Here is a 72089-nt window from a genome sequence, read left to right on the forward strand (position 1 = left end):
AAGAAAACAAAACTCCCTGCATCTCCGCTCTGAGTCTCCAGGGGGCGCTATCCCACCTCTCACACCACTTGTAGCAGGATAGCCAAAGTGACAAGACTCAGAGATGGAAGGTGCAGCAAATAAAATGCTTTTAATTAAATAATAAATTCTAAACACAAAGTACACTCTCTCTCACACAGGTACTCACTCTCTCACAAACACTCACCCACTAACACTCCCAACCACTCAATTTTAGAAAAGCAAACTATGAAGGTATGAAACAGAGACTAACCAAAGTAGATTGGAGTAAAATAGAGAAAACACCCACAGAAAAAGGATGGTTGTTCTTCAAAAATGTAGTACTAGAGGCGGAAAGCAATTACATCCCTAAAGTAGACAAATCTAAATGTAAAACTAAATGGTCAAAATGGTTTAATAGACCAATTAAAAAAAAATACTTAGCGAAAAAAGACACTTTACAGAGCATTCAAAAAGACCAAAAAGAAAGTACACAGAAAGAGTACACGGAACTGCAAACACAAGTCAAAAAGGAAGTTTGAAAGGCCAAGAGAGAAATAGAAATGAACATTGCTAAGGGGGCTAAAACCAATTCCAAAATGTTTTTCCAATATTACAACAGCAAGAGAACATTCAAAGAGGAGGTTAAATGTTTAAGAGGTACAAATGGCAAAATCGTAGTTGAAGAAAAAAATAGCAAACATATTAAATGATTACTTTTCACAAGTTTTTACAAAATAAGATACTGACAACATGCTTCACATGTCATCCAGTTCCTATCTAGTTTTAAATAACTTTAGCATAACCAAGGCAGAAGTGTTAAAGGGACTAGGAGCTCTTAAAATAAACAAATCCCAATAGTACTTAAAGAAATGAAAGAAGGTATTTACAAACCGCTAACCAAGATCATGCAGCAGTCTCTTGACACAGGGGTGGTACCGGCAGACTGGAAAATTGCAAACGTAATACCGATCCACAAAAAGGGAAATAAAACTGAACCAGGTAACTACAGACCAGTAAGCCTGACTTCTATTATATGCAAACTTGTGGAAACTATAAGAAGATCCAAAATGGAAAATTACCTATATGGTAACAGGGTCCTGGGAGACAGTCAACATGGTTTTAGGAAAGGGAGATCGTGTCTAACTAACTTGCTTGATTTTTTTGAGGATGCAACATCGATAATGGATAATTGCAAAGCATATGACATGGTTTATTTAGATTTCCAGAAAGCTTTTGACAAAGTCCCGCACAAAAGATTAATTCTCAAACTGAACGCAGTTGGGATTCAAGGAAACGCATGAACATGGATTATGGAGTCGTTAACATGTAGAAAACAGAAAGTACTGATTAGAGGAAATACCGCAGAATGGAGTGTGGTAACCAGTGGTGTACCACAGGGATCGGTATTAGGTCCTCTGCTATTCCTAATCTACATTAATGATTTAGATTCTGGTATAGTAAGCAAACTTGTTAAATTTGCAGACAACACAAAAATAGGAGGAGTGGCAAACACTGTTGCAGCAGCAAAGGTCATTCAAAATGATCTAGACAAGATTCAGAACTGGGCAGACACATGGCAAATGACATTTAATAGAGAAAAGTGTAAGGTACTGCACGCAGGAAATAAAAATGTACATTATAAATATCATATGGGAGATACTGAAATTGGAGAAGGAATCTATGAAAAAGACCTAGGAGTTTTTGTTGACTCAGAAATGTCTTCATCTAGACAATGTGGGGAAGCTATAAAAAAGGCTAACAAGATGCTCGGATACATTGTGACAAGTGTTGAATTTAAATCAAGGGAAGTAATGTTAAAACTGTACAATGCACTAGTAAGACCTCATCTTGAATATTGTGTGCAGTTCTGGTCACCTCGCTATAAAAAAGATATTGCTGCTCTAGAAAGAGTGCAAAGAAGAGCGACCAGAATTATTCCGGGCTTAAAAGGCATGTCATATGCAGACAGGCTAAAAGAATTGAATCTGTTCAGTCTTGAACAAAGAAGACTACGCGGCGACCTAATTCAAGCATTCAAAATTCTAAAAGGTATTGACAATGTCGACCCAAGGGACTTTTTTGACCTGAAAAAAGAAACAAGGACCAGGGGTCACAAATGGAGATTAGAAAAAGGGGCATTCAGAACAGAAAATAGGAGACACTTTTTTACACAGAGAATTGTGAGGGTCTGGAATCAACTCCCCAGTAATGTTGTTGAAGCTGACACCCTGGGATCCTTCAAGAAGCTGCTTGATGAGATTCTGGGATCAATAAGCTACTAACAACCAAACGAGCAAGATGGGCCGAATGGCCTCCTCTCGTTTGTAAACTTTCTTATGTTCTTATGTTCTTATGTTCTCCCTTTTATACAGGTGCTGCAGCTAATTGGGCAATTCGCACCTCATCAGCTGCAGCACCTTTCACACATTCCTCACACAAACTCATTCACTCAGAGCCACACAGCAGACTCACATCCACTCTAAACACCACAAAACACGAAGACAGGCTGCATCCTGTCACAGAGGGTTATTCTCTTTAAATACCATAAAGTTGATCTTATTGCCACCTCTGATACCACAACAATGCACAGAACTGCTCAGTATAACGCTTTGGGATGGATGGTGAGTGAATTAAAGTCTTGTTGAATGAACCTATGGCTTCGCTGGAATCAAGTTTTGCAGTCAGTTGCGTCGTGAATAACTTTCAACTAATATGTTGTAATGTAGCAATCCTCATTTCTTGGAAATGCACATTACCCCTGCATCCCCCTGCAGGTGAAGGAGGACAAGTCATGCACATGCGTTTGTTTTGTGGAAGTAGTTGTCAGGATAATATTCTATATCTATGGTTGTCAGTAGGTAGATGCAGAGTCTGCGTCATAGGATGACGTACTCCCTAGCAACGCATGTTCGCCATTCCATGGAGGGGAAAATAGATTTTTGCCATAGTGTTATCGTTTCTGCCTGACTGAGAAACCTGTTTTTACCTTTCAAAACATTAAAAATGGCCTACGGTTATATGGATATAATTAGTACTATTTTTATTCTTTCAGAAACAGCATAAATATTAGGTTTTCTAAACCATTTTTTTTTAAATTCACGACTGTTGTTTTTTTTCAATCATAGTCTACTGCATAGTACAGTGGTAGTTTCTGTGTGTGAGCTGTATTGTATTATTTGTAGTTAAAATAATATAGGCTACTTATTGATTACCAAAAAAAGCTAAACTAATAACATGCATCATCTCACATTTTAAATATTATAATCAACATTACTGTGATCATCTGATTGTGGAGTTTTGCTTTTGTTGTCGTTGTTCCAATATATATATATATATATATATATATATATATATATATATATATATATATATATATATATATATATATATAAAAGATTGAGTATCTCAAAAGTGTTTGGAATGCACATTACTGTTATTCATCTGAGCAATTTATTTATTTAACCCAGCTTGTTATGGTATAATAGTAAAGATCTGCAACTGTGTTGGTTGCTACAGAGCTGTGTATCAGGGGCGCACCCAGGATCTAGTCTCATCCATCAACAAAGGGGAATGTGCTAATAAGGTTCAGTAAAGTTCAAGCTCATCTCCGTGTCACATACATTACAAGCGCCAAACTAAAGAACATGCTGTCACAACCAACCCATTGAATAGTATTGAGAACTGAAACAAATATTTTAAGCAAACCGATTTCTCAAATAAAGGAATAATCAACAATGTTTCACAGGATTATTATTATTTTTTGGCCGTTACGTTACAGCCTGAATACAGAGTCATTTTTCCAGGTAACAACATAACGGCCTGTTACACTCAATAGCACTGGAGAGAACCCTGCTATTGAGCTGTGGACTTGTCAAGGCTTTAGCATGTTGTGGATGACTAATTATAAGGTCAATTAACATAGTCAGCAGATGTGGAATTAAAAAAGGAAGTTTTTCTTTTATCTGACATCTGAAAGTCAGGGTTGGAAAAATGAAATCTTGAGGTACTGAGTGTAAATATGCATTAAACACTGGCAATGAGCCAGTAGATATAAATAAGGTGTGTGTAGACAAAAAGGTATTTACAGGACAGCTATAAAAACGTGTGGTACTGTGCCTGAGTCATTTTAATATAATTGTAGGGTCTCTTAATGAAGCTCAAAGATGATCAGAGACAATCAATCACACCGATCGTTGCATCAAAGGTTTATTGCAGTGGTCATCAAAATACAGAGCGCTCCGGAGAATAACAGTCACTTCATCAGTAAGTAGTGTATTCTACCGGGGTAAAGCATGTACATGGGTTATATAGTTTCTACATAGCATCCCTTACCACTATCAGAATCGAGCACACAGCAAACAATTCATTGGTCACTACCTCTTAATTATTGCTATACCCCTTGGTTTAATCAATCAGCACTAGCTTTGGGGCTCTATGGTCCCCTCCATGTGCGCTTGTTATGATTCTAAACCTTAAGCATTGCACATTCTTATCTTTAACTTCCCTCCGCCCCCGCCCCCCCCCCCCCCCCCCCCCCCCCCCCCCCAACCTCGGACATCTGGCTCAATTTAGTGGTGTACTGGAACACTCAGTATGTGCTGGAACATTCAGTTCCTCTTTCTCCTTGTAAGGTCTTGTTCCTGTTCTGGCTCTTTCATAATGAATAATGTTAACGTGTGGAAATGTATGCAAATCATGTCACAAAATACCACAAGGGAGGTATACCACTATACAAACCATATTCACTTAAGGGGGCTAACTTTACTAGGTGCCTCAGCGTGTGTTAAATGTACCACTTATTGAAACCAGGCGGTGTCACAGAACCAGCAGAAGAGCTGCAGAGGAGAGCGAGAAGAAGAGTCCAGGGGAGAGTATTTTGGACCAGGCAGACATTACTAGGGCTGTGTGAGGAGGAATTAATAACTAGATACAGATGTAGGGCCCCAGAAAATTCACAATATTACGAATGTCACAGAAATCATGTATTTGGCTGCCTACTGTAAAAAAAATATGCATTTTATTTTCCTTGTAGTATTTTACATTACTCTTCACCTCCGCTGTTCACTTCAGCAGTGCTACAGCAGCTATACATGCTACGGCATCAATGCCGTGCATTTGGTTACTAGGGCAATGGGGTCACACAAATACCGGCTTCATGACTGGTGAATTCCTCACACTGTATAATGACGTAACATACGAGGCGGGAAGCTTAAAATGGTTGTTTAGATATAGCTGGTTTATTAGCTTGCAGTATATGATAAATATTAAAAATGCAGACAGCTGACAAATAAAAAAAGCTAAATTAATTTCAATAGAATATCACCTTCAGAGCTACTAAAAGGGTACGTTGCATGCAGATGGTGCGATTCTGTTTTCTCAACTTGTAATGTGTCTTTGGATCATCTAAGAAAAGGTACCATTGACAAGCATCTTGACAGCGCAGTACACAAAAACAAGAAGAAAAATTTCAGCAGTGGCTGCTGGCAGGTAGAGCTGAAGGCAGTATTCAGCAGGGGACATGGCATCTGGCAGTTCACCGTAATGCCCTTCAGACTATACAAAACCCCTGCCACGTTTGAGCACTTAATGGAGCTCATCCTCAGTGGTATCCCCTGCTCTGCCTGCGTGGTCTACTTGGACGACTTGCTTGTCCACGCAGCAACCTATGCAGTAGCCATTGCCAACCTGAGGGAGGTGCTGAACCAGATCTGGGCCGCTGGCCTGAAGCTGCACCTGGGGAAGTGCCACCTGATGCGCCAGGAGACCCAATTTCTTGGTCACGTGGTGGGGGACAATGGGGTTGCCACTGACCCAGCCAAGTTTGAGGCGGTATAGGGGTGGCCAATATCAGTCTACCAAGTGAGGGGCTTCCTGGGGCTGGCGACATCGCCTGCCCACTGCACTGCACCACAGAAAAGGGGGAGCTGTTCAGCTGAACCAAAGAGTGCGACAGCACGTTCTGCCAGCTCCGACATGCACTGGCCACTGCCCCAATCCTTGCCTACCCTGACCCAGCCCTACCCTTCCTGCTCGACTGACGCCAGTGATGTAGGTCTTGGAGGCGTGCTGTCTGAGGTGAGCCCAAAAGGGGAATGAGTAATGAGCTACTACAGTAAGGTCCTCAGCAAGACCAAGAGGAACTAATGTGTCACCCAGAGGGAGCTGTTGGCAGTAACCTGTACGGCAGGCCCTTCACAGTTTGGACCGACCATGGTTTGCTACAGTGGCTCCTCTGCTTCAAGGAACCACAGGGGTAAGTAGTGTATTGGCTCAAGGTGCTCCAGTGGTTTGATATCTTCTAGGGAGTCGCTGGCCATATGAGGTTGCTCAGTGCCGGTACTACGAGCGCCTAGAACTGAAGCAGGCGAGCCACAATGCAGGTAAGCGAGTGAGCGTAGTCACGACCGATGAGGGGTTGCTGACAGAGGTCGTGGGGGATGACCTTGCCCAGCTGCAGACAGACGACCCCGAGCTTGAGTTCCTGATCCGCCAGCTGGAGGAGGGCTGCCGGCCTCTGTGGGAGGAGCTCTCCATGCTCTGGACAGGGGTCAAGGTTCTTTGTACACAGTGGGATGCCCTGGAGTTGAGAGGTGGGGTGCTCCGCCAAGCCTAAATCCATCCGGCCACTCGATAGCGACGCTGGCAACTGGTTGTTCTCCAGACACTCCGCGAGCAAGTACTACAGACGGTCCATGGCAGCCCGGGCACCGGCCACTTTGGAGTGGCGAAGACGTTGCGCTGACTGCGGGAATAGTTCTACTGGGGCAGTTGCAGGCAGGATGTGAAGGGACCCCTGGGGCAGTCATGGGCGCCTCTACAAAGGTGGGGGTCCCCATGGATCATGTGGCTGTTGATATCCTTGGGCCCTTCCCGAGGCCTGAGAAAGTCAACTGGTTTGTACTCGTGGCAATGGACTATTTCACAAAGTAGCTTGAGGCGTACGTGCTACCAGACCAGAGCATGGCCACGGTGGCCGATGACCCCTGGGGGCATGTTCAGCTGCTTTGTCGTGGGAGGGAAGGCAGGTGTTCTTTTGGGGGCCCCTGCTGGTGTTCTTTTGGGGATCTACTCCAAGGGCGTTACCTACCCCTCCGGGTTGTTTCTCTCCCCCCCGGCCCCCCCGGTGGGAGTTACTTGCATGGTCTCCACTATGCCAGTGGAGTCCTGAACCACTTTTGTTTTGGTTTGGGGTGCCCTCCTTTGCTCCCCCAAAGACTCTCACTAAGAGGCCAGTTTTGGTGCACTATAGCAAGGGTACAAACAACAGAAAAACAAAAAGCTCACCTGCACTCCAATAGCGCAGGGTTTTTTTTTTATTCTTCCTCCTTAAAAAAAGGAAATCAAACTTAAACTTTAAACTTAAAAATAAAAATCAAGCAAAAGGCCATCATCTGTATGGGCTCCGCCTTCTCTACGGAGCCCATGTCTGCCTCAGAGGATGTTTCTGATTTCCCCCTGGGTAGCATGAGGGTCGGAACCCCCGTCACCGCAGGAGAGGGAGACCTGAGGCAAATGTTGTTTTGGGGTTTCATCTCCCCCCACCTCCCTCCGGCCCCTCAGTGGGGGTCACTTGCATGGACTCCGGGTTGTCGGCGGAGAACTTGCCTGTCTCAGGAAATGGTTCTGTCTCCCCCCCGCTCTGTAGCATGAGAGCCAGGACCCCCGTTCATGCCAGGGAGTGAAGCCTGAAGAAGGTATTCTTTTGGGGGCCCCTCTTGTGCCCCCTCAGCGACCTCTACTGCAGCTGGGCCCTTGACGGTAGGTTCAGAGCCGGTTTCTGGGGCCGCTTGTCTATTGCGGAGGGGATCTACCTTAAGGGCTCCCTCTGCCTTCTCAGGTTCTTTCCCTCCCACCTGTCCCTCAGTGGGGGCCTCTTCCATGGGCTCCACTTCCTTGCTAGAGCCCTGAACCACCTTGGAAGGCTTGTCCTTTCCCCCCTCCATGGCAGCACAAATTGGGGCCTGTTTTGCTGCACTTTCATGCACTGTGGGTAAGTTAGCCTGCAACTTCCTCTTCCCAGAGACGGTCCCCTGCCATGTTGCGGCAGTGTGGATTTTGTCCCCGGTGGTGCAGTGCTCCTGCCCCTCGGGGGTGAGGTGTTTGCGCTTGTGGGTGGCTTTGTCGCCCTGCCTCACAGGGGGTTCCATCAAGGGGGCCTCCATTTCAGGGACTCCCCCTGCTCCACTGCCAGGTGGCTTTATAGCCCCCTGCTTGGCCACCTTCCTTTTTCTTTGAAGAGGAGTGGTCCACTTGGCAACCTTTTCCCCTGCGTGCTGTCAGGTGGTGAAGAGGGTCCAGCCGCCTCAGGGACCTCCTCTCTCTTTCCCTCCTCAGAGGGGGGTGGGTGTCATTTTACCCCCCTCTGAGGGCCTCTTTGAGGGCCCTGGGGGTGAGGTGGACTCAGAGGGGGTGCTGTGCTTGTGGTCTTCAATTCCCCCAGGGCCTGCAACTGGGGCTTAAGTAGGGCATCCTGTATGAACGGTGGCATGTTCAAAAGGATGACCCTGCTGCCCAGCCCTGTGAGGGGCTCGATGGGAACAAACATGCCCCCGATAGTGAGACCCCTCTCGATAGTCGTGTTCAGTGGCTTGCAGCCACCTTTGCCCATTGTTTTGGGCCTTGTGGAGCTTGCCCACTCATTTTTCCCACCTTATTTATTTATTTATTTATTTGGTTATTTTTATTTGTTTATTTGTTTAATTGTTTACTGTTATTTTCTCTGTGTACACGGATTTTCAAAAATAAAATAAAAGTTATTTTTTGTTTTTCTGTGTGTCTGTGTGTGGGACGAGACTGTCTTTGAGTGTCTCGTCCCATGTGAGTTTGTTTCGTTTCAAACAGAGTTAAACAATTTTTTAAATAATTTATTATTAAATATTTATTTTTAAATAAATAAATAAACAAAAACACACACACACACACACACACACACACACACACACACACACACACACACACACACCTGCACTGTAAAAACTACCAGAACAGGGGTACACAACACAAACACAAAGGATTTTTCCTTAATAAAGGAAAAACAAAACAAAGTAAAAGTTGATTAAAATTAATTATAAATCTTCAACTAAAAAATAAGTAAATAGGGCAGAACAGTGTGTCTGCTTTTCCCCCACTCTGCTCAAGGCTGAAGGAGGGGATTAAAACTAAATGATTTTTAAAACTAAAACTAAAACAATTTTGTGATTAAAACTAAAATTAAAAGAAAAAAGGTGAAAGCAAAAAAAAAAATAGTTTAAATGAAAAAAATAAAATAGAAGACAAAATGGCCACCTTCCTACACTTGCAAACAAATGCAAGTGTAGGGAGAACAAAACAAAAATAAACAGTTTTGTTTAAACACTCACCAATAAAACCAAAATAATTTTAACAAAAATGTGCCCTACTACTTCAGAAAAAAAAGAAAGTAAAAAGTAAAAAGATTTCAAAAATAAAAAGTTTAAATAAGTGTTTTAAATGTTTTTAACGCACTACTTCAGGAGCTCTGAGAAGTGTAACCTGCCAGTAGTTGTAGTCCTGGTTTACTTTTTCTTCGTTTCTGTGTGTGGTTTATATATTCTATTTTTGAAAATAAAAATCTTGCTATCAAAGTTTTGTCAGGCAGTTTTTTTTTTTTTCTTTTTTTCTTTTTTTTAACCAATACTTGTAAGTTGCTTCTTTCAGAATAACAATAATAAAAAAAATTACTCAACATCTTGTGTGGTATTTCTTTCTTTTTGTGACCTCTGTACTGTATAAATAAATCTACTTTTATCTCAAACAGGATAATGTTTCCAGTCTCAGTTTTTGGAAAGTCTTAGAGCTGGTCTGCATTTGCCATTTCAGAAGCTGTTTGTCATAAAATACCATGCACTGTAAAACCTTGTGTAGCTCTGCAACTGTACAAAGTATTTCATTTATAATTTCTGACTTGAAATCCTTGAAAAATTGTGCAGCACCGACATTCTCTAGGTTTTTTTCTAAATAACTTGGAAGTTATGAAATATTAATCCTGTCCAGTTGAAACAAGTTAGTTCTATGTTATATAGAATGTTCAGTTTGCTAAAATAACCGTATTAGGTTAACCTGTGAATATTAAATATTGATAAACTATTTGAATCCCATATTCAAACATGTATCCTGTAATAACACATCATTTTCGATATTATAAATAACACCAATGGACTCTTTTCTTACCAAGAATATTCTGTGTCAACTCACTCACCTGTAGTATTGGTATCTTTCCAAACCCTCATACTTTCCTGGTTCTTGTTGTCTCCAGTATGTAATAGTGAGCACGGCATGGCCTAAATAAAAATATAATATTAATATATAATATTATATATTAATTAATGTGTGTTTTTGGAAAGCATATACTTGGGGAATCAGTTCTTCAAAGTGGATGTATGTGGGAATTTGCTGACAGCAGCAGTGTAAAAAAATAAAATAAAAATGGCCATACTTGTTACGAATACTCATTTGCACTCATTGCCCAGCACAGGCCTACTAACCCTACTGTAATTCTTGATCTCAATTATTAATTATCTAAGAAATTTATAATTTTTTTTCAATTCTGCCTCAGAAGAAATATATTTTTTGTTGCTGTGAAAACTTCATACCGGTCCTTCCTGCAGCTTCTTCTCTGAAGAATATTTAGCATAATGGTTTTTCCTTAGTTGTCAAATGGACATTAGTGTAGATCATATAGGCTTTATTTAAATAATTAACTTAAATATCCAATTGCTTTAACAGGCACAGACAGAACCACCCTTATCTATTGATTAAAGAAAAGCACTGTTGACCTTTATCTTACAACACCATGATTGAAAACCATGCTGTCTGATTGCCAAATGATCAAAGGGGGGCATTTGCAACAGAACGGGAAGCTAGACAGACAGGCTCCCAGCTGATTGGAAGATGAGTTGAACCAGGTTGCAAAGGAGGGGTACACGTTGTGGCGAAGGGCACAGTACAGTTGTACAGTACACATAATGAAGATTATAAATAATTGTTTTTGTTTTTTTTAATAAATGTAGTCATCGGCAATTTTTTATCTCGGTTTTCTCCCCAATTTAGTGTGCCCAATTATTATCTGTATCCTTGGCTCACCGCTCGCAACCCCCCTGCCGACTCGGGAAAAAGCGATTGGACCATGCTTCCTCCGAAACATGCTCCTGCTAATCCGTCATTTTTCGCACTGCGAATACACAGCGATGCCACCAGACCTATTGCCAGAGGATAACACAGATCTGAATGGCTCCACTGCAGACCCGCAGGCGCCCTATCAGCCACAGGGGTCGCCGATGTGCAGTGAGCCATGGATTCCTCTGCCGACCTAAGCCCTCCCTACTGGGGCAGCACTCGGCCAATTGCGCACCGCTGCCTTGGAACTCCTGGTCACGATCGGCTGTGACATAGCCTGGATTGGAACTTATGATCTCCAGGCTATAGGGCACATCCTGCACTCCCCGCGGAGTGCCTTGACTGGATGCACCACTTGGGACCCCCAAAAGAATTTCTTTTTAATGTTCACTCTTCGCATCACCTCAGTTTAAAATCATTAGAAGCACAAATTGTTCTCACTCTTATGTTTTTAAACTAATACTAGATTAATCGACTGGCCCCAGAGTAAAAACAGGAACTTCTATATAACCAAAAATATCTTGAAGTGTTTAGCACCAAAAGAAAGGTAATTTCTTCCTGGGGAAATAAAAATGGTTTTTGATCAAACTAGGAAACTTTAGGGAGCGTCATAGACCTTTAAATGTCCACATTGTTGAAATTATGGTAATACCATTTTAAGGCAGAAACAAGGCAGAGACCATGATCCCACACCTAGCCAATGAGAACAACCAGCAGGAAGTTTGAATCCTGCCTTTGTGCAAAGAGAATAAAAACCGCCTGGTACGAAATGCTCGTACAGTCGCCACCACTTAGAACGGGCGCGTTTATGTTAATATGATTTGCCTGCAGCAAGCGATGGACGGTATAAACTCCCACAATAACCTGACATTCACAATGTCCCCCAATCATCAGTTAAAAATCTTTATTAAGACACTCATTACACTAATGAAAACAAATTATAACCTATCAATGTAATAAAAAGTAAGCGCAAAAAATGTAATGCCAGTGCAGTAATGTACAGTACAGGTAAGCTTTTGACAGGCTTCAATGATGATATCACCCAACCCTTTTGGTGTTGAGGAGAGTCAACTCAAGTCTTCAACGGCAAGATGTGGAAAGACATTTGCAAGTTTACAGTTGTGCTTCAGTCACAGGTTTCAAAGAAGGGTTGATAATCTTCATGGGAACCGATCGGTCTCCCCACATGGGTGTGATCACCCTCCCAACCAGAATATTTTTTGGAGCTTTGGATGTGGTTGACTCGATAATCACAGTGCTCCCTGGGGACATAGAAGCAGAGCCAGGCAACTTCCCCTATTCTTGATATTCACGCTAGGGTAAGAAAGTGATGGCATGGTTCAGTTTGACAGTTTTCACAGCCACATCATTGCCTTTCCATCGAACTACACTAGATAACACCTCCAGGAAACATTCACTATCAGGGCTGTTGCTCTTCAAAGAAATGCGCTCCCAGTACCTGTCAGTAGACCTCATCATTTGAAGTACATGCTTGATGACATTATCACCTACAGTTAATTCATCATGTTGTTCAGACACAATCAAGGTAGAAAGCACTAAATTTAGATATAAACCTCAATCTGCAGATCGTAGATATTTTTCGGGTGGGTTTGCAGGACTCCTGGGTAAGGCAATCGGCAACAGTAAAACCTCTGGTTTGATTACACCGTGTAACAATTTTATTTTATTTTTTTTGGTTCCTGGGTAGTCAGTGTTATTTCCTAATTGCTTATGCCTCAAAAGTATAGAAAATGGCTATTACTCCCCACAAACTTTGCTTTTGTGACCAGGACAGTGAAATTTTGAAATTTACCTATTTTCCAGAACATTCCAGATAGATTCAGTGCTGAGTAAACTTCTAGAACTTTCTAGAACTTTCCAGTAATATAAATAGTAGTATAAATACAGGGGCCTTAAGCCCACCAGTTCAGTTGAGTTCCAGCTGCCTAAGTGGATACATATCTGCATTTTTCTGAGATGGCATCAAGAGGCTGCAAGCATCCGGCAGATGCATTTTGCTATGTCTGTGGACAATTTATCAAGACAAGAGCGAAAAAGTACTCCATGGAAGCATCTGCTAAGATGTGTGAGGCCTACAAGGCATATTTCGGCATGCCTGTCGGGGATCAAGATAAACCCTGGGCACCTAATTTCACCTGTGAGCACTGCAAAAAAACTCTGGAAGGTAAGATGGACAATTGTTGCTCGGAATTTTATGTTATAAAATTTGTTAAAATTTTTAAAATTGTAAAAGTTTTTAATTTTAAAATGTTTTACAATTTTCAATGTTATTGAAAAAATATATCATATATGAAAAATGTTGCGAGAATCTCTTACACATTAGTCATGGGTGAAATAAATGTATTTTTGTAGGATGGTACAGAGGGGGAAAGAGAGCCATGAAGTTCGCTATCCCAAGAATTTGGCGGGAACCCACTGACCACTCAAGCAACTGCTACTTCTGCATGGTGGACCCTTCCAAACGTCGGACTGGCAAGAATGCACCTGCTATCACGTATCCGGACCTTCCTTCATCCATCGCCCCGGTGCCACACTGCCATGAGCTCCCCGTACCCACTCCTCCGGAGAGAGAGCAGCCGTCTTTAGAAGAGAGCAGCAAGTCAGAGAGCGAGGAAGACGTTGTAGATCCAGACGACAATTTCAGAGGTGGAGCTGAGGAGAGAAACCCATACTACCCCAACCAAAAAGACCTCAACGACTTGATTAGAGATCTTGGTCTCACCAAGTCCAATGCCGAGCTTTTGACGTCTAGGCTCAAGCAATGGAACTTGTTGGATGAAAGTGTGCAAGTCGCAGATCAGAGGAAGCGTCACCAACCTTTTTCCAGCTTCTTCACCCATCAAGATGGGCTCTGCTTCTGACACAATGTGACCAGTCTGTTCGAGGCAATCGGAATCGCCTGTAGCCAGAATGAGTGGCGCCTCTTCATTGACAGCTCATCCAGGAGCCTCAAAGCCGTGCTGCTCCGTAATGGTAACAAGTACCCGTCTCTTCCCCTGGCTCACTCGGTGCACCTCAAAGAGGATTACAACAGCATCGAGACCTTGCTGGGCGCCTTGAAGTATGATGAGTACGGCTGGGAGGTCATAGGAGACTTCAAAATGGTGGCATTCCTGATGGGTCTCCAAGGCTGTTTTACCAAGTTTCCCTGCTATCTTTGCCTTTGGGACAGCAGGGACACCAATGCGCACTACCACAGGCGGGACTGGCCACAGCGGACCGAGTTCTCTGTGGGGAGGAACAACGTCAAGTGGGAGCCACTGGTGGACCCCCGGAAGGTGCTGATGCCACCACTGCACATCAAATTGGGCCTTATGAAACAATTTGTCGGAGCTCTAGATAAGAAGACTTCTTCAAGACTTCTTCCCTAAGCTGTCTGAGGCAAAGGTCAAAGCCGGTGTCTTCGTCGGACCACAGATAAAGAAGATCCTGGAGTGCAATGAATTCCCCAAGAAGCTCACTAGTAAGGAGAAAGCAGCTTGGAACAGCTTTGTCGCTGTGGTTCGGGGCTTCCTGGGCAATCACAAGGCCGAAAACTATGTGGAGCTGGTTGAGACTCTGGTGAAGAACTACGGCACAATGGGCTGTAGGATGTCCCTCAAAGTACATATCCTTGATGCTCGTCTTGATAAATTCAAGGAGAACATGGGAGCGTTCTCGGAGGAGCAAGGCGAGCACTTCCGCCAGAATATACTGGACTTTGAACGCCGCTACCAAGGACAGTAAACAAGAATATGATGGGAGACTACATTTTGGGGCTGATTCATGAAAGTGATTTACAGTATAATCGTAAATCTCGAAAAACTACTCACTTCTAAATCTTTTGTAGTCATTTTTGTATTACTTTAGTATAAATACATGTTAATTTGGATTCATATGTTGTTTTTGTTTTTTAGAGAGACTCAGGAGGCAGAGAATGCAGGTTTGTAAACGCTGGTGTGCACGTTTAATTACAAACAAACAAAATCATCTCACAACACCCGAGGCGTCTGTATATTCGACCTATACGGACTCCCTATCGGCCCTTATTGCATACATATATTAAGCTATATGTAAGTATGTGTTTCATATGTAAAATATAGGTAAACTATATGAATTTGTGGTTATGAATAGTTAAGTTATATAAAAGTTGTCAATACATTTGGGGATTTTACACATTTGTTCCAGCTAGTACGGTACTATGAATCTTTAGAAGTCTATAGAAATAATTAGACTAACATAGTCCCGTGATTTAGTATCCTCTAGAGCAGGGGTTCTCAAACTTGCTTTGCTGGAAATGTTTCAGGCTGTGAAGACCCCCACCCTATCCCACGGTGTGATATCATATGAAGCTACTGTACAACAGTAGCCCTCAACCTTTGCAGGCCCATGGGCAACAACACTGAACAAGTATCGCACCGCGGGCAGCATCATACTCTGCTCTACCCATCAGCCTGAAGAAACATGGATCTGTGGCAAGCATAATATAGGACACAGAATTGCTGTCCCTCAACCTAAGGAAACATATATGTGTGTGTGACAGGTATGGCAGGTGGTGATGTCAGGCCAGAAGCAGGAACCACAAACCAACAAAGTAACTGCAGAGCAAAATGACGCGGCGTGCACCGTTTATTTAAATTACAAAAATAAAAGAAAATATTTTAACAAAAACACTGCTCACAGAGCAAAATAAAAGTTTAAACAAAATAATCGCAAACACAAACAACGATCCCAGACTGGACAGTTGCTGGGTGAGATTGGAGTTATTTAAGAAAAAAAGAATGCAGCGTCAGTCACGATGGTGAGTCGGATGTGAAGCGTCACGCCGGTGGAATACAACATTATTATTATTTATTTATTAGCAGATGGCCTTATCCAGTGCGACTTACAGTTGTTACAAAATATCACATTACAAAATATTACATTACAGATAAGAGCAGATCAAAATTACAATAAAGTCAGTAGCAAATTCAAATAAGACAAAATAAAAAAACACAGCAAATTATTGCCTTTTAGATTGATTTTGACTAACAGCAGTTACACTTATAGTAAATATGTGCTTATAAGACTAAGTTCCATTGAGAGCAAGTAGTAATACAAGAATTGGATAAAAAAAACATTTCAAATAAGAGCATTTACAAAAAAATGTGAATACAGTTATCTTTAAGAATAAAATCAAGTGCAAGATTCAGTAAATAGTTATAACTGAGTGCAGTAACACAGCAGTGTGAAGCAGTTAAGTGCAAGTATCAGGTGATGTAAGTACTGATACAATTGGGTGTCATTACTGCCAGGTAGTCCAGTATGGTTGAGAGCTGTGAGGTTTACAGATGCTGTCTGACCAGATGTGTCTTGAGGAGGCGCCTAAAGGTGGTCAGGGACCGAACAACAAGCGCCAAACTGCCAAAACGCAAAACAGAATTTCCTTGTCTAAAAAACTCCTTCAGCAAGCCCAGTGAAATATTGGATGGCCAAGTTGTTGCTATAAAGCTTACCCAAGTGTATCACACAGTAGTGCACCAACACTCCTGTCAGTCCTGTGTAATCGGTAAGGGGCGAAACACAAGTAAAAATGAATTTCAACATGAACTGCAAGGAGTTCTACAGTTATGTGCAATTATAGCTTTACAACTTGCTAAGCAATTGAAATTCATGATTGGTTTTGCAAATAACATCTTATTTTCAAAAGGTGTAACACACCAAAATACACTCGCTAATTAACATGCCCCCTCTGATTTAAACTGCGACCGCTGACAGGGCTACTGAGCTGTAATCTACAATGGAGAATATTGAAGTGCTTCCAATTCTCCGACTGCAGCATGAGAGGGAAGGGAGGAGGATAAAACGACCCTACACTAAACCCAGAATATTTCATCACCATCAGACATTTCTAGATCTAACTATAAAATAAGTTATGGGTAGATACAAATTGGATATAGGCTTTATAACAGAGCTGTGTGATCTGCTTAAGTTTAATTTGGAATCACAAACAGCCTGCAGTCATGCTATACCTGTACCTGTAAAGGTTGCACACATGTTGCAATATCCCCAGATTCAAGGAATGAAAACATCATAATTCTTTAATTATAGAAAGTTTATGTGATGCTCAATGTATTATCATGGATGTAGTTGCCGAGTACCCTGGCTCATGTCTCGTTGTTTTCCAATTAAATGGAAGTCCAGACTATTGAAATCTGACTAATTGGCTTGATAATGAACCTGAAAATTAATTGTCGTTTCAATTAAATCAATCATAAGCAGGAGTCACAAAGGGCATTGCGAGTAGAAATGAACCTGTGCATGCTAAAAATTGAGACTTATAATTAGGTGGCAAAAAAAAAACTTGCAGTGCAAATGCATTGCTACTTCTTTTTTCTTTCAAAAAATGTGCTTTCTGAAAATCAGTCTGGTTGTCAACTGAAGTTTTTGTTATAATTATTTAATAATTATAATGATTTATTTCTTTATTTATTTGTTTATGCCTGGTTATTCTCTCCGCCAACCTGTTAGAACCCCTTTACAGTCGGGCATTCAGGTATTTTTCCAATAGACCTACTGCGGCCTGGTCATTTTAGAAAAAGTTAATATGTGATATTTTTGAAGTAGACTGGAATTCTGGAGTGCTTTGAAGTTGTGAATTATATAAAATGAAAAAGTCTAACAAACAAACTGAAACGTATTCATTAACATTTTAATATCATTAATATTATTTGTATCTGTACATGACGCACATATTTACTAACTTTAAGATATGGTTGCTACTGTAGCATTCGTTTGATGCTCTGGACCCTGCGCTTAATCATCAATGCCTAAGGCCAGCCCTGACTACAGAGGATGCTAAACAGGATGCAAAACAAATAACAGCTTTCAGAAAACAAACTGGAAAGTCAGCGCAGACAAAAAGTATTCCTGGCGGTTGTATCGAAGTTAAATCAGTACTACAGGTATGATCTAGCACAGCCAACACGCTGCTTACTTTTTAAACACAGTTAGAATTTTAGTCCTGATTAACACGTTTTGAATGCGCTGCATACATAGCCTTTATTAAAGAATGCCAGATACCCTTGAGGGTAACTGAGTTTTGAGACTGTTTCTAATCAATTTCCTCATCTGTAGGGGAATGTTGCATACTTGCCTTTAACAAATGACAGCACCTCAAATTAGTAAGGTAAAGAAGCAAGTACCACTCTTTTTAGGCTTTTATAGAGCTCTGAAATATTATCTACTTAGGTTTATTTAAATGTTTAAACAGGTCCGTGAAATCCTGCTTTTATTCCATAACCTACCCAGGAAAAGTATATAAATTGTCCGCGAATAAGTAGACTCAGTGGCGCACCAGGTGGGGGGGGTGTTCTGAGCAGGCTATAGCGCCTTTTACTATGACTGTCATAGTAAAAACAATGGGGTTGGAATAGCGCTGCTGAACTTGAGAGCTTCGCGCTTGTTTTGAATAGCTACAGGAGACATTTTCAGACATGATTTATCTATCAACAGTTGTAAAAATACTTATTTTCTATTTAAAAAATACTTATTTTTCTAGTTAAAATGAATAGACCAATACAACGCAGGACTGCACAGCAAGTCTTAGGCATGATTATATTGAAAAAAAAAAAGAAAGTTACTGAGCAATAGTGTACCAAACCAGCTATTGCAAGACTTGAGACGGCAATTACCATTGAATAGCTAACAGTCGAACTCAGGCACAAAATAAAAAGGTAAACATAAAGCACTTGTATAAAACAGTCAAACAAACAAATCTCGGGCACTATTCTCTACTGCTTTACAGTGTCGTAAGCTCCCGCTACATGTCAAATGTTGTCTATGAGCTGTTAAAACCACTCTGTTCCCTTTCAATTCAAATGACAACCATTACCGAATGGGAAGAGCCTGTCTTACCGTCAATCTCTGAGCAAATATACAAAAGCTGCCCTATCAGGGCCCTGCTGTGAGGGGGAAGTCCCGCCCACCTCCTGTTGAAGAGGGACGTCCTAATAGTAGCACATCGCCATTTTCTCTCTCATCTCTCTGACACAGGTCATACATTGCTTTTGCTGGATCTATTGGATTTATCCACAAATTAAAGAATAATTCACGGTAAAATCGTGCTTCAAAGAGTGTCCTTACTTTATTCTCATGTCAGTTTTCTGACTAGTGCTGGTTTAGACCCCTCTGAAGACATTAGCGAGCAGCCATTGCTCTTTTCACTACACAAGGCCTCGTGTAGTTGACACACCGTGTGGAGAGCTGTTGTGGTGCTGTAAGGAGACCCTGCGGGCTCGTGGCGTCGTCCTCTACGCCGATTTAATCGGTCACTGCGACCAAAATAAAAACCATTACACCGGGGCAGACTTTTGGGGCGACCATTGATGTGAGCCTTGAGAGGTCCCACAAGGCCACAGAGTTTGCCTCCAAGTTTTCGCGCTGCCTGCCGGGGTGAAAGGGTCTGAACATCACCCTCCACCCCAGAATAGATAAGCAGGCAGATGCAGGGCCAGTGGCAGGGGACCACCGCAGGCCAGGGGTAACCGGTTATCTGGCTGGAGACTGAGGCCAGGGCCTAAGAAAGACCCGTCCCCTCCCAAGCCAAGGGAGACCGCCCGTGAGGGGCCCCGGCTGCCACCCAACCCCCCCACAACTGGACTGATCAATGGCAACGACCCATGGCAAAGCTGCACCCAGGACTCCTGGGTGCTCTCAACAATGAGACACGGATAAGCTTTACAATTCCAATCCCTTCAAGGGTGTGCTCCCCACCACCGTCGAACCAGCGAGGGCGATCTCCTGTTGAAGGACTATCGCCAATATTCAAAGGAAGAATGTTGTACACTTGGTAAGCCCAAGTGATGCCCTCAGCGGCTTTTATTCCAGGTACTTCCTGGTACCAAAAAGCGACGCCGGTTTCAGACCAATTTTGGACCAAAGGGGCCTCAACTTGTTCCTCAAACAGAGGAAGTTCAACATGTTGACAGCACAGCGTATCATCCAGTCCGTCCAACTGGGCGACTGTTTCACATCAATCGACCTGCAAGATGCCTGCTTTCACATCCCGATCTGTCCTGCCCACAGAAAATATCTGCGCTTCACGTTTCAAGGCAACACGTACGAATTCTGTGTTCTGCCTTTTGGCCTCTCGCTGGCGCTGCACTTTTTCAAAGTGCATGGATGCAGCACTGGCTCCACTCAAGCTGTGGGGTATTCGGATCCTGAACTATCTGGATGATTGGCTAGTTTGCGCGCATTCAAAAGCACGCGCAGAGGCGCACACAAAACAGGTCAGATCATGTGACGAACCTAAGGCTCTCAATATATCAACAGAAGAGCAACTTCATACCTTCTCAGTCCACAGTCTTCCTGGGGATCAAACTAAACTCTATGAGCATGTTTGCCTCACTATCGGAAGACAGGATTCAGTCAATGGAGGCCACACTCTCCCTTATTCAGAGAGGACGCTCTCCTACAGGTCAGAATATATCAAAGGTTGTTGGGGCTGATGGCAGCTGCCTCAAGAATCCTTCCACTAGGGCTGCTGAGAATGCGCCCACTTCAAGCCTGGGTAAATACGCTCAAGGTGTGACTGGTCCGAGATCGGTACCGGCTGGTGCGAGTGTCTAGATAATGCCGGAAGACACTGGAGTGGTGGCTCCGTCCCGACAATCTACGCCTCGGGTCTCCCCTCGGATCCCCTCACAGAAGGGAAATGATCACTACAGACGCCTCCAGCCTGGGCTGGGGCGCGGTCTGAAACGGGAGAGGAATAAGAGGTCAATGGAAGGGACATTGGCAGCAAGCACACATAAGTGTGCAAGAGCTGCAAGCAGTGAACCTGGCGTTATCTCATTTTCGCCAGCAGTTAGTGCACAAACATGTGCTGGTCCGGACGGACAACACCACAGTGGTAGCCTACATAAACCATCAAGGCGATCTGCGCTCGCCAGGCCTTCACCAAGCAGCGCACAGACTCCTGTTCTAGATGCACAGAAACTTGCGTTCCATCAGGGCAGTTCACCTCCCCGGTGTGGACAACAAGGCAGCAGACGTCCTGTTCAGAAGAGCTCCAGACTGCTCGGAGTGGAGGCTGCATCCTCAAGTGGTGAAGCAGATTTGGGAGAGGTTTCGACCGGCACGAGTCGACCTCTTTGCTACAGCCAAGTCCTCTCATTGCCCCCTATGGTTCTCCATGGAGAGAGACGGGGGGGCCCCCTTGGAGAAGACGTGCTAGCTCACCCCTGGCCACAGGGGCTATTGTATGCGTTTCATCCACTACCATTGTTACCCCTGACACTAGAGAGGATCAGGGTAGAGAGAGCACAGGTTTTGCTGGTTGCATCCAGATGGCTGAGATGCCCCTGGTTTGCTTTCCTCTCTGACATGTTGGATCAGCTGTGGCAGCTCCCGCTGCGCAAGGACCTCCTGAGCCAAGCGGAGGGGCTATTATGGCACTCGAACCCAGCCCAGCTCCAACTCTGGTTCTGGCCATTATTTAGACAAGATTTGCCAGATGCAGTAGTAAAGACACTACAGTCTGCTAGGGCACCGAGCACTAGAACCCAGTACTCATATAAATGGAAAGTTTCCCAAGACTGGTGCCTTGCCGAAAGTCACGATCCTGTGACTTGCCCTATTGAGACGATATTAACCTTCTTACAACACTTGTTTGATGCAGGAAAATCAGCGTCCACTTTGAAGGTATACCTGGCAGCAATATCAGTGTGCCATGACAAAACTGACTCAGTGTCCCCTTGGGCACATTTCCCGGCAGTGCAATTTCTTAAAGGGGCCCTGAGGCTTCATTCTCCCATGAAAAGTATTGTCCCCAAGTGGGATCTAGAACTGGTACTGCGGGCCCTTATGGGTCCCCCATTTGAGCCCATGGCATCAGCAGAACTGCGCTCTGTTTCATTGAAAGTGGCATTTTTAATAGCCATTTCGTCTGCCAGACGAGTAAGTGAGCTTCATGCGCTGTCCATCGATGAAACATGTATGGCTTTCACTGGAAGTGACCAGCGGGTAACATTAAGAAGAAATCCATCCTTTTTGCCAAAGGTGGTATCCTCATTCCATATTAACCAACCAGTGGTTTTGGAAACTTTCAGACCTCCCCCGCACAAGTCAGAGGAGGACCGTAGACAATACACGTTATGTCCAGTTCGAGCTCTGCGCTGTTATTTGAATAGGACGGCATCCTGAAGACAGTCCAACCAGCTGTTTGTCTGCTATGGGTCCCTCTCTAGGTCAGGCCCTATCAAAGCAACGTCTAGCGCACTGGGTGACCGATGCGATACACTTGGCATATGAACAGACGGACTCCCCGTTACCGGGGGACATTACAGCCCATTCTACCAGGGGCCAGACAACTTCGTGGACTTTCCTTCATGGCACCTCCTTAGATGAGTTATGCAATGCTGCTACATGGACAGGTAGTCAGACATTTGTGCGTTTTTACCGCCTTGATGTTACAAACCGAACAAGACCCTCTCTGGGCTCTAGAGTTTTGCAGGTGGCATGCCCTTAGGCGTCATGTGGGCTCTGATGCTATCGCCATGGGGCTGTACTGTCATTAATCTGGAGCCACTACAGCTTTGGTACAGCTTTCGCATTCGGTAATGGTTGTCATTCAAATTGAAAGGGAACGTTAGCTTATTACAACCATTACCCTTTGAGATTGTGTCACCAGCTGACCTCTGTTTTCGAAAGAAAATGGCGATGTGCTACTGTGAGGACGTCCCTCTTCAACAGGAGGTGGGCGGGACTTCCCCCTCACAGCAGGGCCCTGATAGGGCAGCTTTTGTATATTTGCTCAGAGATTGACGGTCAGAGAGGCTCTTCCCATTCGGTAATGGTTGTTATTCTTCTTTCTCTGAGGCAGTACTGCAATTCAAAAGACGCTTTGCGCCGTTTGTTTACATAATGCAAAAATAAAATAAAAGATTTAACAAAAACACTTTGCTCACAGAACACAAAAATAAAAAGGCAAACAAAAACAAATCACAAACACAAAACAATAGATATGATCCAGGTCAGGCTGGGCAAATCGCCTTCACTGTTCCTGGATTACGTTCTGTTTCGTTTTTAAATTTCTCGTTCCTCCTCTCGATCACCCACACCAAGTGCCGAGAGCTGCGGGCTTTTATATTAGTGACCGAGGGATTAACTAGCTATCAATTACTTATTAATTCCTCGGTCACATTCTGCACAAGTTTTTTAATTACTGGCAGAGGAATAAATCAATAAATCACAAATAAACAATAACACGCCGTCATAAATACAATAAATATATCATAATACAAAAATACAAAATAACACGGCAGAGGGGGAGACCCCGTTCAAAAAATAAATAAATACATTTAAACAGCAAGGCTTTGCCCAGCCCACTTCTCATGTGTAGGACTTTCTAGCGCCCTGCTACAGCCTGCTGTTACTATAATTTTATCCATTGAGAGGAACGGTATATCAGGTATGTAATATTATTTTTTCATTAGTGCATTACATAAGAAACAGCGTAGTTAGGCTAAATTGGTTTGTTCAAACAAAAAGTTCATAAAGAAAATATTTTAGGATTTTTAGTACAGTGTGTGGACCTAGGCAGCACATACAAGGACAGGCTATTGGGAGAGAATACATAAACCACACATTATGACACAGAACCAAAAAAAAAAAAAGAAGTGGGAAACACATAAAGCAATAATGTAGGGCACAGGACCAGAAATAAAGGGCGAATGAATGTTAACGGATATTAGTATAGCAATCTCCTGTGTCGTGAAGCGTGGTTTACGTATTCTCTCGGCGAGTGACCTACCACTTGCTGTTGATTGGCTGGCAGCTGTCAGTGGACCACTAAACGCGCTTGCACTAGGTTTTTTATTTCATCAGAATCACACTTTTGAGAAGCCACTCCCTGACTTTAACCACTACGTTTTCGATTACACTGGTTTCATCAGAATAGAGGCCTAGGTCACTGCCAGCATCACATCGCTGTTCCACAATGCACATACTCTTTGGACTATTGTGTGAATAATACATATGCACATATTCTGTGTTCTAATAACAAACAGCAACTTGATAACTATTACATAATGCTTAATTACATTTATAAGAAGCAGTGGCTTGAAAGACTCATTTCATTGTTGTGTGTGTGTTTTGTTTTTTTTAAACTCCACTGTTTATGTTGCTGTAACCATACTGTACAATGTGGGTGTCTCACACGTGATTGAGGATACCACCACTGAGGCATAAGTTTATTTATTCTACTGCCCTAAACAAAATCTCATTCATAACTTGGGCTTTATTTGTGTGGTGGGGTGTGTAGATAGTGCCATAGTAATAAGTGCTGTAGTGGGTTTTAACCATTTGGATAAAATGGCTCTCACCCTCAAAGTAATATCCAAAGTAAAATAATGGTTTTATAAGACAATAAAAAATGGAGACATGCAACACATTTGAAAACAGCAGGGTCAGTCTACTGTGCAGGCAGTAAGAACCAACTATTTCAACAGGTGTCCGTGTGACTGGGGGGTGTGTGTGTGTGTGTCTGTGAGTGAGCCAATCGACAGCTCAGTCAGAGCAGTGTTTTGTTCTAGCACTGATACTGAAAACAGAATGTGAAAACTGAACTAAAATCATGGCTGGAATTCAAATGACTCTGGTTGCTTCATTGCTTTTGTATCAGCAGTATAAAAATCAAACCTTTTGCTCAAAGTTATTATGTTTAATCATTTTAATATATTCAGCTCTCTACTGTTTTTACTTTATGCTAGTTTTGCATTTTTAATGAAGCTGAACTGACAAAGCATCAAAGCAATTTGAAAAGGAAATGGGCAGAGACAAGCCAGCCTTTTTCCATGCTCATTCTGGTCATTATTCGAGAATCTTCCAGTAGCGTTGTTTCTCCCAGATTTGAGTTGGCAATCTCCTCCCTCTTTTCTAAGTTAGTGTGTGAGACGATCTCTACTCTGTCAGAGCACATGCACTCTCCCTTGCTCTGCACACCATCTCTCACAGACTGTGTGCTGTCCTTGGCTCCTACAAGTCTCAACAATTTATTTCAACAACCCACCGACTACAGGCTTTCTCTTCATCGAGCCAAAACAAAAAGGTCTGTAAAAATGCTTATGTTAACTGCAGTGTGTTTCATCCCAGGCCAGTTTCTGTTGTGTTTTGTTGTTGTTGTTGTTGTTGTTATTTACAGGTGGTTTAAACAGATGGACATGCAGTTTAAAAAAAGGTTTAATAACTCTGATATGCCCTCATGACTGTTGGAACAACTCAATCAGGTCTTCTTCACATAAAGTGATATTGGTTCTTATATTATCCAGATCTATGTGTGCCAGATGTTGTAATCTGCCATGTGCCGATTGCATCAGCTTGTTTTGAATTATTTGCTTAAGAATAGAATTTATGGTCTTTGTGTTTGTTTTTTTCAATGTCTAATAGTGCCAATCAAGTCTTCTTTTACTATTTATTTTAAGACAAAAGACAACTAAAATGTGTAATCAATCTTTTCAGTGAATCAGCGAGGTCCTGTATTTTGGTATAGCTCTTAAACGGAGCACATAATTCACATTATAGCTTAAAAAAAAAAACCAGTTATTTGACTCTATGTGAAGGATTTGTATTTTCATATGGCTACTCTAGAGCCACATTGATCTGAAGACATTTTGTGTTCAACAATTGCTGACAGTTTGTGCATTTTCCTTTACTCACCAACCCTATAGTTTTTGGATATCCATTTTAAATCTCTTAATGCCAAATATCTCAGGAAGAGACCAGGTTCAGTAAACATTTGTCTCAGGTTCTCCAACGCCGCTGTCCAATCATTTTTGACTAAAACCGATGAGCAGGGAGTACTTAAAGAGCCACCAAAAACATCAAACAAATTAATTTTCATAATGATTTCATATAAAGATTTTGTGTCTCATTCCTGAATTTTTGCTGTGTTCTCCACAGTGTTTATCAGGGGTTAACAGATCTGGTGTTCGGAGTTTGAGGCAGTTTTAAGTAACTGAAGAGGTTCCAGGTACAACACATCAATGACTCAGAGTAACGGAGATAACCCCAGATCCCGGAGCAGGATGGAGCAGCTCCAGGAGAGAATCAGAACGCGCTCGCTCAGGGCAAAGAAGAAAGTTGAAAGTATCACAAAAGATGACGTCAAAGGCTTTTTGAAAAGGAATGCCTTCGTGCTCTTTACCATTACTGCTGTCGTTATTGGTTAGTAGCTTACATTGAGTACCATAAAACATGCACAAAACTGCTAGTAATAAAGACAAGTGGATGCTCTTTCAGATCATCCCTCTAGGTCCTGCACAATGTCTGGTCATAAATCCCTAAAAATTCGATTTAGCTCAGTTTTTCATCCTTTGGGACAGAGGTAAAACCAGGGTCCTATTGTAAGTGACTCTAGAAGCCGCTATTGATGCATAGTTCACTCCGTAGTCTGTAAATCTTTGGATAAAAGCATGGATAAATGTTTTATTCTATCAAACTCAAGGCTGTTTCTGAAGGATATATACTGTTCATGTAAATAATTTCACTGTATGTATAATTTTAATTATCCAAAATTGGATTAAGATCACAGCTCTAGAACTTTATTTCAAGTCATGAAATGCATTTCAAACAGTTACAGCCTTATCTCAAAAAGGTGGGAAATAGCATTGATAAACTACGTCACTAACCTTCTGTATTGTGAAATATATTGTTATGGTAGCTTTGCAGCAGAGTTCATGTTGTCTCCCTTGTATGTCAATATCAGCTATGTTGTTTTGCAGGTATATTTCTTGGCTTTTCTCTCCGATCATATAAAATGTCCTATCGTGAAGTGAAGTACTTCTCCTTCCCTGGGGAGCTGCTCATGCGCATGCTGCAAATGCTGGTCCTGCCCCTCCTGGTGTCCAGTCTGATCACAGGTAAGAGTCACCTGACTATTGCTTGTGGTTTAACTTGGGCATGTTTCCATCTGAAAAAATGTCAGTCAGCTTTGTACACGTGACAGCACTTGGGTGCAAGTGTGGGTTTCAAGGATTGCAAAGGAAACCTAAAGTCCCCTAATTAAACAGTGCTTTGTGCAAATGCCTTGGACATTTTGTACATCCAATGGTCCTTTCAATTTCCTTTACATACTTTACATAAGAAAATACTGGTAGGGGTCTTATGTGTTTTATATAAACATATAATTGCTTAATTTTACACAGTCACTCATTTAATATTCAACCACATGACTGTGGAACTATTCGTGTTTGTGATGACTTAATTGAGTTATTTTGCCATTTGTTAATAATGTTTTAGAGAAAAAGAAGGCTTAATGAAGAAATTAACATACATTTAATTTGTAGTGAGAGAAAATGAAATGGTGTCAAAATCATAATACACTATTAGCAATTGTAAAAAACTGATGTTCAATAGTTCAAATGTCGTTTTTTCCAGATCTTTTTAATCAGATATTTATAGGTATATGCAGTGGTATGGGGTCTGCAACCACACTTAATTAGCTCCCCCTGTTTGAAGGTGTGGTCACCACCAATTTCCTTGCAATGTTGTAGGGTACAAAGATCCCAACTGGATATTCATTTTCTTTCAGTATTTTTGCAGACTTTACTAAGCTTGTAAATACAGAGTAAGATATGTGTGCCACCCTCACTCTAACCTCACCTGAGAGATGCCTTCTTCCAAAAAAGTTGTTAATTATATGAAATAAATGTGTCATTTCATTTTAGTATGATTTACTAAAATGTTCAGTTTTGATTTTGTTTAGTTTGTAGCGAGTTCATACTATATAGTGATGCAAAGCTTTTGGCCATAGCTGTATATGTGTTTCCTTCCAAATTCTTCTTTTTACATTTTAAATCAATATCCACATTACCACTGTTTTGGTGGGAGAGGACAGCTTAAAATTCAATTCTTATTATTTTTCTTATTTATTTTTTCTATATGCATAATAACATCATTAAAATAAATGGTAGATTTGAAAATTGCATAATAACATTGTGACAGGGTTGCCGTGTGGTGACATCAGGCCAGAAGCGGGAACAAAAACAAAGGCAAGGTAACTGCGGTGCAAAGGTGCTGTGGTGCCGTTTATATTCAAACAAAACTCCCACCCAGAGTGCAGAGAGCTGAAGGCTTTTATGCAGATGACCATCTCCCAATTGGCAACAAATTAATTACTTAATTAATTGGGGAGATGGCCGCCTTCTACACAAGGTTTTTAATTGTGGAAGGGGCTTCCCATCCACGCTGCAAAACAAAAGCTACAGCTCTCACCGTCATATTTAATAAATATAAATAAACAATAACATGGCTACGCCATCATATTTACACATGAAGAAGAAAACAAAGGAGAAAGAAAGACACATATATACAAGCAAGGCCTTTCCCTGTGCCTTTTTAATAATGTGCAGGGCTCTCTCCTGCTGCCCTGCTACAAACATAGTGAAAACAGAAGTAATAAATGGGCTTGCGCTGGTGCAAACACACTCAAACTGGACCAATTAATGCAAAAGATGTACCCATATTTCATTTAGTGGGCCCTATATTTATATATATATAATACTTAAATACTGTATTTAAGGGTGTTTGTCATTTAGTGTCAAAGAGAAGAAGTGCCAAGCCCAGCCTTGGGAGTTTCAAGCAAAACAGGATGCAAATTTAAATTATTATTAAATATTCATGGCAAAAAAATGAATAAATCAATTTGCAAATTTTAGTTATGAGCAGGTGCTTAAAGAACAAATATAATTTACTGTAAAATTGATGTTTAATAGTAAATACCAAGCTAACTGCAGCTCCCTCACAGACACAAACATGCAGTATATTTTTTTAAAATGTAGCATAAATTCTAATCAGGTAATCATTATAAGCCTTTTTAATTAATTAATTCATTCATTTATTCATTCATTCATTAATGTATGTATTTATTTGTTTGTTTGTTTATATATTTGCTGCATTGTGTCTGGTACATATTTGAATGTATTAGCCAATAAGGTGTACACAGGAGCCTGAAGTCCAAATATCTTGAGGCTTGAACAGTGTGGCAAACTCGAATGGCCACCTTTGATCTGCTGAGCCTTTACTGCATTAGGACCTTTCAGCTCAAAGTTCAAAACTTAGTTGCAGTTGGAGAAACAAAAGGCTATTCATAGAAACAATGAACAGAAGCTTTTCAAATGAGTTCTTTGAACTTTTCTAATAAGTTTCACAGTTTAAATTGGGCATTCTGATTGCAATCCTAAAATGAACTGTAACCCAGGAAAATTAGAACGAACATTACGTAATTGTATTTATATTTTCAGAATGTTCATACAAGTATCTCATTTTTTTAAAGATTTAGAAGTTGAAGACTGTTATTCCAATTTGAGCATTTTCTCAAGTTTTAATTGTGTCCAACACCCTCAGTGTTCAAAGTAAAATATAGCTATAACACAGCGATATGGATAGTTCTAAATTGCTATATTTAACAATGCACACTTGCCTCCTTGAAAGTACTCTTGATAATTATGCAGTTTATATAACATTTATAGGGTGTGTCAGAAAGGTGTGACTTGAAAACAATATGTTGGAATTCCTGTAACTGGTGATGCCAAAATGCAGTTTTGGGTTTACTATAATTATCGGTAATTATTGCTGTTTGACAGATTATCACAATTGTACATTGTAATGATGGAAAAGAGCAACTCACAGAACACCCTGGAGACAGGATATATGAGCCTGTTCAGAAAAGTTGTTTCCACCTGTAAAGAAAAACACAAGGGACACTATTGAGCTGATGGGTTCTTGCATTTGTGAGGAACAACTTGCAAGCCATGTCCTTTCTACAAAAAAAAGAATTAGCCACAAATAGTAATGTTTGCCATCCAGACATACAGGCCCATATGCATAAAAGATGCCTGTAATTTCCAGCCTTTATAAAAATGTACTGGGTGGTGTTTAACACACGATTTCTAAAACTACTGCCTGATTATTTTACCGCACAGTAATGGTTTCAGATGTGATCTACTGTCACACATTGTTACAGAGAGATTTTATATAACCAATTGCCAGAGGTGCGCAAATGAGCTGTGCCCCCCTATTTAAGACATCAGCGGCATGTGCCATCTGTTTCCACAGTCACATTATAGCTAGTACTGGATATGGTTCCGAGGTTAGGGTAGGGACAGTGTATGCTTTTTGATCCCCCCCCCCCCCCCCCCCCCCCCAAAAAAAATGCCATTTTGATATGGCTTGATATAGCCTTCCTGAAAAAGAGCTGTAACCACCAGAAATGTATATTTTGTCACAGTTCATCATATTTTACTTTTGGTTGAGAAAAAGGATTCTCTACTGTTAGCACACATTTCCTTTCTAGCGCACAAGAAAGTATAGAAGGCACCAGCGCGTCAGTAAGCTCTGATTAGTTTTCTCCTATGTTTAAAACTTTAGTTTGAATGACAAATGGCACAGACAGTAACGCACAGTTACATTAAAATACACTTCATTGTTAAATGGCGAAATATGCTTTACTGTATTCCCTCAGTTTGCAAATGCACAGTTCATTCAGATACAATACATACAATAATAATACATCTAAATCTGTTTCTTATACAGTACCATACAAAATGCTTCTTTTAAACTTAAATAAAAAAGTCCTGCCTGTCACACAGTATTACTTGATTCATAGCAAAATTGGATTTGAAAATTCTACATTTTTCTCACAATGTATTTGTAGTTACAAAAATACACTTTTTGAACTAAGTAAAATACAATCCAGTTTGACACGAATATGTATTTTTCAATAGAAATAGTGAACACATGTAGGTGTTTGGGGACTTGTAATTTACTTTAAAATGACTTTACTGCCTCTATCAGTAGATGGAATGCTATGAAAAACCTGTTAAGCTAAGTATTACCTGCTTTTGCGCACAGACAGTGGTCAATATACTGTAGGAATGGCTTTTTTTTTGAAGGGGGTGGGGGTTACCTGCAAAAACTCACTTACATCAGAATCCAAATCATGCACTGTTTGTAACTTTCATTAATACGGGGACAGCCTTGTGTCTAGCAGTTCAACTCTTCAGCTCCTGTTCTAGTTTTCCGCAAGGGTGAATGATTGTGCTCCTGTTAAGTGGAAACAAATCACATCATCAGAGTAATCCAGAGGGTTACGTCACAGCTCAAATCTGTGGGGTTTACTCACTGGGAGGATAATCTTCCAACATATCGCCCTCCTCTTGATGTAGAGCCCGCACACCTTCACCAAAGCCTGCCATTGTCTCCACTTACAGCAATGAATAGGCTACAAACCTGGCTTATATGTTTTCCAACCAGTAAGTAGCCTGTCCTGTTCAGACAAGTTAACAATACAATTTAATGAATGCATTACAAATAACAAAATACTTAAATGGCCTAACTATTGGATAACTAAACATATATTTTTTTATTTATTACTATTGGCTTAAATATGTGTTCCTAAACACAGAAATTCTGATAGGTAATAGACCGTTGACAAATCTTATTCTCCGCCTGAGGGACGTGGTAATTATGATGCACCTTGGAACTTTATGACTTAGACGAATAATATGTTAATGAGAAAACTAGTCCCCAAGGGTACGTTATTCTAACGCCAATTTTATGAATCCCCTGATAAAATACTGTCTTGTTAAACACTATTACTGGCACAATATAGGAGACGCTACGTTTTATGCCTATGGGCCACAATGTTTCCCATGTATGTCTTTCTTTATTCAAACAACAAAGTACATTCGTTCTATACAGTCTCTGTCCAAGAGCTTTGCAGTGATCTGATAAATTAATCCCAGTTCTTTTGTGGGGTAGTCAAAGCCAAGAGATTGTCAGAACTTATTAAAAATTTGAACTGCACAATTAGGTATAAATATGTCATCACATCAAGAGCTTTAGAAGCAAAGGCCTATACAGTATGTTAATATAGGCCTATACAGTATGTTAATAAAGGCCTGTGCAGTGTGTTAATATGCGGGGATGCAGCCAGTATGGCACCGCACGTCTTAATTAAACAAAACTAAAAAAAAAAAAAAAAAAAAAAAAAAAAATTGTTTTGAACCACAGCTGGAGAAAATCTTAACTTTGTAAAGGACTTTCAGGGGATGGGTATATCCAGAAAACAAACAAACAAAAAAAAAAACTTTACGTAGTAATGAAAATAAATAAACAAATATATATTAAAACACGTGTGGCTTTGCTTTCATTTTGCTAAAACTATAAAACAAAATAGATGAATGCCTTCACCAGTTGTCAGTTGAGTGCCCTGTTGCTTTATGAAGCAAGTGCAGAATTCAGAAAGGAATAAAACAATTGTAATGGAATAAAATAAAAAAGTAACTGTGAAACAGAAAGGAGCTGTGAAGAGTGTCACCTGTCGTCCCGTCCCCCGTCCCCCGTCCCCTTTTGTTTTTGTCTGTTTCAAAGTTGTGGCTGCTTTAATATTTTAGAGAAATTTAAGGATTCTACCCTTCCGTTCATTTTTTGACCCAATCCATGTAAACATGCTAACCTGTAAAAGAAATTGGTTGGATTCAACTACAAAGTTGTTTTTTTCATCAAACATAAAATAAAGAGCAAACAAAAACTGACCTCTCTTTTATCAGATGCTGAAAAACACAAAGAAATAAAGGGCTGCCAAGACAGTGCTTTGTTAAAAAAAAAAGTTTTGCAACAGTTATTAATTTAAAGGTCCGTGCAGGTAGCAGGATTATTTTGTGAAATGTTTAGCTGTTATTTTTAAGTGTCCCTTGGTTGCCAATTTCTGGCATTGGGACAGTCGGTCCTTTGTACTCTACTATTAAAATGCAGTAACTGGACAAAAAAAAAAAAATCTTGGTTTGAGAATGTCAGCTGTTACTAATCACCCCTCCGTGGCTTGCTGTGAATCCCCTGCTCGCCTTTGCCTCTTGCTCTGCTTAGCACACATAAAGAAGATAAATTACCCTCTGGTTTTCCTTGAAAAAGCATATTGTTTGTTGCATTCCATTACTGTGAACAATGGATACAGGCAATGGACAAACAGATTCGTAAAGGTACATGGGTACCTAGCTGACCCAGCTGAGCACTACTGAGCAAGTGGATATGAATTTCATCACAGGCACATTTCCAACAAAATGGTCTGAGCATATAGGTTTACACACAGAGTCCACTTAAATATTGGCTTGTTTAGCAGATTCCATTCCGTTCCAAATGTGTCCCAGTACTTGGACTGATATCTCCTCATATGGAGTTTTATTTTATTTTTATTTATAGGGCATGTAGGAAGATGACACAGATGACACTGGGTTTCATGTGCACACTGTCCCTTCACAATGTCTCTGTAGCGACAAGTGGACTGGTGGCTGGTTCTTCTGTTCACTGCTTCCCGTTGATGTTGGTTCACAGAGTAGAGCCTCACACATGGATGCAGCTACCTCTTCATCTGAAATAAAGCTACTTTTTTTTTCTTAATGTGAAAGGCTTAGAAACTTTAAGAGGGTTTAAGATAAAAGGTATTTTACTATGGTGTATTGTTTTTACTCATTTTATAAAGCTCAAATGTTCCATTTTCAAGTATGTTTGCTATGACTGGACAAACTATTCCAATGAGTGTTTGTTTGGCATGTTAGTTGCAACAGGATCATATCTATTGATATATACCAAATGGTTAAGCTAAGTTGTATGATTATTGCAGCTAAGCATAGTATATAAAACACACATGCCCTCTTCAATGTAGAGGCCCTTTGTGGTGACAATGTTCGGTCATATAACTGCTGCTTGCCATTCCTAATGCATGACAAGTATGGATGTTGCACTGAAGCATTCCTGTGAAGCTTACAAAGTTAATATTCATACTAACAAATGTTTCCTTGAATTGTCCCAAATAAATGCTACCAACTCTTACCTTGGTTATGGGGTGATTGTTTTTATTATAACCCTAAAGACTCTTGGGACAGTATCCCCTCAATGGCGGTAACCTAACCCTTTCTGCTGCTCTCTAAAACCTCTCCTCATACAGTGATGCAAAAATTTTTCTTTCTATAGCACCTTTGTCTAATAAACATTGATGTAATGGTTGCCCTTTGCCCTGAATACTCTCCTGAAACACTTGTTACGTCTTTATTTTGGGCACAGTGTGACTGGTTCTCGCTCATTTAGAAAAGAAAGGAGTTTTTTCTACTCTTTTACATCCCCTCTTTCCCTAAACGACGTTTCTTTAGTCTACGGAGATTGCAAACACTTCGCATGCCGTTGCCACAGTGACGGAAAAGCGTTCTCATTGTGGAGGATGGCAGTGCGACAAGTTTCCCAGGCCTGTCAGGAATGAAGTGGGGAAAGAGGAGCAGGGACGAATGGTATCAGCGCTGTGAGATCAGTGTGGGAGAGAGAGCTTCTGCAGGATTAAAGGAACACATACATCTCCCACAAACAATAAGCTTTGCAAGCAAACGCTGAATGGAAATAACGTACATATAATAGTCCATGACACTTTGAAAAACAGGGTTAACATTATTTCTGCTGAATCCAGCTTATTATCAGAGACCATTCTGTCTACAGCAGGGGGGGGGGTCTTTAACCCTTTGTGTGCAGATGTGTTATATCGAAGAGTCGCTGCTTCTATGAAATTAAGATGTTTTTCAAGTTAAAAAAAAGAAAGAAAAGCAGTGGAACACTTGCCAGAGTTATTAATTGCTTAGCTAATATCAAGCTCTGACTCTGCCTTTTTATTTAGGAGAGGGGAAGGTCAGAAATCAAAGGCAGTTACTAACCTAACGTTAGCTCCATTTCAAATTGTGTGTTTTGGCGAATTTGGTGGCAGTCAGTTTGACAGTAAAATCTATTGCAGCAACTTCTGCTTTGCAAACTTGAAGCAGGTTTGGTTGCTGATGACATATGCAAAGCTTAAGATCAATCAGTTCACCAGTTCCCAAGAAGAACATTTTGAAAGGTTTTTCCAAAAAATGTGTCGGGCCACCATCCTGTTTGATGCAGGAGTGCAATTTGCAGCTAAACTGTAATCTACACAAGATGATACCTATCAAATTTCAAGTTAATTGGTTAAACCGCATGCGAACAGGAGCAGTTTGAAATTAATGGAAGAATAATAATAACAAGAAAAACCCTGACATAACAATAGGCTTCCCAAACCAGCTTGGAATCTAATAAAACATTATCTGAGACATGACCTTACCTTTTGCAAGCTGGTGTTATAACTTGGATACAGCATGGTGCATTAAAGTCAGTAACCCAGCTACAACTGTAGAGTTATTATCCCAAACAAAAAACTAAATCACATAGCTAGGTTTATGAATGAAGCCATGTGTACTGTCTACAAATAGGTGAAAAGTTGGTGAAAAGTCACGAGAATGGTATTTGGGATGTATCTTAGGTAAGGCTACCAGGCTTACATTTGTGTAAAAATGTACATTGTGTGTAGTCTTGGCAAGAAAATAATACTGGTATATTAAATTCATTAAAAAAAAAAAAAGTGTCATAAGGCGTCATGTGTTAGATGAAAACTTTATTATAAAGGAGAAATAAATGGATAAATAAGGAAAAGTTATTTGCAAATTTGAGCTGTGGGTGAAAAATAGAGACCCAGGTAAACAAACCAGCGGCAAGAAATACAGAGTTGAAGGGGAACACAATTACAGTGGGAATTACAGTACACAAAAACAACTGCCCAGATTGCTACAATAGAATGACATTTTTAAATTGAGAGGTTTATACAAATAAATACTTGCAATCACAGTTGTCAAGGCTCAGCCGTTACCATGGGCACGGTCTGAAGGGAAACGGAAGCTCTGACTAGCATGTGCGCAGATGTCTACTTTGGAGCGAGTCGTTCGTGAATTAATTGTGATGGAAATAACCAAAGATTACCCGATTTTTACAATTTTGAATGAATTTTAATGAACGAATCTCCTTCCCTAGTGTTTAAATACTGAGAAACCCAAAGCTTGCTGTATAATGTTATATACTTATATACTTCCTGAAGCTTGAAATACAGTTCCTATCTTTCTTTTTTTAATGGGTAGTTTGCTGCATGTGCAGTTATTATGAAAGACACACAATAGTAGGGCAGTGCGTGTGTATATATGTCTCTATCTATCTATAGACTTGGGGAGGAGGAGAAACAAATGTAGTCCAAGAGGGGCTTAAAGACTACTTTCCCCAGAATGCCACGGAAAGGAGCCAGGGTGAGGTACAACTGGCTCTAAAAGTTAATGAATGTCATCTGCCTGTGATTAGCAGATGGGTATTTAGCAGGGGACAAATGCTTGTTCTGGGCATTCTGCAGTCAGTGTGAAGGAAAGAGGCTGTCAGGGACGAGGAGAGGAGAGGAGAGGAGAGGAGAGGAGAGGAGAGGAGAGGAGAGGAGAGGAGATTTTGTTTGTGGTTGTGTGTAACCTGAAAAATAAACGTTTTATGACTGGTAAATGGCTTAGCTGTCCAGTGTATTAGCTTAAAGACAGCTCAAAGTTTAGTTAGTACTCCATGTGGGAGTTAGATTTTTGTTTTGTAAGTAAAAGTGCACACAAGTGCTAAAGTGCGATTTTGGGTCTGTGCATTAAAAGGGGTTGCAAACCTAGAAATTAGTGAAATTTCTCACTAATATATCATTTTTATGTTTGATCTCATTGTATTTTTATAGAGGGCATGAGCAGTATTTACTGTAAATAGGCAGTTAGAGTGGGTGACTGTTACTGCCGCTAATGGTAACTAAATTATGTTTCTGTGCGAGGTCTGTTAATAACAATTATGTATGTAGTTAAAATATGATGTATACTATTGATATACATCTATTTGAGTTGTTTTATTAATGTGTATCTGTAATAAAATGAAATTTGTGAAATTAAAACAAAACATTATAAAAAATAATTTCACGGGGCTCTAGGTATTGTAGATGTTACCATATTTAAAGCACAGTACCATTTATTCTTTGGACATTTTTATTTTGTTCTGTTTTCTGTAAATAAATATGCATGAGTGCTTAAACTGTAATTCTTTTGGCTCTGCCTGCTATTTGTACAAGTCTTAAAAGCTGCACCACAATGCTGCCCTCCCACAAGAGGATAAATGCATTTTAAAATGTTGACACTGCGTAATGATTAACAAGCAAGGTCATTTTATACTCCACATGCCAGACCCTGAGTACTCATTTGTCTGGCCAGGTGCATTGTGGACTCTGAGGTTTCTGTGCTGGTACGCAAATATGTAAAAAAAATACACCTACAGCCAGTCTCTGAAAGTAAGGTTGTTTAATAGCAAGCCTGACTGCTATGTGATTTTAATGTAATACAGAAATGCATTGGGGATAAAATAATACAGTCTTGCCTGCTGCTTAATGTTAGTTTTATAGGTGGGTAGCAAAGGCTTTGGTTCAATAAACACTTCATACCATCACTTGCCATTCACACTAATTCAATGTAATGAACTCTGTGAAGTAGTTTAGCATAATGAGCCAATTCTCTTGAGATTCCCAAATAAATGCAATACACTGCTTTAACTAAGCGCCTCACACTTTTCCTCTAAAAATACTAACTGAAAAAGGAGTAATTTGGCTTCAGTGGTCCACAAAGCCTTCTCTCAATGAGATATGAAGAGTTTTTTCTTTGCGCTTCCTTTGTTAATCCTTTTCAGAAAGCAAGTTTCTCACAGTTTAATTGGAAAGCTTCTGTACTTTTAGTCCTTTTTAACTTTTTTTTAAGTGTTTGTTTCCAAGCATTTCTTCTTGGAATGCGACGCCATGGTTTCCCATTTCTTGTTCAATTTGAAACAGAATTATATTTTCTTGATATAACTGTCAACTGCTTTGTAACCACTTGTGTTGTTACTCAGGATTCACTTTTGTATTTATTACATTATTTTTACTATTCGGCTTTGTGGCAAAGTGCCCGCCCCTGTGTGTATTTTGTGTTGTATGTTTTCACTCACTCAGGGTTGTGTGCTTTGGTGAGTGGAGAATGGGATTGGAGACGGAGGTAATAATAATAGTAGTTAAAAATATCAGCTCACAGTGTTTGTTTAGTGTTAGTCTGTTTTGTTTGTCTGTTTATTTTGGCCTCACGTGCCGTGTGCTGTTTTTATTACAACCTTTTTATTTACTGTCTGTTCATTTATTAAACGCTGAGCGCAAGGAAGTGCTCAGCTTCCCCAAAAGTCTGTCTCTTTGGATAAGCTAATTAACACACAAATGTCTTCTTCACTAAAACCACTAATCTGATCGAAGCAAACATTGGCATACATGATCCAAGACATGACATGATATGGTTTTCTTTAACGTTTGCCCAAATGATTTTGCTACAGTAAAAAAAAACATGGCTGCCGTGGGCCAAGCCATTGTCAGCACTGCTCTAGTTGCATATATTGCGCATAAAATGAACAGTGTTGAACAAAAACTTCACAGAGTAGTGGAGGCCTGTGGGAATGAATGTATGCTCTGTTAAAAAAAAAAAAAAAAAAGTTGACCTTTGACCTCTCCTTAAGACCAAATGTAAAACTAGTGTATAACTGATTACAGAGTGTAGATAGTCATGGTTACTATCCACAGATCAGAACCCATATGAGTGCTAATCAAAAATTACCTTGATCGTGATCTTTGACCTCTCTTTCAGGTCAAATGTGTTGTTACTATTAATGTCAAGTTTGTAAAAAAAATAATAAATAAAAAAGGCCTATGGAAAGTGATGTCTACCACTGACTGAATGGCAACCAATGAAAATGCTTACATTTCACAATAACTCCTTCGAAGCTGTAAAGTTGCTTCAACTTCTAGTTCGCAGTAGTTGTTGCAGAAGCAGTACAAAAAACAAGAAATTACACATTGAGATATTGTTTAATTACAGGTATCCTCCAATAAAAAGGAACTGTTTCTCTGTCACAGTGATTTAACCATTGGACAGTGACCATACACATTTGTGGCAGTCATTTTATAAAAGTGTCATATCTTAGAGACCATTTGTGGTACTTACATCATATTTCCAGGCTTATAAAATACTGGCCTGTGACCCAGCATGGCTGCCATATTTAGGTCTTGTGACTTTTACAATTTCTGTATGATGGGGGCATTTTTTCCATGGAAAAAAAAAGTCTCACGTTTTCTCACGTTATTTTGCTAGTAAGTTGGACTGCTATGTCATTTTCTTTTAGGGAGAAAAATGTGGTTGTTTTTAGGTTGTGTTGAAAAACCGCAAGTCTTCCTCCTAAAAAAAAGTACGGGAAACCATAGCTTCAGCAATTCTGATCCTTTCAAATGTTTAGTACATTTTCAAAACATTGGTAGTAAATCTACAACAGGCTGCTGGCTCACATTTCCTACTACATAACATTATTATTATTATTATTAATAATAATTATTAAATAATATTATTATTATTATCATAAGGCTTAACAAATTCCTGAATCTAAATTCTGCAGGGATAGTACATTTTCTGGAACACTGTTCTGTAATAATTGTATCAAGCTGATGTTAAGCTCCAAGTCTGTCTTTTTTGAAAAAGCTTGTGGAACAGTTTTTTTTTTTTTTTTTAAGTTTACATTCTTCTAAAACAAATCTTGCACAATGAATAAGGTTTAAGAGATTTTAGGTCAATTGGCGCAGTCGGTAAAATAATACAGGAGACCACTGGCACCAATTCCCAGCTATGCTAATTTAATACATTTTGGGGTACAAACTTGGCTTTTTTTTCCCTTGGCAGGTACCCATGATAGATGCTACTTAAGGCTATTGTACAATGAATTCCACCTTATTGCTAAGAGAAAAGTCTAGACTTAAAGCAATCAGCTATCCAATGATGAAACACAAAGATAACACAAGTTAAAGGATGAAAAAGTCTTTCTGCGCTTTGCAAACGGCCTTGTTGTTGGTTGTTTGTTTGTTTATTATTTATTTCTTTATTTATTGCACAGGGCTGAATTTTAATTTTTACTAGCTTCAGATGTTTTAAATAACCTGCTTATAAATCAACTAAACTATAAAGCACTATGAAATGGCAATAATTTTTTGAAACATTAAATAAATGGTGTCACATAAAAAAAAGTACTGAATGAAGAGCTCTCTAAATCCCTCTTAATGTGTGCTTATTCTTTTCCTCTGTGGTCAAGGAGCATGCCAGAGCTAATTCCAGAACATCTCACGGTCTGTAGTTATAGTTATTAAAGCTTTTTAGCGTGAGAAGGCGATTTACCCACCCATTTAAAGGCATACTAGGTTTTAGACGTGTGAGGAATGTGTGTGATATGTGCGTGTTACATTACATACGTCATGACAGTGGAGAGAGAATTTCGAAATTGTGTGAAAGCCCAATCACTGATTTTCATACTCAAGTTCCACTATGAATTGTTTAACTCACATATCAACGGTAGAGACCAGATACTTTGAGATAGCATTTTCACATTTGCTTCACAGCAGTCTCCTGTATTTATTGTGTTTACGTTTCATAATAGCGATTGGCTTTTAATAATCATATGTGTTGTAATCTTTCGCATTCTCAGAAATAATTTGTGAAATTCAGATTTCTTTTTTTTTTTAAATACTAAAATAAAACCGTAGCAGTGGTCTTAGCCTTACCACAGACCATGTCCAGATGGTAAACACCACTTTTGCTTCATGTCACAGCTGTATTGTTGTGTTCTGTGGTTCTCTGACTGTTTAGTTATTTCATTGAAGATATTTTTATATTAAACGTTACTGCTTTAACCCCCTATTTTGTTATCAAGGCCTGAAATGACTACATCACCTTAGCAGAGGCCTTAGTTTTACATTGCACCAGTGCTTAAACATAAAAACAAACCCAGTTTTTACTTGGTAATATAGACTTGTGGACTCTGCATCTGTTGACTGAACTTATGGTTTCTTTTGGTTCAAACTGAACAAAGCATTGTGTGTTTCAATTTGATCAGGAATGGCAGCCCTCGACAGCAAAGCCTCTGGAAAGATGGGGCTTCGAGCTGTGGTGTACTACACGTCGACTACAGTCATCGCTGTCTTCATTGGGATTGTAATGGTCCTCATCATCCATCCGGGGAAGGGGTCAAAAGATGAGTTTAAAAACCAAAAGAAAATCCAGCAGATCAGCCCTGCAGATGCCTTTCTGGATCTGATCAGGTATGTAGCTCTATCTTTTGAGGCAGTTATCGCTAACATGAGTTAATTGGGCAAAATTAATAAATGGAGGCACCTGTGTGGGACCTTTGTGTTTTTCATGCCAGCTTTTTAAAGGAACACTCTACCATAGGCCTCTACTGTATTTAAGTGAGTCTGAATTGGGAATTCAAAGCATTACTTAAATACAAATGTTGTTGTGTTTTATAATAAGTAAGCACAATTACGTGTGTATGTATGTTTGAGTATACATACAAACATACAGTTGTAGTCAAAATTGTACATACCCCAATGGAAATGTATAAATTCTAGAAATTTCTCAAAGAAAGAATTTTAGAGGAAATGTGTTGTAGCAAAAGTTTTGCTTTTGTGGAAAATGTTACAAGAAATAGATGTCTACAGTTATTTACTCCATCAATTCTTTTGCAAAACTCCAAAAATGTTCATTCAAAAATACCCTAGAAATTTCAATATGATAATGCAGAACCTAATTCTAGAAAAGTCTAGAAAGTGCTGGATTGTAGGTGAACATTCTTAGCGAGTATAAAAGGGTTAGGCATAGGAGGATTGCTGTCATTAGCAATAAGTCAATATGGGGGAAAAAGTAAACAGCTACCTGAAGACTTTAGGCAGAAAATTATTTACTCTTATAAAGCTAGAGAAGGATACAAGAAGATTTCCAAGAATTTGAGCATCCCAATTTCAACTATTGTTTCTATTATCAAGAAGTACAAGACTCATGGTATTGTCACAACACTCCATCGGTCTGGAAGAAGGAAGGTTCTTTCACCAAAAACAAGTAGAAGTTGTGAGGAAGGTTAATAACAATCCGAGATTGACTGCCAAAGATATTCCAAGTAAATTGGCTGCAAGTGGGACTGGGCTTTCCACTTCAACCATTGCATGGTGAAGGTCTCAATGGTCGCAGGCCAAGGAAAAAGCCACTCTTAGGAAAATGTCACAATGACAATCACTTAAAGTCTGCAAAACAGCATTTGAATGATGGATATGAGTTCTAGCAAAAGGCTTTGTGGAGTTGGGAAGCAAAAATCGAGCTATTTGGCCATGCTGATAGTCTTTACGTTTGGAGAAAGTCTGGTGAGGCATACAAAGAAAAGAACACTATACCTACTGTCAAACGTGATAAAAATTGATTCCATAGCATACCAAAAGATATTGGCCGATCAATTGAAATTCTCCATTCCAACACAACAACGATCCAGAGCAAACATCAAAATCTACTTCAGAATGGTTAAAGAAGAATAAAATCAAGGTTCTGGAATGGCTTAGTTAAAGTCCAACTGAGAATTTTTGATATGAGTTGAAGAAGGCTGTGCACAAGTGAAGTCCTCGGAATTTGAATGAACTGGAACAATTTTGCATTGAATATTGGTCAAAAATCACTAAAGAATAATGCCACAAGCTAATTGACAAATATCCTAATCATTCAAAAGAGGTTATTATTGCTAAAGGTGTCTCAACTAGCTATTAATTAAATTTTCCTTGTCATTTGAATACTTTTGAATTGCAAAAACAATTGCTGAATTACAAGTGGTACATTGAAATTTCGTTCTGTTCGATATTTTATTTTAAAACACTGAAACTCAAAATCAATTATTGTGAAGTGACATTGGTTTTATGTTGGGAAATATTTTTAAGAAAAATAAAAAACTGAAATATCTTATTTGCATAAGTATTCAACCCCCACACATTAATATTTGGTAGAGCCACCTTTCGCTGCAATAACAGCTTTAAGTCTTTTGGGGTAAGTATGTACCAGCTTTGCACACAGTGTCGGAGTGTTCTTCTTGGCAGATTTGCTCCAGGTTGTTCAAGTTGGTTGGACGACACTTGTGGACTGCAATTTTCAAATAGTGCCACAGATTCTCAATGGGATTGAGATCAGGACTTTGACTAGGCCACTGTAGGACATTCACCTTTTTGTTCTTGAGCCACTCCAGTGTTGCTTTGGCCTTGTGCTTGGGATTATTGTCCTGCTGAAAGGTTAATTTCCTCCCAAGCTTCAGTTTTTTAGTGGACTGAAGCAGATTCTCTTGCAGTATTTTCCTGTATTTTGCTCCATCCATTCTTCCTTCAATTGTAACAAGATGCCCAGTCCCTGCTGATGAGAAGCATCCCCACAGCATGATGCTGCCACCACCATACTTCACTGTAGGGATGATGTGTCTTGAGGCATGGGCAGTGTTAGGTTTGCGCCACACATAGCGCTTTGAGTTTTGGCCAAAAAGCTCCATCTTGGTCTCATCTGACCACAAAACCTTTTCCCATATAGCAGCTAGATCACTCTCATGCTTTCTGGCAAATCCAGACATGCTTTCAAATGGTACTTTTTGAGTAACGGCTTCTTTCTTGCCACCCTCCCATACAGGCCAGTGTTATGCAGAGCTCTTGATATGGTTGACTGGTGCACCATTACTCCACTCCCAGCCACTGAACTCTGTAGCTCCTTCAAAGTGATTGTTGGTCTCTCTGTGGCTTCTCTCACAAGTCTCCTTGTTTGAGCGCTGAGTTTTGAGGGACAGCCTTTTCTTGGCAGTGCCTGGGTGGTGTGATGCAGCTTCCACTTCCTGATTATTGATCCAATTGTGCTCACTGGGATATCCAAACACTTGGATATTATTTTGTACCCTTTCCCTAATCTATGCATTTGTATTACTTTATCTCTAACTTCTGTAGAATGCTCTTTGGTCTTCATTTTCCTTCAGATTCACAGCCTTACCAATGATCCTTCAACAGTGGGGTTTTTATGCAGAAAATGTGACATTAACTTTAATGGTTCACAGGTGGAGGCCAATGGTAAGTTAATTGTGTCCTTGTTAGGGCAATTTCTTTCATCGATGCAAACTGGGAGCTTCCACAGCACAGGGGTTGAATACTTATGCAAGCAAGATAGTTTCAGTTTTTTATTTTTCTTAAAAATATTTCCCAACATAAAACCAATGCCACCTTACAATAATTGATTCTGAGTTTCAGTGTTTAAAAATAAAATATCAAACAGAACGAAATTTCAATGTACCATTTGTAATTCGGTAATATGAGAGAATTGGTCAGGGGTCTGAATACTTTTGCAAGGCACTGTGTGTATATATATATATATATATATATATATATATATATATATATATAGTATTATATATATATAATATATATATATCACTTGACCGTGCGTATATATAGCGTATACCATGGCTTGCATATTACCAGAATTTTGATTTTGTTATATCGGTTACGTTAAACCACAGCATAAAATGTATGGTATTTCACAGATTCCTCTATATTTATTTACTAAATTCCATGACAAACTGCCATTTTATTTGTTATTAGTTACGAAACCACAGCCAATGGTATTTCACAGATTTCCTTTAATTTATTTAGGGATAAAACTCCACACAACTTTCTTAGTGAAGACAGCAGTCCATCTGAAAAAAATAAATACACAAAATAAGTGCACCATCAAGAGTAGACACAGAACAGTAGATGAAGAAGAGCTAAATGAAATAGAAGAAAACAAAGACTGAAAAAAACAACAGCATGGGCTGGTTAATGTACTTAAAGAAAAAATATGGACATTCATTTTATGGAAGTTTCAACAACATTAAGGGAATTTTATGCCAGTGCAAGAAGTTCAGCTGGGAACCAGTATTCAGTCTCCAGTTTTATAACGCTGAACTGGACTAAATACATATTTTAACAGTAGAAGTTTTAACATCTCTACTGTCAGCGAGTTTAAAACCAACAATAATGTATTCCTGTCAGTCAGGAAAACTTTTATAAAAGCAAGTAAAAGACAAGGCCAGACACAGCCTCCCAAATTACCGGCCTGGATTTTAAACATCTGCGGGAAACTGAAGTAGTGTCCCCTGACATCGTGGTCGGATTGGTGCATAAAGTCTGGTTTGATCATCAACTTAATCTGGCAGAACTAGGACACGGGGGTGTCCAACAACTAACTAAAATATTTTTTGTGATCCAAAAGGATGAATATAACGAGTTCACAAACTCACCTGAAACGCAGATCCGGCTTCAGTCTCCATCGCAGCTGCTCTCTTTACTTCTTTAGTGTCATTTGAAGCTCCGCCCATCATCACAGCTTGTACTCAGTCCTCTAGTTTCTAGTGAGATGTCACTTTTAATGCAGAAATTCACAATAAACGAACATGTGCAATTTATTTTTAATAAGCAAACAATGAATTACATTAAATGTGGGACTATCTTACACTGTGGATGTATACACAATAAAAGTTTCTGGTTTTGTCTTAATTTAAATGTGTTTTAGTTTTTCTTCCCACAAATGCCAGTTAGCCGTGTTGTAAGCGGTATAAACTACTTCAGGCCAATATATATGGTTTTATTTATACTGCTTTGGATAATAAAATGCATGGATTTTATGATTTCTCTCCTATATTTCAGAAACATGTTCCCTCCTAACATTGTACAAGCTTGCACACAACAGGTAAATTTTATATATATATATATATATATATATATATAACATATGTATTATTTTATTAACACTGTAATAAATTTTAGGTATGAACGTTATAAGGTTTTCATTTTCTGATGTATCACAGAGTATTCCAAAGTAGAGAGTTCCAACACTGGATAACGCATAACCATACAATGTCTCTAAAATATCTAGTATTTTCTAGTACACTGTACAAAAAGACTAAAGTAGCGTCTGTATCTCTTGCCAGACTTTGTAAAGTTCTTTGTTTAAAAGCTTGGCAATGGATAGGAAGCAGGGTAAAAGCATTGAAACACAAGAACACAAGAACATTTACAAATAGGAGAAGGCCGTTTGGTCAAAGACACAAAAGACAGGGTAAACCTTAGAGAAGCAAAGCATGACAAACACATTCCCATGGTAACTTTACCTTCATATGGTAAGGGTTTGTCCAATTTAACAGAAATTGAAAAAGTGGAAAACTATTCAATATTCCTACTGGCCGGAATATGTTAATGTTATTCTTTACAGACTATGAAGTATCAATTTAATTAAAATAATAATAGTAAAGCAACAATAATAAAAGTGGCATAATTTATAACGTTTTTGCAGAATGCCTTTAGCAAACAGGAAGGACTGCCAAGGTCTTTGTACTCTGTGAAGGGTGTAACAGCATGGGAGGGATTTAATTAATTTTTTCAATATTGATTTACATTTAAAAGGTACAACCTAATCACTTGTGGCCACAATTGGTCTCCAACATTGGCAGCTAAGAAATAGGGTCGTAGTGTTAAGCAGGGTCCGGAAGGGCACTGTTGTTATTGGACAAAAAAGGGCAACAAAAACAGGACACTCTGCAGGGGGCTAAACTGGCTTTGGAGCCCAGGGTAGTGTATGAAGTCACAGGGACTTGTTTTTGAATTCATGGAAGCAGACAGCAGGAATTCAAATACAAATCTCTCTCCTTTTCATGTCTCTAAGAATAGACCCTGTTGGAGATTAATGAAATGACCCTTTTCTTCACACAATAGGGGATAATGATATCAATCAGAAAGATACTTTTCTGCTTTTCTGTATCAAAGTGTGAAACCTATTTCACCCAATTATTTTGCATAAGGACCAAACTAATCAAATATCCCAATTATATATCTGAAAAGGAATCATGTTTCCCTCCAAAGAAATTAACCAAAAAGAATTGGAGATTTTAAAAATTTATTGTGTAACTGAATGAGTTATTCTGAGGTTTGCACCACAGGTTTCCTCTATTTTAATATATTCAGCTTCTCTGAACGTGGTGTGTATCCATGTGACAGGCTGCTGGCATGTGGGTGCGTGCATTTGCTGTTGAGTGACAGGCAAGAGAACGAGACGGAGGTTGATGTTGCTATGCTCCGCAGGCAAACAGGATTTTTTTGCATATTGTGAACACAGACAATGGCTCATGTGACGCTACCAACAATGGTAACGCACTGAGGACATACAGGGGAATGTACATAAAGCAAAATAAAACAGTGTGCAAAAACTATAAATCAAAAGGTGGCCTGAAAATGTTGTGCACTACTTCCCTAATGCATGGAGGTCCTGTCTGCACACCCCCCTGTACTTCACGGGGATCTACCATCCCCAAACTATTCTTTACTTGCATAGACACAAACCCTGACTTTGGCTTCCTCTTTTGCCATTGTTAATAGTCACCAAGACCTTTTATATTCAAGTGTGACTTAGTGAGTTATTTATTTATTTCTATGAAGGTATTTATGATCTGCATTTGACAAATCAGCTTTCTTTGTTTCTGTTCTAGTTTAAAACGCAGTATGCGAAGAGAGTGGTCCAAGTAACTGTGACAGTAAATGAATCGCTCTTCAACCTCACAAACAGCACTCAGGAAATATTAAAGGAAGAAATGATTCCCATACCTGGCTCAGTGAATGGTGTAAATGCATTGGGTTTGGTGGTGTTCTCTATGTGCTTTGGTCTAATCATCGGCAGCATGAAAGAAAAGGGGCAAGCACTCAAAGACTTTTTCGACTGCCTCAATGAAGCTATCATGAAACTGGTGGCAATAATCATGTGGTAAGTGCTGGCATTGTGATTTTCAATATGTCATTTACAGCAAATCACACTTTCAAAGCGTTTCAGCACAACCCCTCGATGTACTGCCTGCATTACAAAGGTGATTCGTTGGTTGATGTTTAGTTTTGTAGATCGTCACTCAAAACTGTTGTATTATAATGGCAGACAGGGCGAACATTCTAGTTGAAAGACATCATTATTTTATATATCTAACCATAACTTGCTTACAGGGTTCAATTGACATAATACTGGTAACAGGATGTTTTAGATTTTGATTAAGAGTGCTTATCCGTTTAGCAATGTAAATGGAAACTTCCCTGACTGGGCAGAGTGAAAGCATGTTAAAAGCATGTTAAATGTATAGCAGAAGCTTGGTGAGAGATAAACTTATATAGATGAGTCAAAACAGAAGTTGTACTTTAGGTATAGTTTGTTTAAATAAGGACAGCACCCTCTGTCTTATTACAAATTGATGTCTTGCCTTAAAAAACTGCTACCTTTTATTGCTGAGACAATGAACCTTGTTATGAAATTACGGTTTTCATTTACCCTTCTACCTAGGTATGCTCCCATTGGAATCCTCTTCTTGATCGCTGGAAAGATTGTTGAGATGGATGATATAAGTACGGTTGGTGGACAGCTGGGAATGTACACAATAACAGTTATTATTGGATTGATGATTCATGCCATTTTTGTCCTGCCAACACTCTATTTCGTTGTGACACGTAAAAACCCCTTTGTGTTTATTGGCGGATTGATTCAGGCACTGATCACCGCTCTGGGAACATCCTCCAGGTAAGAGAGTGGCCTTTCATAGGCTTGGTTTACATGCACTTGAAAATTGACTCTACAGTCATGACTGTGTGACGCTGTCACACGAATACATCGTGAAACAGCAAGAGGACATCCATTTACAGCGCGACTTTAAAGGCAGGGTCAATCGCTTTCTCACGATAAAAATAGCTGTAAAAACCCATGTAAACCGCAGCAGAAATCGTACTTGTGGCTCACAAGGTTTCAGCAGTCAAGATCCAGTTTTTATGACTTTATATCATGTAATCTCCAGCACAAAGGCCGTACAAAACATAGACACCCCCCCAAGACACACACACACACACACACACACTGTACATTTATGGACTGCTTCAACACTAGAGCCACCACAGTTATACGCATTCTACAACAACTGGTATATTTTAAACACCATCAATATTAAAATGAAAGACAAACTATCGAATAAAACTCAAAAGTTTTATTCAAGCACATCATATCAAACATATGTACAGTCAAAACATCATATTTAAATGAACAATTAAACATAAAAGGGTTTATTTTCTAACTTACCACATATAAAGCACTACTTCAAAAATGAAAAACTACAATAAAATAAACTAGGGTAATTAAGGTGCTGCTTAATGTTGTGTAAACGTTTTATAAATATATAATATGTGCTTAATAACCAGAGTGTTACAGTGTTAATAAAGCATTGTAGATGGTTTATAACCATGCATTAGCCATAAATGGAATTCCAGTTTTAGAAAGGGGACAGTTTTTAGCCACCTATTGTCCTTTGGGATGTTTAAATGTAATCCCATCTATGGCTATTGCATGGTTATAAACCATCTATAATCCTTTAACACTATATCATAGTTATTAAGCAAATATAATATATTGATAAAATATTAATAAGCAGCACCTTACTATAAAGTGGTACCGAAACTAATGTGTAAACAGGTATATGCACATAAAAAACTGTAAAAACAAAAATAGTTTTTTAATCTAAAACAAAAGTAACATATGCTTTATCTTGTGTGTCTGTGTGTGTGTGTGTGTGTGTGTCACTTGTAGCAAAGAATCCAGGTTCAGCTGCTGCAGCTTTGCAGTTTTCTGACAGAAATGTTTCTGCTGAAGCGCTGTGGCTAGCTAGCTTCAAGATTAAATCTCTCCTACCTTGTACAAAACAAAGGAATTGATGGCTGCCGGGTCCAGTAGCGATAACCAAAGGCTTTTATATGTATGTGTGTGCGTGTGTGTGTGTGTGTGTGTGTGTGTGTGTGTTTATGTGTGTGTGTGTGTGTATATAAATTGAATATTAAAGGTTATATTCATAATAAAACATGTGTTGTAAATAGTGGTTCTAGTGTTAATGAAATGCAACTTTTAGATGTTCCACAAACACAAACACATAAATATAAATTGTAAGTAGTAAAACTTGTAGAAATTATATTTGATACAATTTTGTGTGTGCGTGCGTGTGTGCGTATGTGCGTGCGTGCGTGCCTGCATGTGTTGAAAAGGTAACCAGACAAACAAGTAGCTAAAGCGCTGCATACTTCAGAATGTGAACACGTGAATTCATTTCTCTTGTTAAATGTTTTTATCTTCATGCCAACACATGAAGCACTCCTCACGATATTCAGAGTCATTCTTTTCCTACTTAGTAAGATTTTCAAATATCCCCTCCCCTAATATGAATTGAGTAATCTGCATTGGTACGGCTGATTTTTCTTCCTAAATCAGAAGTGCAAAGCAAGGCATTTCCTGAAAAGTAGGGAAAACAGGTTGTGAGGAAAAGGTCATGACTTGTTCATGTAAACAGCGCCAGTGTTTGATGTCGACAGCTCTTGTGTTGCATCATGATCTTTTCACAACCCATGTGTTTCTAGGGACTTATGTAGACCCAGCAATTAGAACAGGGGTGTGAAACATGCGGCCCGTGGAATAGAATTGTTTTATTCACTAGGATACAGGTAAAAAATAAATGAGTGCTGGGACAAATATCCAAACTAACATTTTTTTACATGTATTCGAATGCAAAAAAAATGTCCTTGTCCGTCAGACGTTATTTTATTCGTGTGAGATTTTATATATATTCTCATGGAGGCCAACAGCAATATTTACTCTGCTGGAGCCGCTGCTCGCTTTCCCTTGCTTGCTACCTGCTTGCCATTGTCACTGCTGCTGTGAGTCAGGGCGTGTCCTACCGGCGCCCCATTGGCAGACGCAGAGCAGTTGGTGTGGGGGGTGGGGGTGTTCTCCTGGTGCGCTCTGACTGTCAGCTAAGATCAGCCCAACGCAATGGTGAGTGTTGCTGTTCACTCTATTTGCTAAATAAAATAGCCAGGTATTTTGGAAAATAAGTTGTACGCTTGGATTCTTACTACTGCTACAATCAGGGTCCGTTTCTGTCTGCAGTACTAGGGTGCAGGTCATACTTGCAAAACTCGTATATTAGTCAACGTTTTAATTCTTTCATGGCACAAACCTAGTTTAGTTAAGTGGAATGCAAAAAAAAAAAGAAAAAAGTGAGTAAATATTGTTTTTTTGTTTTGTTTTTTTCATTGTATGACGCCCTCTTTTTAACATTTTATTTTATTTCAAGTGTTTATTCAAGTTAAAAAACAATGTTACTACTGCATGAAAACATGTCTATCACTACTTTGGTTATTGCGAAGACACAACAAGGTCAGTGATTCTTTAAAAAAAAAAAAAAGTGTTGTCTACTTTGTTTTACTTGAAATACACACAAGATTTAACTACTGCATTGCTTTCTTTGTTTTTGTAGTTAATTCATGAGAGTAAAGTAAGGCCCTTCTTACTTCAGGGATATTTTTCAACTTTAATACAGTGTTACATATGATGGCTTTGATAACGTTTTTAAAAAGAAAATCCGAAAAACTATCTAAATCTTGAACAAATATCACAACATGAAAATTCCATGTTCATCCCAGCATTAAAAAAAAAAGAAAATTACAAAATATAACTAGATACTGATAATTTTTTTTTTATTTAGCACTCACCAAAAAGATAAAGACACTAGAACATTAGTGACTCTACTGTTACTTCTAATACCTGGAACCTTTGCAATATTATTACTGTTTTAATGGGCTGCCCTTGACCTAAGGCCATTATCACCCCTAGTTATGATAATTAAGTCAGTAACAGTGGTTTTAAATAACTGCATAAATCCAGGATACTGTAATAATCAAACAGTTAACATCATTTACATCTTTTAAAGTGTAAATAAAGTTGTAATGCTTTATAAATGTAGTATATATATATATATATATATATATATATATATATATATTATATATATATATATATAGTAGCAAGAATATTGTACCGCACAAATATTATGCAAAATGTTATTGTAGTACAGTGTTATTATTTCTATTCAAAAGTATACATGTTAATAATACGTTAATATCATGTTAATATAGTGTGTCATTGGACAGTGAACGCCTGTGTGTGGATAATGTCTGTTTACAGGCTGCAAGTAACTATATAACTCGTACACAGATGCTTTCAGTCCTAATGTATAACTCTATTATATATTTATTTATTATTAATATACAGTACAAGTTCAAAATCCAGCTACATTTGTTTCAGAATCATTACCAACTTTTATTTAGTCCATTGTCATGATGAAGAGAATACTGTTAAATAACTAAGGTAGGTGGACAATTGAAACGACTTTGTAGTTGAACAGAATTCTGAGAGGTGACTCAGTTATGATTAAAGCAGGTGACATGATATGGAGAATAGAGCGCGGTAAAAACTGAAAGTGGTATGTGTGGGTGATCAATAGGGTTTCTCTGTGTCGTGGAATACAGAAGGCAAAATGTGCACTCTGATTGGCTGACAGATCCTGAGCAGTCTATAATTCCACTTATAATGTATCCCATATAAAGTGTTATCAAAGAAGGATGTGGTTTTGGGAGGTGCGGACAGCGGTGGCTGCTAACATTCTTTTTCTAAAGTACAAATGACAGCTGACCTCAAATGCAACACAGGGCTAGTAATCCACCCAATTTTATGTTCCAGCTCTGCAACACTGCCTATCACATTTAAATGCCTGGAAGAGAACAATAAAGTGGACAAGCGTGTCACCAGATTTGTGCTGCCAGTAGGAGCCACCATTAACATGGATGGCACAGCACTGTATGAGGCTCTGGCTGCCATTTTCATTGCTCAGGTTAATGGATTGGATTTGAGCTTTGGGCAGATCCTCACAATCAGGTATTTTTACAAATGCTTGGGGTTATTTTTGTACTGGATGTAAAACTGCCACATTAATTACACTACTGTATATTTTACACTGCTTTTTTTAGGACCGGTAAGGCCAATTGCAGGGCGCAAAATAACCGGCAGCAATTGCAGTGCTGCTTTAAAAAACTTGCAACAAAAGTTGCCTCTGTGCCCGCCGTCATTGCCAGCGGTGTCTGTAACCAGCACATTTGATCTACAACCCATTCACAAACTTGCTCCACATCAGCTGGACTGTTCTGTCACAATTTAATTCTGTCTCGTCTAATCTCATCATGCGAGAAAATTACTCATTATTATAATGTATTATTTTTGCCATTCTTTTCACTATACACCTCCCAGCTCTAAGCCATGAGAACGATGTATCATTGGTTAATAAAAGGTTAACAGATTTCAGTCACAGAGTTGTTTTCTGGCAGTGTCACTGCAGTTGTGTGGTTTTTCCCAAGCATGAGCAATGGCAAACCAGCAGCAAATTAAAAGAAAGAATGAAGAAGAGCTGGCTAAAGCAGCAGCTAAGTTTTCCAGAACTGATATGATGTTCAGGGAGGAAATGGACGTACAACAGCTCGTCCCCAATACTAACATCAAATAATAATAATAATAATAATAACCACTACTTCACCGACAAATCTCATCCCCTTCCAATCCCCTCTCAAATGTTTAAGTAGTGAGAATTTGGTCCAGTAGCTGTTTATTTATACTGTACATTAAAAAAATACAGTTTTCATTTTAATGAATAGAGCAAATTATCAGAATGTTCCATAGGACCACATTATACTAAATGAAGTACAGTGATCTGTTTATGGATTTGAGAATAGCCTTCAAATATATATATATACCGTATATATTTTAATTTACAATTTAGTAAAAATCACCTATCGTATATCACATTACACAAATACATTCTATGATCATATGTGGTATAAGCAGATCTTAATATGCTTAAAATTAAGAACATAAGAACATAAGAAAGTTTACAAACGAGAGGAGGCCATTCGGCCCATCTTGCTTGTTTGGTTGTTAGTAGCTTATTTAGAAATTGCAATACATTCAAACGCAATACGCATTATAACCCATCTTGGGTCTTCAGCGTATATAAATCACTCATTTATATGGACACTTCAATGACCATTGCTGGGTTATTCAGCCGAAAAATCCACAATAAAAATAATTTATTTTGTTCAAATTCTTACACAAGGAGCTAGTAGCTATTACATGCGTTATGAAACAAGTTGGAGAGAGCACTAGCAATCGAAACACAGTAGTTCTGTTTTGTAACTAGTAACATGTGCTTTCATGAAAGGGGTTAGAATGTATGTGCTCAAAAGCAGCATTCCACTTTCTTTCTTCAGTCGAGTGTCCAAATTGACCAATTTCAGCAGAATAAATGTTATGGCCCCCAGTAAGTTCAAATGCAGCTTTCTTTATTGTTATTATTAATTGTATATTTTTATTAATAATAATTGTTGTTATTATTATTATTATTATTATTATTATTATTATTATTATTATTATTATTATTATTATTATAAATATTATTAATCTTTTTTTTTGACAAAGAATAATCACGTCCATATATCCTTTTTACTTTTTATTCTCAGATCATGCAGCAATCCCACTATAGGCTTGTTGTATTTCTTGTTAATTGTTTTATGAATGAGTAAGAAATCGCCTTGGTGGCCTTGAATTGGATTTTTTTTTTGTTTTTGCCTCCTTGCCCCTTGCCCCCCCTTGCCTTGGTGCCCTGGATTTTCATGCCCGCCAAAGACAATATTGCCTTGTCCTTCATAAACTTAAATTCATGCCCAGCAATTGCAAAACTTTTTTTTAAGTACAATTACACAAAATGGTACAATTACACAAAGTGGATATATACAGTGATCAAATTTAAATAAATCCATGGATAATGTCTAGGTTGCAATCCTAATTAGTATGTCAGCAGTTGGTAGACAGTATTGTGTTGACAAATTCCTCTTGTGTAAAACTCATAGTAAACCTAAACTGATATTCCTGTATATTGTATCTTTTTATGTCCTGTTTTCCCTATGAAACAGCATCACAGCAACAGCTGCCAGTATTGGAGCAGCAGGAATCCCCCAGGCTGGGCTGGTAACCATGGTGATCGTGTTGACCTCTGTAGGGCTCCCCACAGATGACATCTCACTTATTATTGCAGTAGACTGGTTCCTGTGAGTAAATACTTACTGCTTTTTATATAATGTTTCAAATTTTTTTGCAGTGATGGTAGTCCAGTAGCAGATGTTCTGGTAAAAATGATAGGTAGTAGAGGTACAATATGCGAAACACATAGATTTGGCATGCCCTTTAACTGATCCTTGTTACAATCCAAACATGTGTCCATCTGGTGATTGCTGTATGAAGTACAGGTATCATTAGGTCTGATGTTGGAGTTTCTTCTTCAAAGCAGCAGTGGTCTACTTCTGGGTTCCCGATACTTCTTAGTTCCACCAAACTATTCCAAAATGAAGTCTAGTTTTTGAGCACCAGACAAGTAGACATTTCGAGCCCAGACTGGCCAAAAAAAACAGGAATGGACGGCTCAGCCAAAGCCGTGTATTGCATTCTATATGAACACTTCCTCATTTACTATGTTACTCATGCATTCAAGATATTTAAAGTGTAAATATCAGATGTGAGTCACCATTGGTTGGGTTACACTTTTACATACATAATAGTAAAAGTATTAAAACACAGAAGCACATGCACAAAGAAAATAACTATCATCATGTGAATGTATCTTAGATTTAGTAAGACAGCAGTCCTCTCTGCAGACCAGCCTATCGGTGCTAAAGCTCAGCCAGTCCAGTCTTGTAACAATGGTGGCTGGTGTTTCTAGTTTAGGTTGACCACACAGAATTTGATGTCACACAGGGTTTAGCAGACACAAATCAGCCTGTAAATATTGAAGCTTTTCCAGTAATAACTGTGTACACTTATTTGGTGAAGATAAGGGTTAGATTTAGGTTTACGATGAGCGTTGTACATAGTAAAGGTGTGTACCATATTTGTAACGGGCAGTGTTGTGTGATACACTGCCGTTACAGATTCAGTCCAGTCCAGTCGGTGAGATGAGTCCCACGGAGGTGCCCATGATCGTCGGTTTGCGCCCAGCCTCTGTCCTGTTACACCACTGCTGTGTATATGAACAGTTTTCTTATTATTCACACAGCAGTTGTGTAAATGATGCATATTTCCTCACTATGTATGTTTGGCTGCTCAAACCAGTGCAAAATGTTGTCTTGTACAATAAGAGAACCCTACACACAATATATTAGCTTATTATAAATAACACAAATGAAGATAGTACTCGGGAATACCTTTAAAACAAAAAATATTTTTTATTTTATAGAATATAACTTTTACCCCCTCTCCCAGTAATTAAATGGTTGAGTCCAAAATCAACTGCCAGTCTCTGAATAATAATGCATGTAGGCCTACAGGTAATGTACTAAATAAATAACTAATTAAAGGTACAGGCACATCTTCAGATCGTGGTCCTCTCTTATCCAGTAAGAGACACAAGACGTCTTAACTCGGGGTAGTGGTGTGAAAATACAGAGCTCAGCAATTACCCCTTTCTCCTAAAAAAGTTAAACTTCATGAGTGTTTTTTTTTTTTAATGGGATTTATTCCTGTTTTATTAGCCATTAACCTCAATTACTCTGCACTGGCCATGTCCCATTTGTGTTAGACAAGAGAAGACTATAAAGGATTAGATGTCATATATAATGCCATTTTACATATTCAGTACAATAAACACAAACAAACAAAACAAACGACCAGCTGAATAGATCAAAGAGTAAATAATAGTTCCAAATGTATTTTCTTACAATACTTTAAAGAAACACATACTTTCTTGGAGGCACCTCCAATAAGTTTCCCTTGGTAAATTGATAAACATTCACTGGCTGTGAGGAAGTCCTTTAACAGATAAAGTGAGAAAAAAAATCAATCATTAAAAGCTTGTTTTGATTTGTAAACACTGTGTGATGTCATAGTGTAAATAGCTAGACAGTCTCAAATCTTGGTTCCCAGCAAGATCAAGTGAAGAACATCATGTTTCTCTAGTGAAAGCATGCAAGGGGGTTTGGTTTCCCCTGAAGGAAAGGGCATAGCTAGCCCTTGTAAATGGTACAAAGCGCACCTTGTGTGTAGAGTGGGAACTGCGAATTCCCAAGTGAGGAGGGGATTGGGTTTCCTTCTGAAGCTGGAGGGCACAAAGGATCAGAACCAAGGCTGCTAAGAGCACAGCATATAAATCTCAAGAGGTCAAACAGCCCTATCACATTCCCCATCAAGAGCTAAAACAGCCCATTCACTGAAGGGATAAGGCAAATTAACAATGTGAGACAAAAAGCTTCCCCCGCTACCATCATCAGTGTGTGTGTTTGTAATACTGGCATGACTCCAGTTTTAAATTAGCAATAAATGTAGCGCTCTCCAGTACAAAACATGGAAATTTAAACCCAAAGAACACACAATATGAATATCGTGTTTTTACATAGTCCTGAAACATAATTTACACATTGTATGTCCTTGGTCATTAAAAGTAGCTGCCACAGCACAGTCACAAATGTTTTTTTTTTTCTTTCCACAGTGACCGCCTGCGTACTACCACCAATGTCTTGGGTGATTCCATTGGCGCTGGAATCGTGGAATACCTTTCCAGACATGAGCTACGGAAAGATGTCGAAATGGGTAACTCAGTGGTTGAAGAGAACGAAATGAAGAAACCATACCAACTGATTTCCCAGGAAAACGAGAATGAAAAGCCTTTAGACAGTGAAACCAAGATGTAGTTTTTGTTTTAATTTTCTAGTTTTTTTGGGAGGGAGCGGGGTTGTTTACAGGTTAGGTGTTAGGGTTTTCCCAAGGTCCATGTTTTAATATCACTTGTCTCATTTGTGAAACATTCATAAGGATTTGAGGTTACAAAGAGCTATGAAAAACAAATGCTGAAAGTGTACATTAGGTTGTGAGTGTTAGTCCTAGACACTATGGTCATAGCTAATGGAGTGGTTTTGTTCTGTCAAGTTTAATTCTTGAGAGATTCTCGGATTTGTTTTTTCAAGTATTCTAGATTAACATTAAATTGTCTAATTTAGAAGTATTGTGGGTTGTTTTTGTTTGTTTCCATAAGTGCCAGGTGAATAATATAATACTAGTGTTAACATGACATTTTGTTTTGTGTTTTTATCAAGAGGCTAAAATGTTTCCATTGTTTAATATTGTTTTGTGCATGTTCATGACTGAAATGAGTTAACAGAAAAGTGTAACATTTCTATTTTTTAATTATTTCCCAAAGCACAAGCATTTTCTGCTTCTTGCTGAAAACAATTTGCCATTATACGATTGTCACTACTAGGAGTTCTGCCATATGACATCATTTAAAGCTATGGTGATTATCATTACTGTATTAAATGTGGGGTTGGATATAAGGGAGGGGTCGTATCAGTTAGGAAGGAAGTACTTGAGGTAGGTTGAAGAAGGTTGCGAGGGAACTGGATAATTGAGGTTAAGGGTAGGGGTTGCATGAAGTTGATGCTTTTTATTATTTTCGAAGCCCTGGCGTAATTGAATTTTCATTCAAAAGGATTAATGTCAGTGCTTCCTGCCAAACAACAACAACAACAAAAAAACCTGAATGTTCTAATTGACAAATTCTCTTTAGGCATTGAAGAGAGTTTTTATTTCTGGGTAAACTTGATAAGGGTTTTTTTTTTTAATACATTTTCAGTTTTATTTTAAGAATTTGAATTCAGTCATGGTGTTTTTATATATTTAAGAAGGCTACAATTTACCTACAAATTCTCCCATGTTGTGCTTCTATCATCATTTGAGGAAAGAAAAAAAAATAACAGCTTAAAAGCACTTTCGAATCTTCAAGTACATGCAATTTTTTTTTTATATTGACCTGTAACTGTTGTCAATTGTTTATTTTGTCACCAGTAGTATAGGTAAACAGTGCCTTTTAACAGCTATGGTAATTTAAATAGAAGTCTTTTAATTATACATTTATTTGGCTTACAAAATATCTAGATTGTAGAAAATAATTTTTATACAGAAAATGATATAGATAATTTGTGTACAAAACATTAACTTCTAGGATACGTGGAATAATGGTTTACTTGTGCCACTGTGCTGTAAAACTGCTGAAAAGACATGGTCTTTATTTTGATAACCTAATATCCTTCCATGACATCACTTGACAAAAGCAAATTGTAGCACAATGTGTTATGATTGTATGACAACTAACTAATGGAAACTATGATTATTGTTTGATATTGACTGTCAGGCTTGTATGTAAATGCAGCACATGTGATTTGATATAAAAAGGTTAGATTCGTCTCCAGTAAATATAGTTTTAAATAAAAAAATTAAATGAAAATGGTTTCTATCTGACATTCTTTCAGATTTTAATAGCGACACTTTCTGTCTTCTCCTTTCTATACTACTTTTAATGCTTTCTTTCATACATGAAAACTTGTGAACAATGTGATGGATCTTCAGCATTAGAATAATTAGTCCCAAAAGGATATCATAATTTTTGTTTTGTCAAGGAAGTTTACCACCTGTAATTGTTTTATCATGGCAAGATAAGTAATAAAAAGTAACACAGCATTGCCATGTGGTAAGCTGTAAAAAAATAATAGCAATATGCATGGCTGTGTTCGAAGGTTTGTCAACTATCTGTAGAGACGGGATGGACTGCACTTAAATAACAAGGGAACCAGTCTACTCGGAGAAAAGATCCTCGAGCAGGTTCAGAAGCATTTAAACTAGAAAGGAAGGGGGGAGAAATCAACAAAAAAAAACAGAAGGGAGACCGCATCAAAACAAGAACAACAACTCAGGTAAGACAACCATTAAATGTATTTATCTAAATGCTAGAAGTATCAGAAACAAAATTCTAGAACTTGAAGCTACTGCACTAACAAGTAACTATGATGTGATAGGTGTTACAGAAACGTGGTTGTCTGAGAGTGATGGGGACGAATATAATATTTGTGGGTATACACTGTATAGGAAAGACAGGCAGGACAGAAGAGGAGGAGGGGTAGCGCTATACATAAGAAACAGTCTTGAAGCCCAGGTGTTAAACCTGGACAAAGAAAATAAAACAGAATCAATATGGGTCAGAATAACAGACAAAAATTCAAAGGGCATATGTGGCAGAGCAAAGCTCTGCCCTTTTAAATTGGCAGGGATGGGGTTAACTTCCCCTGCCTGCCTGGGTTTATTATGTTCAGGTGGCTGGGGTTGATTAGTTGATTAGGTTGATTAACGATCAATCAGCGCCCAGCCACCTGATATAAAAGGAGGCCTCTGCTTCTCATTTGGGAGGAGGGAGCTGAGGAAGCAGGTTGGTGTTTGTTTTGTGGTTTTTTTTTGAATTTTCTAAATCCAGTGAAGGCATTGCCCAGCCTGGAAACTTTATTTTTGTGAGTTTTGTTTTTGCTTTATTTGTGTTTGAGTATCTGTTATTTTGCCCTTGTGCACTTTATTTTTTTGTTTATTTATAATAAAATAGTTATTTTTTTGAACTGCAGTCTGTCTCTGGGCCTCTATCCACTCGCCAGCCTGCCACATTTGGTGTCAGAAGTGGGATAGTGCCACCTAGAGGCTCAGAGCAGTATTTATTTTTTTTTTGAGAAAAAAAAAATGGGAAAGAAGAGCAGACAGCGGCAAAGGCAGGACAAGCAGCAGCTGAAGAAATGTAAGCTGCTGCAGCCACCGCTGGAGGACCCGGCCAGCCTCTTCCCCTGGTGTTCCTGGTGTGGGAAGGAGGACCATCGTTGGCGGTCCTGCCCAGACGTGCCACCGGCAAACTGGTGTGGCCGGTGTGAGGAGGACGGCCACAACTGGGCAGGATGCCCCTACAACCAGGCCCAGGAAGAGGTGCCGTGTTCACCCCGGGCATCAGGGGCCACCCCACTACCTCCAGCACCACCACCTTCACCACCGTCCCAGGAGATCTGGGACTGGTTGATGCACCCTGAGGCAGACCTCGTCCACGATCTCCCCATAGTTATCAACACGCTGTGGCGTCGAGATGGGGAGAGGTGGGAACAGTGGGAGGAACAGCACCACCCGGCCTCCTTCCCAGAGGTTGCCCTCATGGTGGTTAATTACCTGGCGGTAGACATGGGAGATCCACCGGTCACTCCAATAAAGAGAGGTGAGCCGCCTTCCCGAGAGCCAGAGAGGGGTGAGCCGCCTTCCCGGGAGCCAGAGAGGGGTGAGGAGCTGCCGTCGCTCCCAGAGCCAGAGAGGGGCGAGGAGCTGCCGTCGCTCCCAGAGCCAGAGAGGGAGGAGGAGCTGCCGTCGTCGCTCCCAGAGCCAGAGAGGGGTGAGGAGCTGCCGTCGCCCCCAGAGCCAGAGAGGGGTGAGGAGCTGCCGTCGCTCCCAGAGCCAGAGAGGGGTGAGGAGCTGCCGTCGCTCCCAGAGCCAGAGAGGGGTGAGGAGCCTCCGTCGTCCCCAGAGCCAGAGAGGGGTGAGGAGCTGCCGTCGCTCCCAGAGCCAGAGAGGGGTGAGGAGCTGCCGTCGCTCCCAGAGCCAGAGAGGGGTGAGGAGCTGCCGTCGCTCCCAGAGCCAGAGAGGGGTGAGGATCTGCCGTCGCTCCCAGAGCCAGAGAGGGAGGAGGATCTGCCGTCGCTCCCAGAGCCAGAGAGGGGTGAGGATCTGCCGTCGCTCCCAGAGCCAGAGAGGGAGGAGGATCTGCTGTCGCTCCCAGAGCCAGAGAGGGAGGAGGATCTGCCGTCGCTCCCAGAGCCAGAGAGGGAGGAGGATCTGCCGTCGCTCCCAGAGCCAGAGAGGGAGGAGGATCTGCCGTCGCTCCCAGAGCCAGAGAGGGAGGAGGATCTGCCGTCGCTCCCAGAGCCAGAGAGGGAGGAGGAGCTGCCGTCGCTCCCAGAGCCAGAGAGGGAGGAGGATCTGCTGTCGCTCCCAGAGCCAGAGAGGGAGGAGGATCTGCTGTCGCTCCCAGAGCAGAGAGGGGGAGGAGGATCTGCTGTCGCTCCCAGAGCCAGAGAGGGAGGAGGATCTGCTGTCGCTCCCAGAGCCAGAGAGGGAGGAGGATCTGCCGTCGCTCCCAGAGCCAGAGAGGGAGGAGGATCTGCTGTCGCTCCCAGAGCCAGAGAGAGGGAGGAGGATCTGCCGTCGCTCCCAGAGCCAGAGAGGGAGGAGGATCTGCTGTCGCTCCCAGAGCCAGAGAGGGAGGAGGATCTGCCGTCGCTCCCAGAGCCAGAGAGGGAGGAGGATCTGCCGTCGCTCCCAGAGCCAGAGAGGGAGGAGGAGCTGCCGTCGCTCCCAGAGCCAGAGAGGGAGGAGGATCTGCCGTCGCTCCCAGAGCCAGAGAGGGAGGAGGATCTGCCGTCGCTCCCAGAGCCAGAGAGGGAGGAGGAGCTGCCGTCGCTCCCAGAGCCAGAGAGGGAGTGAGGAGCCTCCGTCACTCCCAGAGCCAGAGAGGGAGTGAGGAGCCGCCGTCGCTCCCAGAGCCAGAGAGGGAGGAGGAGCTGCCGTCGCTCCCAGAGCCAGAGAGGGAGGAGGATCTGCCGTCGTCCCCAGAGCCCGAGAGGGGGAGGAGCCGCCGCCGCTCTCAGAGCCAGAGGGAGCCGGGCCGCCGCCTCCGCCACCAGAGGGAGCCGGGCCGCCGCCGCCGCCTCCGCCACCAGAGGGAGCCGGGCCGCCGCCGCCGCCTCCGCCACCAGAGGGAGCCGGGCCGCCGCCTCCGCCACCAGAGGGAGCCGGGCCGCCGCCGCCGCCTCCGCCACCAGAGGGAGCCGGGCCGCCGTCGCCGCCTCCGCCACCAGAGGGAGCCGGGCCGCCGCCGCCGCCTCCGCCACCAGAGGGAGCCGGGCCGCCGCCGCCGCCTCCGCCACCAGAGGGAGCCGGGCCGCCGTCGCCGCCTCCGCCACCAGAGGGAGCCGGGCCGCCGTCGCCGCCTCCGCCACCAGAGGGAGCCGGGCCGCCGCCGCCGCCTCCGCCACCAGAGGGAGCCGGGCCGCCGTCGCCGCCTCCGCCACCAGAGGGAGCCGGGCCGCCGCCGCCGCCTCCGCCACCAGAGGGAGCCGGGCCGCCGTCGCCATGCTACCTTGGACATTCGGGGCCCCCTCAACCAAAGAAGGCTTGGGGGCTCCGACATCAACCCCGCCCACCACCACCCACCATAACAGCCCACCCAAGGGACATAATTGGACTCTTGGGGGGAGGGGGGGGGGGGGGGGGGAAGGGGGGAGTTGGCCGATTGCGGCCGGTGTACGTTGTACATGGGGGGAGGTGTGTGGCAGAGCAAAGCTCTGCCCTTTTAAATTGGCAGGGATGGGGTTAACTTCCCCTACCTGCCTGGGTTTATTATGTTCAGGTGGCTGGGGTTGATTAGTTGATTAGGTTGATTAACGATCAATCAGCGCCCAGCCACCTGATATAAAAGGAGGCCTCAGCTTCTCATTTGGGAGAGAGGGAGCTGAGGAAGCAGGTTGGTGTTTTGTTTTGTGGATTTTTGAATTTTCTAAATCCAGTGAAGGCATTGCCCAGCCTGGAAACTTTATTTTTGTGAGTTTTGTTTTTGCTTTATTTGTGTTTGAGTATCTGTTATTTTGCCCTTGTGCACTTTATTTTTGTTTATTTATAATAAAATAGTAATTTTTTTGAACTGCAGTCTGTCTCTGGGCCTCTATCCACTCGCCAGCCTGCCTGACAGCATAATAATAGGAGCATGCTATAGACCGCCAGATTCAGACGGTGAGCAAAATAATCTGTTATACAATGACATTAGAAATGCATGTAGCAAAGGAGAAGCCATACTAATGGGAGATTTCAACTTCCCCCAAATAAAATGGGAAAACCCAATGGGTAGCACAAAGGATGAAATAGAAATGGTGGAAATGACAAATGACTGCATCTAAATGTAAAACTAAATTGCCAAAATGGTTTAATAGATCAATTAAAAAAAATATTCAGCGAAAAAAGGCACTTTACAGAGCATTAAAAAAGGACCAAAAAGAAAGTACGCAGAAAGAGTACACAGAACTGCAAGTCAAAAAGGAAGTTAGAAAGGCCAAGAGAGAAATAGAAATGAACATTGCTAAGGGAGCTAAAACCAATTCCAAAATGTTTTTCCAATATTACAACAGCAAGCGAACATTCAAAGAGGAGATTAAATGTTTAAGAGATACAAATGGCAAAATCGTAGATGAAGAAAAAAAAATAGCAAATATATTAAATGATTACTTTTCACAAGTTTTTACGAAGGAAGATACTGACAACATGCCCCACATGTCATCCAGTTCCTATTCAGTTTTAAATAACTTTAGCATAACTGAGGCAGAAGTGTAAAAGGGACTAGGAGCTCTTAAAATAAACAAATCCCCTGGGCCGGATGAGATCCTCCCAATAGTACTCAAAGAAATGAAAGAAGTTATTTACAAACTGCTAACCAAGATCATGCAGCAGTCTCTTAACACAGGGGTGGTACCGACAGACTGGAAAATTGCAAACGTAATACCGATCCACAAAAAGTAAGAGCTCATCTTGAATATTGTGTGCAGTTCTGGTCACCTCGCTATAAAAAAGATATTGCTGCTCTAGAAAGAGTGCAAAGAAGAGCGTACCAGAATTGTTCCGGGTTAAAAGGCATGTCATATGCAGACAGGCTAAAAGAATTGAATTTGTTCAGTCTTTATCAAAGAAGACTGCTAATTCAAGCATTCAAAATAAAAGGTATTGACAGTGTCGACCCAAGGGACTTTTTCAGCCTGAAAAAAGAAACAAGGACCACTGGTCACAAATGGAGGTTAGACAAAGGGGCATTCAGAACAGAAAATAGGAGGCACTTTTTTACACAGAGAATTATGAGGGTCTGGAATCAACTCCCCAGTAATGTTGTTGAAGCTGACACCCTGGGATCCTTCAAGAAGCTGCTTGATGAGATTTTGGGATCAATAAGCTACTAACAACCAAACGAGCAAGATGGGCCGAATAGCCTCCTCTCGTTTGTAAACTTTCTTTCTTATGTAACTCTTGGTCAAACGAAGCAGGGGGAGATCTGTGCTGACTCTGCTGGCGTGTTCACAGTACTGTAGGAAGAGGGCAGCAGTCGTCCAACAACCGCCTGTGAGTCATGGCAGTGACACGGGGAGGTGGGAAAGTGGGTGTGTGGACTTTCCCCCTCTCTGAATGGCTGAGAGGCGAGTCTTGGGAGATTGTTAGCCCTATAAAAGAGTGCTCTGCTGTTTCCTCAGGTCTGCCCTCTTAGATACGCTGTGTGTATGGAAGCGCTGGTCGAGGACCGAGAAACCAGCTGGGAGAAACACGGCAACGAACAAGGCAGAGAGTGACAGCGAGGAACCCTTGGGCAGACCCCCAAAGTATTGTTTAGAGCAGGCAGGGAGCCGCTAGAGTAGGTCAGTGATCCGGGTCGTGCGGGTAGTGGCGACTGGGATAACGCTGCCAAGTGCAGCATCTTTTATTTGTAGTTTTATTAATGTGTTATTTTTCCTTGTTCTTTTCGCCTTCTGTTTTCATTATTATTTCTTTGAGCACCTGCACTGAATACGCTTACCAGCTTTGGTATTTCCGTGGTGCTGTCTATCATCGTTGATAGGCAGCCCACGGACAACAGTGCCCTCTGCCGGTGAAAAGTAAAAACTGTCCTGAAAATAAAACTGGGCACCTGGGTGGTGTTCCAAGTACAATTGTTCTGTCTTGTGTGTCAGTGAATTACCCACCACCCTTCCACAGAAGTGGGATTCACTGGCATTGCCCGTAAAAGCAGTGCACCCACAGAACCAGGACGCAGAAGCTATGGATGCCACCCAATTTGCAGCCCTGATGGACCTCTTGCGCCAGACTCTCACTGCCGCGGTGCAGGGGGCGGCTAGACCCGCAGCTCCAGACCACTCCATCCAGAGACCCACCAAAATGACGGCCGAGGATCGACCTGACACCTACTTGGAGGTGTTTGAGGCTATGGCGATCTCGGCCAGGTGGCCCCAAGCCCAGTGGGCTAGCTATTTGTTGCCCCAACTCACCGGGGAGGCTCAAGCAGCTGCGAGGACGCTGTCCCCGGAGCACATGCTGGATTACCCCCTGCTGAAGGCAGCCATCCTAAATCGTGTGGGGGCCACACCGGAGGGCTACCAGAAGAAATTCCGGGAGGAGCAGTTTGCGGCAGGGGAGCACCCCCAAGCTATTGCCCACCGGCTCAAGGATTATGCCATGGGCTGGCTGAACCCGGACGCGGTCACCAAAGCCAGGTTGGTGGAGCTGATCGTGGTGGAGCGGTTTCTGGAGTGTCTGGCCCCGGGACCTCGGCTATGGGTCCAGCGACAGGCACCAGATACTCTGGATCGGGCGGTTGAACTGGCGGAACAGTACCAGGCGGCGGAGCCAACGCCTGCGAGACTCTCTGGGAGGAGTGCAGCTACTGGATCGTCCCCTCAACTGGCCCCGGAGAGGGCGAGGGGACTGGGGGAAAGGGGTAGTTTAGGATTTGGTCGGGGGGTGTCAGCAGGAGCTCCCAGCCCGGGAACTGGGGCAGGGTGGGAATACCCACGGGCTGCTGCAGTGTTGGACCGAGGTCTCGCCCGGACGCCTTATCGGCGAGCCCCTTTTATGGCTCCAGTGTTTCCCCCTCTTGCCAAAACTTCGGGGAGAGAAACCAGCCCACCGAGGTGTTGAACGTGCCACCTCGCCTGGGACTGCCCCCTGATGGAGTGTGACCTCAGCCGACCAGGTAGGCGCGTTCAATTACCTCAGTCACTTCAGCACACAAGTTTTGTTATTCCTGTGACAGTGGATGGTACAAAAACCCAGGCTCTCCTGGACTCAGGGTGTGGTCAGTCTCTAGTACAGGAGAGCCTAATCTCACCGGGGCATAAACGTATATTGGGACGGGTGCATATTAAATGTATTCATGGGGATGTCCGCTCCTATCCCAAGATCAATGTGTGTATGACTATTGGCCAGCAGGTGACGCAGGTGCAGGTAGGATTATGTCCTCGATTGCCGGTACCAGTAGTTCTGGGACGGGACTGTGAGCAGTTTAAAGATTGGTTGGCTGCCCTGACAGCCCTGCCCTCTTTATTGGCTAAGAAAGAGGAAGTAATTGGAGAGATTTTTCCCTTTCGCGATCCAGAATGGTTTTGCCATAGATTTAAACCCCGTAAAACTAAACGGGAGCTCCGGATCGCTAAGAATGAGGGCTGGCAATGGAGGGAGTCGGAGAAGTTTCAGGTGGGGGAAGAGTTGGTGAGGAGGTCGCGGAGCCAGCGCAGGGGTCTGGCTCGGCTGCCTCTGCTCGGGATCGACCTGACCCCAAGTTGGAAGCTATGGGAGCTGATTTCTTAGCTCGCTCCCGTGACTTCCGACTCGAGCAAGGGCGTGACAACGTGCTGGGCAGGCTCTTTGACCAAGCAGCGGTGGTTAATGGTCGGGTGGTCGAGCCCAGACGCGCCGCCACGTACCCCCACTTGAAATTAATCGAGACCTGCTGTACTGTGTTGATAAATTACCCCAGACCGGTCAAGTGCGTCATCAGTTGCTCATTCCTCAGCCCTTTAAGGAGGATTTGTTGCAGCTGGCTCACGCTATTCCCCTGTCTGGTCATTTGGGAAGGGATAAAACTAAAGCAAGGCTTGTGTCACTGTTCTTCTGGCTGGGGCTGGATGGCGATGTCAAGTGGTTTTGTGAGCGTTGTGGGGAATGTCAGAAGGCCAGCCCTAGAGCCGTTCCACGAGCCCCACTGGTGCCTTTGCCCCTAGTGGAAGCTCCGTTTGAGCGTATTGGGATGGACATAGTTGGGCCATTAGAGAGGAGCGTGGCAGGATACACCCACCTACTGGTCATTCTGGATTACGCTATGCGTTATCCGGAGGCTATTCCCCTCCGATCTATGTCCGCTAAGTCTGTTGCCAACGAGCTTGTAAAGGTTTTCTCCCAGGTGGGGATTCCCAAGGAGATACTAACCAATCAAGGCACCAATTTTATGTCCCGGCTAATCCGTGGAACATGTAAGCTTTTGGGAATTAAAACCATTAGGACCTCTGTGTTTCATCCTCAGACCGACGGTTTGGTGGAACGCTTTAATAAGACCCTTAAGAGCATGTTGCGCAGGTTTATTCGTAGTGATGTGCGTTACTGGGACCAGCTGATTCCTCCCCTTCTCTTTGCGATCACAGAGGTGCCCCAGGCTTCCACGGGGTTTTCACCATTCGAGCTGTTGTATGGGCGGAGACCCCGGGGAGTGCTCGATCTGGTCAGAGAGATGTGGGAGGAGCAGCAGGACAATTCGACCAATACCATCCGGTATGTGTTGGACCTGCGCAAGAGTCTTGAGTCTGTGGGGAAATGGGCACATGACAATCTGCAGCAGGCACAGCACAGACAGGAGACACAATATAACCGAGGAGCCCGGTTGCGCACATTTCAGCCGGGGGATAAAGTACTTCTCTTATTACCCAGCTCTGAGTTGAAACTCTTGGCTAAGTGGCAAGGACCCTTTGAGGTTACACGCCAGGTTGGGAAGGTGGACTATGAGATCTGCCAGCCGGAGCAACGGAGAGAGAAACATATGTATCATATCAACCTCTTAAAGCCTTGGTTGCAACCAGAGGCGTTGTTAGTGGCGCATGCAGATGACGTCACGGACTTGGGACCTGATCTGTGTTGGCAAGAAAAGGATTGGTACAGATTGTTGAGAATCTGACACCAACGCAGAAATGTGAGGCTCACGGTCTGGTGGCATGTTCCTGACGTGTTCTCTTCCGTCCCGGGGCAGACTCGAGTAGCCCATCATCACATTGATATTGAGCCAGGGGCACTAGTTCGCCAGAGGCCGTACCGTATACCTGAGCGTAAAAGACAGGTAATAGAAGCGGAAATTGACAAAATGCTGAGACTGGGGGTAATAGAAGAGTCCCAAAGTGACTGGAACAGTCCAATCGTTTTAGTTGATAAGTCAGACGGGTCAACTCAATTTTGCATTGATTTCAGACGAATCAATGAGAAATCGAAATTTGACGCTTATCCGATGCCCCGAGTAGATGAGTTTCTGGAGCGTCTAGGCACAGCTCATTTTATGACGACACTGGATTTAACGAAGGGGTACTGGCAGATACCCCTGACTCCAGAATCTAGAGAGAGGACGCCGTTTTCGACTCCCTTCGGGTTGTACCAATTTAGGACCATGCCCTTTGGGTTGCAATGAGCTCCCGCCACTTTCCAGCGGATGATGGATCGCATCTTGCGGCCCCATCAGCAGTACGCCGCTGCTTACATAGATGACGTGGTTATCCACAGTGAGGATTGGCCGAGTCATCTGTGTAAGGTAGCGGCGGTGCTGCAATCCTTGCGGGAGGCGGGGCTCACTGCTAACCCACAGAAGTGTGCCATTAGGAAGAGTGAGTCGGAGTATTTGGGGTATCGAGTAGGGGGCGGCCAGATCAGACCGCTGGTTGCTAAGGTGAAAGCCTTGGCTGACTGGTCGGTTCCTACAACCAAAACCCAGGTGCGCTCTTTCTTGGGACTAGCGGGTTTGTGGCAGGCTGGCGAGTGGATAGAGGCCCAGAGACAGACTTCAGTTCAAACAAATATACTTTTATTTTAAATAAACAAAAATAAAAGGGCACAAGGGCCAAAACAAAGCAATTTAAACACAAAAAAGATAAAAAGCAAAACTTACAAAAATAACAGTTTCCAGGCTGGGCAATGCCTTCACTGGATTCAAACTTTGTAAAACAACCAAAAAAAAAAAACGGGCTATTATAGAAAATTCATCCAGCTTCGCTACGCTCGCTGCTCCCTTAACAGACCTCACCCGGAAAATGAGAAGCAAAGGCCTCCTTTTATATCAGGTGGCTGGGCGCTGATTGATCGTTAATCAACCTAATCAACTAATCAACCCCAGCCACCTGAACATAATAAACCCAGGCAGGTAGGGGAAGTTAACCCCATCCCTGCCAATTTAAAGGGGCAGAGCTTTGCTCTGCCACACCATGGTGGCAGGGGGGTACATAATGTTGCATGTGCCGTTACACCGTTAGCCGGGTTGTCGGGGGAAGGGGGGTTGGACGGACCTTGGGAGGGTGGTTCCTCAACCCCGGTTCTAACACCAGCCCGTAGGCGGCCCGGTACGCCCTCTGGCTCTGGGGACGACGGCGGCTCCTCCCTCTCTGGCTCTGGGGATGACGGCAGATCCTCCTCCCTCTCTGGCTCTGGGAGCGACGGCAGATCCTCCTCCCTCTCTGGCTCTGGGAGCGACGGCGGCTCCTCACCCCTCTCTGGCTCTGGGAGCGACGGCGGCTCCTCACCCCTCTCTGGCTCTGGGAACGACGGCAGCTCCTCACCCCTCTCTGGCTCTGGGAGCGACGGCGGCTCCTCCCCCCTCTCTGGCTCTGGGAGCGACGGCGGCTCCTCACCCCTCTCTGGCTCTGGGGGAGCGACGGCGGCTCCTCACCCCTCTCTGGCTCTGGGGACGACGGCGGCTCCTCACCCCTCTCTGGCTCTGGGGACGACGGCAGCTCCTCACCCCTCTCTGGCTCTGGGGACGACGGAGGCTCCTCACCCCTCTCTGGCTCTGGGGACGACGGAGGCTCCTCACCCCTCTCTGGCTCTGGGGACGACGGAGGCTCCTCACCCCTCTCTGGCTCTGGGAGCGACGGCGGCTCCTCACCCCTCTCTGGCTCTGGGGACGACGGAGGCTCCTCACCCCTCTCTGGCTCTGGGGACGACGGAGGCTCCTCACCCCTCTCTGGCTCTGGGGACGACGGCAGATCCTCCTCCCCTCTCTGGCTCTCGGGAAGGCGGCTCACCCCTCTCTGGCTCTCGGGAAGGCGGCTCACCCCTCTGTATTGGAGTGACCGGGGCATCTCCCATGTCTACAGCCAGGTAATTAACCACCATGAGGGCAACCTCTGGGAAGGAGGCCGGGTGGTGTTGTTCCTCCCACTGTTCCCACCTCTCCCCATCTCGACGCCACAGCGTGTTGATAACTATGGGGAGATCGTGGACGAGGTCTGCCTCAGGGTGCATCAACCAGTCCCAGATCTCCTGGGAAGGTGGTGAAGGTGGTGGTGCTGGAGGTAGTGGGGTGGCCCCTGATGCCCGGGGTGAACACGGCACCTCTTCCTGGGCCTGGTTGTAGGGGCATCCTGCCCAGTTGTGGCCGTCCTCCTCACACCGGCCACACCAGTTTGCCGGTGGCACGTCTGGGCAGGACCGCCAACGATGGTCCTCCTTCCCACACCAGGAACACCAGGCTGGCCGGGTCCTCCAGCGGTGGCTGCAGCAGCTTACATTTCTTCAGCTGCTGCTGCTGCTTTTCCTGCCTTTGCCGCTGTCTGCTCTTTCCCTTTCCATTTTTTTTTTTTTTTTTCAAAAAAAAAAAAAATTATCCCAAAAATTCCAAAAAAACAAAACAAAATACTGCTCTGAGCCTCTAGGTGGCGCTATCCCACTTTGACACCAAAATGTGGCAGGCTGGCGAGTGGATAGAGGCCCAGAGACAGACTGCAGTTCAAAAAAATAACTACTTTTATTATAAATAAACACAAAATGAAAGGGCACAAGGGCCAAAACAAAGCAATTTAAAACACAAAAAAGATAAAAAGCAAAACTTACAAAAATAACAGTTTCCAGGCTGGGCAATGCCTTCACTGGATTCAAACTTTGTAAACAACCCAAAAAAAAAAAACCAACCTGCTTCCTCAGCTCCCTCTCTCCAAATGAGAAGCAGAGGCCTCCTTTTATATCAGGTGGCTGGGCGCTGATTGATCGTTAATCAACCTAATCAACTAATCAACCCCAGCCACCTGAACATAATAAACCCAGGCAGGTAGGGGAAGTTAACCCCATCCCTGCCAATTTAAAGCCATTTATTACATTTCCTTCCGTCTTAACAGCCAAGTTCAATAGGGACCGGGGTGGTAAAATTTTCTCGAACTGAGACGTCACCCAATATTATAGAAAGTTCATCCTGAGCTTCGCTACACTCGCTGCTCCCTTGACAGACCTCACCCGGAAGGCTGCCCCAAATACGGTTCAGTGGACGGAGTCGTGCCAGAGGGCCTTTCTCGCCTTGAAGCGGAGGCTGTGTAGTAAGCCAGTGCTATGCAGCCCGGATTTTGGTAAGAGGTTCACCCTGCAGACGGATGCGTCAGAGACAGGTCTCGGGGCAGTGTTGTCGCAGGAGGTTCGGGGAAGTGAGCACCCAGTCCTGTACATCAGCAGGAAGGAAAGGCAACTGGATGAAAGATAGCAACGCCAGAATTA

The 72089-nt window shown here is 41.7% G+C and overlaps 1 protein-coding gene across 1 annotated transcript; it reads left to right on the forward strand.

The window, feature by feature from the left end:
• The first annotated feature begins 25000 nt into the window (after nt 1–25000).
• Nucleotides 25001–59208, forward strand: LOC121304830 (excitatory amino acid transporter 1-like). The gene is made up of 10 exons (XM_041236243.1): nt 25001–25225; nt 26077–26340; nt 26898–27035; nt 41008–41212; nt 45641–45683; nt 47476–47747; nt 48309–48542; nt 52575–52769; nt 54854–54988; nt 57418–59208. Exons 2-10 carry the CDS (start codon nt 26160–26162, stop codon nt 57617–57619), a joined length of 1605 nt encoding a protein of 534 aa, XP_041092177.1. The 5' UTR covers nt 25001–25225; nt 26077–26159; the 3' UTR covers nt 57620–59208.
• The last annotated feature ends 12881 nt before the right edge of the window (nt 59209–72089 follow it).

This window comes from Polyodon spathula, chromosome 2 (genome assembly GCF_017654505.1).
Source record: "Polyodon spathula isolate WHYD16114869_AA chromosome 2, ASM1765450v1, whole genome shotgun sequence".
NCBI lineage: Eukaryota > Metazoa > Chordata > Actinopteri > Acipenseriformes > Polyodontidae > Polyodon > Polyodon spathula.

What these genes read in the sequence shown, in the direction of transcription:
- LOC121304830 (XM_041236243.1), top strand. Translation starts at nt 26,160, where the DNA reads ATGACTCAGAGTAACGGAGATAACCCCAGATCCCGGAGCAGGATGGAG. An exon ending in GGTGTCCAGTCTGATCACAG is followed by an intron (nt 27,036 to 41,007) that starts GTAAGAGTCACC and finishes CAATTTGATCAG; the next exon opens with GAATGGCAGCCCTCGACAGC. An exon ending in GGGCAGATCCTCACAATCAG is followed by an intron (nt 52,770 to 54,853) that starts GTATTTTTACAA and finishes CCTATGAAACAG; the next exon opens with CATCACAGCAACAGCTGCCA.